The sequence below is a fragment of the Brassica napus genome, chromosome C2, assembly GCF_020379485.1.
Source record: "Brassica napus cultivar Da-Ae chromosome C2, Da-Ae, whole genome shotgun sequence".
Taxonomy (NCBI): Eukaryota; Viridiplantae; Streptophyta; class Magnoliopsida; order Brassicales; family Brassicaceae; genus Brassica; species Brassica napus.
The window spans coordinates 51,677,861-51,749,128 of record NC_063445.1 but is presented as its reverse complement, the minus strand read 5'-3'; the positions used below and the strand labels follow the sequence as shown (position 1 = coordinate 51,749,128).

At 37.8% G+C, this 71,268-nt stretch overlaps 6 protein-coding genes, 1 long non-coding RNA gene and 2 pseudogenes across 7 annotated transcripts; 3 read left to right on the top strand and 6 right to left on the bottom strand.

The window, feature by feature from the left end:
• The first annotated feature begins 3,034 nt into the window (after nt 1–3,034).
• Nucleotides 3,035–8,693, top strand: LOC106401627 (ABC transporter B family member 15-like). Its single transcript, XM_048746986.1, has 7 exons — nt 3,035–3,579; nt 3,902–3,956; nt 4,057–4,235; nt 4,516–4,973; nt 5,420–5,960; nt 6,219–7,115; nt 7,201–8,693. The coding sequence occupies exons 1-7, from the start codon at nt 3,343–3,345 to the stop codon at nt 8,569–8,571; spliced, it is 3,738 nt and encodes a 1,245-aa protein (XP_048602943.1). The 5' UTR covers nt 3,035–3,342; the 3' UTR covers nt 8,572–8,693.
• Nucleotides 8,694–11,662: 2,969 nt separating this feature from the next.
• Nucleotides 11,663–13,256, top strand: LOC106424581 (annotated as a pseudogene).
• A 2,626-nt stretch (nt 13,257–15,882) lies between these two features.
• LOC106407775 lies at nt 15,883–17,077 on the bottom strand. Its single transcript, XM_048749215.1, has 3 exons — nt 16,661–17,077; nt 16,247–16,537; nt 15,883–15,993 (listed from the first exon to the last, which is right to left on the bottom strand). The coding sequence occupies exons 1-3, from the start codon at nt 17,075–17,077 to the stop codon at nt 15,883–15,885; spliced, it is 819 nt and encodes a 272-aa protein (XP_048605172.1).
• Nucleotides 17,078–44,159: 27,082 nt separating this feature from the next.
• On the top strand, nt 44,160–44,705 carry LOC125582474. The gene has a single exon (XM_048749214.1). It carries the CDS (start codon nt 44,160–44,162, stop codon nt 44,703–44,705), a length of 546 nt encoding a protein of 181 aa, XP_048605171.1.
• A 4,144-nt stretch (nt 44,706–48,849) lies between these two features.
• LOC106378696 (glutathione S-transferase T3-like) lies at nt 48,850–50,111 on the bottom strand. The gene is made up of 3 exons (XM_013818789.2): nt 49,325–50,111; nt 49,072–49,169; nt 48,850–48,954 (listed from the first exon to the last, which is right to left on the bottom strand). Exons 1-3 carry the CDS (start codon nt 50,109–50,111, stop codon nt 48,850–48,852), a joined length of 990 nt encoding a protein of 329 aa, XP_013674243.2.
• A 2,416-nt stretch (nt 50,112–52,527) lies between these two features.
• On the bottom strand, nt 52,528–55,454 carry LOC106382151 (peroxidase 31). The gene is made up of 2 exons (XM_048746985.1): nt 55,220–55,454; nt 52,528–55,175 (listed from the first exon to the last, which is right to left on the bottom strand). The coding sequence occupies exon 2, from the start codon at nt 55,135–55,137 to the stop codon at nt 54,169–54,171; it is 969 nt and encodes a 322-aa protein (XP_048602942.1). The 5' UTR covers nt 55,138–55,175; nt 55,220–55,454; the 3' UTR covers nt 52,528–54,168.
• Nucleotides 55,455–59,042: 3,588 nt separating this feature from the next.
• LOC125581474 lies at nt 59,043–59,851 on the bottom strand. The gene is made up of 3 exons (XR_007319090.1): nt 59,593–59,851; nt 59,437–59,484; nt 59,043–59,353 (listed from the first exon to the last, which is right to left on the bottom strand). It is a non-coding gene; the product is annotated as an uncharacterized LOC125581474 (long non-coding RNA).
• Nucleotides 59,852–60,799: 948 nt separating this feature from the next.
• Nucleotides 60,800–61,676, bottom strand: LOC106382150 (annotated as a pseudogene).
• Nucleotides 61,677–67,381: 5,705 nt separating this feature from the next.
• On the bottom strand, nt 67,382–70,732 carry LOC106382149 (xyloglucan glycosyltransferase 4-like). The gene is made up of 4 exons (XM_013822113.3): nt 69,747–70,732; nt 69,310–69,618; nt 68,519–68,923; nt 67,382–68,237 (listed from the first exon to the last, which is right to left on the bottom strand). The coding sequence occupies exons 1-4, from the start codon at nt 70,383–70,385 to the stop codon at nt 67,563–67,565; spliced, it is 2,028 nt and encodes a 675-aa protein (XP_013677567.2). The 5' UTR covers nt 70,386–70,732; the 3' UTR covers nt 67,382–67,562.
• Nucleotides 70,733–71,268: the final 536 nt, after the last annotated feature.

The following is a 71,268-nucleotide window of genomic DNA, read 5'->3' as shown; positions in this document are numbered from 1 at the left end:
CGAGAGTTTTCGTTGATTTGTATAATCTGAAAGAAAACTTACCCCTCACTGCTGCCAACCGCAGCTCTGAAAGCAGTGCACCCTTGCTAACAAAACTCTGGTTGACATAGATACTGGTACCATTCGATTTTCCTCCTTCAATAGCATTTGTCTTAGCATATGTCTTTTGAATTTCTTCAAAACAAATATTATAATCATCTTCCTCGTCCTCATCTGGAACCTTTCCATAAAGACTGTAATCCCCACCATTCTGATCCGTTTCACCAACAATAGAATTATCAGCATCCTCCTCCCCATTTTCCTCCTCCCCATCCATCTTCAACAAACTCATTATCACCAACATCTTCAAAACATTCATCAGCTTCATCATCATCACCAACATCTTCTTCCCATTCACCAGCTTCATCATCATCACCAACATCTTCTTCCCATTCACCAGCTTCATCATTATCACCAACATCTTTTTCCCATTCACCAGCTTCATCAATATCCCTTTTCTCTGAAACCGTTTCGACCTTGCTGCGGCTTGATACACAAAGACATACTCTATGGGTTTTGAGTATCTCCAGCAAGTTTCGAACTTGTCTATCACTTGTAACATGAATGGGAAGACTGCCTGGAGCCATCATCATTTCTGCTGGTAATGAGTAGCTAATCTCCACACTCACTGTTCTCATGTCCAGGTTATAATCTTCTTGAGCCATTGCAACAAGTTCAGCATGTGTTGAATCTTCATTCAATAAAAACAATCTTGCTCCTTTGAGATCATCAACCACAAAATCCCAACGGAAATCTCTCAACAACCATTCTCCATACACTGCATGTAACTGAAAAATCATCTGCAAATATTCAAAATAAAACACATTAGTAAACATAGAGAAAATGAAGAAGTTCAATAAACATTGCCGCAGACGACTTAGCACTAAGTCGTCCAGAAGACTTAAAGGTAAGTCGTCTAAAGAGGTCACTTTTGCAATTGAAAATTAAAAGGGACGACTTAATTCTAAGTCGTCCGGCTTTGTTTGTTAAAAAAAAAACTTCAGACGACTTATATATAAGTCGTCTACGAGAAACGGGCTAGTTTTGCATTTGACCGAATCGTGTCAGATCTTTGACTATTTCTGGACGACTTATAATTCAGTCGTCTCTGGGAAAGTTAAAATTTCAATATTTTATGAAAACTTGACGACTTACGTGTAAGTCGTCCTAGGTTAGTTTTGTAATTGAAAAATAAAACTTGAAATTTAACTTTCTCCAGACGACTTAGATGAAAGTCGTCCAGCTAAACGACTTAATTTAAGGTCGTCCGGGATAAGCAAGGTTTGACCAGAAAATTGGGAAAAATTCTGGACGACTTTGCTTTCCCCGGACGACTTTAAATTAAGTCTTCTGGAGGGACGACTTTATATTAAGTCGTCTGGTTAAAGTTAAATTATGAAGTTTTATTTTTCAATTACAAAACTAACCTAGGACGACTTACACGTAAGTCGTCAAGTTTTCATAAAATATTGAAATTTTAACTTTCCCAGAGACGACTGAATTATAAGTCGTCCAGAAATAGTCAAAGATCTGACACGATTCGGTCAAATGCAAAACTAGCCCGTTTCTCGTAGACGACTTATATAGTGTTTTTTTTAACAAACAAAGCTGGACGACTTAATTTAAGTCGTCCGTTTGACCAGAAGACTCATCAGTAAGTCTTCTACATACAGATGACTTACTAGTAAGTCTTCTACGCGAACAGATCTTGAAAAAAAATTCAAATTCGTACCTTAAACTAGGTGAGATGACTTCGTTTGCACACAGGGTCTTCTCCAACCACCCAGAACCTCAAACGAAAGCAACCGTAAGTCAAAACGAAAGAAATATGGCTCTGTCAACCATAGCCCATATTTTGAATCAAAAGCTTGAGTTTTTTGGATGAATATAGAGAGAAAGTGAAAGAAATGTTGTTTTTAGTTCATAACAATTGAAACAGAGAGAGTGTAAAGAGATTTACGTGCATTAAAGGGCATTAAAAGCTCCAAACAGTTCGTACAAGGTTGTTGCCACTATTCATTGCAGTGGCAATATTGTAAATACTTGAAGAAGATGAGGTTGAGACAGTAAAGAAGCCATTTTCGAAAAAAAAAAAAAATGTTAATGGCATTTTCGTAGATAAAATGCAGATGTGGGGTTAAAATCTCAAAAAAAAAAGGAGTCAAAAGAAAAGGTTAGTTTTCTGTTTGACTTTAAGTTTTGAGTCACTTTTGCAAAAAGCCCTTGAAAGAAAGAATCAATCGTAGTATAAATTAACTAATAGTGACATTTTAACATTTTTCACACAAATTTAAAAAGATCTAAATATATTTACATTCTTAATAAATACATATATTTAATTAATAAAGTTTGAGATAAATAATATTATTTATAAAACTAATGCATTTTTAACTGATATTAAGCTTAAACTAAATATAAATTATATTAAAATTACAAATGACATTTTTATTAACAAGAAAAAATGTCAATATGATTTTCTTTTTTAAAAAGAAGAGTATAAAACATCCAAGTGTGTTTTATTTTATTTTTGACAAAGAACATCGAAGTGTACTTTTGTACTCGAATTGATCTCAGATAGATTTCATAAAATAAAAAAAAACTGATTTGTCTGATGTTTATGTTCTGTTACTAATTCAGGGAACAATAATTTAGCCTATAAATCAAACAGTTGGTAAAATATGTTCTGTTTCTTTAACCAAACATATTTTTAAAATGATAAACAGCTTTTAAATTATAAGATCATTTATATATAGTTATTATTTTTTCTCTAACCTCTCTCTACTTTTTCTCTAACCTCTCTCTAAGAACTTTCAAAGAAAACATTCGAGTCGAAATTTGATTTGACTATTTCCTTCACACTAGTTTAAAAGTCGTGTCACTAAAACCAATGTTTTCGCGAAAAGAAGTCACGAACTGACGGTGACACAACGGTGATATTAGTATAAATCACGAAAATACATGTTATAACGTTTAATATAAAAAACATGGTCTAATACTGTAAGACAGCTGAAGTTCCGAGAAGCCAGTTGGATTCGCTCTCTCTTTCTGTTTCTATAAATATCCGCCTACTACCGCATCGGATCAGTGAAGTGTGAATGAAGCCTATAAAAGAAAGCATCACATAACCAAAAAAACATTAGAAAAACAAAAAGAAAGTACAGGTTTCTGGTTTTAATATTGCTGCACGAACATAGAACCTCTTGAAAACACATAGTCAGAGAAACAAGCTGCGGTCGTTTCGTTTAGGTCAAGGGGTCGTTTTAGGCTCTCTTACTCTCCTTTCTCTTTGGAACAAAGGAGAAAATGGGTCAAGCAGAGGAGAAAGAGACTGGGAAGAAGACGGTGAAGAGTTTGAGAAGCGTAAGATCGATATTCATGCACGCTGACTGTGTAGATTGGTTGCTGATGGGATTAGGGTTTATAGGAGCCGTCGGTGATGGCTTCACAACGCCTCTTGTTCTTCTGATCACCAGCAAGCTTATGAACAATCTTGGTGGTTCCTATTTAAACACAGAAACCTTCATGCAAAACATCTCCAAGGTCCTCTCAATTCTCTCTCTTATACTTGATTTTCTAATAAGATCTTATGATAACAAGTTTTTTTGTGGGTTTTTCTAATGCTTGAAATGTCTATAATCCGTTGATATTTTATTTGAGAAAATCAAGAAAATTACAAATTCACGTAGATGAGATATACAGTAGGTTAAACATATAACAACCAGATTGACTCCTCCAAGTCATTTTTAAACAGCTTACGACTTAGACTTCAGTTTATGACACATGCACTTCTAAATTTATTGTATGTGTCTGTATAAGGAAAGATGACTAATGTTTATTCTTTTCTTTTTTTTGTAACCAACAGAACTCTGTAGTTTTGCTTTATGTAGCTTGTGGATCTTGGGTGGTCTGTTTCCTTGGTAAGTGTTTTTAAATAATGTCTCTTTTCCTTTTCAATAGAGTTGACCTAAATTAGATTAACCAATTAGTATTTGAATGATTACCAAAAACACAATACAGAAGGATATTGTTGGACAAGAACAGGGGAGAGGCAAACAGCAAGAATGAGAGAAAAGTATTTAAGAGCAGTATTAAGACAGGATGTGGGGTACTTTGATCTTCATGCCACAAGCACTTCTGATGTTATCACAAGTGTCTCTAGTGACAGCTTCCTCATCCAAGACGTGCTTAGTGAAAAGGTCTCACTTTTCTATCTTTCATTTTAATCATTTTCTATTTTATAAACCGATTTTTTAGAACATCAATATTATTAAGTTTCTCAATGAGTTTATTACTAAAAAAAGAGTAAAAAGAAAGAAAGAAAGCCTATGAAAGACTCTTTAGCATTTTTGTGAGAATTTTTCAAAACACTTGTCAGTATTTTAGTAGCTAATATTTTTTTTACTGTTATAATATATTGTTAGAATCTCTGTGAATCTCCCACCAATTTTATGCTCTTATGATTTCGGTTTGGTGCAGTTACCGAATTTTTTGGTGAGCGCATCAACGTTCATGGGAAGCTACATAGTCGGCTTTATTTTGTTATGGAAACTCGCCTTAGTTGGCTTACCATTCGTTGTCCTATTAGTGATCCCGGGACTTATGTACGGCCAAGCCCTCATAAGTATTTCAACGAAGATACGTGAAGAGTACAATGAAGCTGGCTTTGTAGCTGAGCAGGCCATCTCTTCTGTGCGAACTGTCTATGCGTTTTCAGGGGAGAGGAAGACGATATCAAAGTTTTCAACTGCACTTCAAGGCTCGGTGAAGCTAGGGATTAGACAAGGGCTTGCTAAAGGAATCACCATTGGAAGCAATGGAATCACTTTCGCAATGTGGGGGTTTATGTCTTGGTATGGAAGCCGGATGGTCATGTACCATGGTGCTCAAGGTGGTACGGTGTTTGCAGTTGCCGCCGCTGTTGCCATCGGTGGCGTGTAAGTATATATATAACTAGAAAGTGACACACGTGGGTTGTGCATGAAAAAATGAGATATGCAAAACGATTTTAGCAGCTACACTATAAGAATCATACACCTATACAGTATTATAAAATTATTTGTATCTATATTTTAGCTTTATTACGTATCTTAAAATGTTTTGAACTATTTGTTTAAATATTAATTGTTTTCAGTAACCATTTAACTTTTGTTAGTTTTTTATAGTTAGTTGAATTAGCCAATTACTAATCAGTTAGATGTTCTAATAGTTTTAATGTGTATTTATAAATTATTTTAATCTATATTTTCAACTATTCATGGTAAAAATTATAGTTGCAAAGTATAATGATATTGATCTTACAAAACATTAAAAGAAAATATTTGTTGGTCTTTGTGAAACTGTATCATGTTGTTGATCTTTGGTATCTTTGTTGATATTTCAGATCACTTGGTGGTGGTTTGTCTAATCTAAAGTACTTCTTTGAAGCGGCTTCAGTTGGGGAGCGAATCATAGAAGTGATAAACAAAGTTCCCAAGATTGATTCAGAAAATTCGGAAGGGCAAAAGCTGGAGAACATTATAGGAGAAGTTGAGTTTAAGCATGTAAAGTTTGTGTATCCATCGAGACCTGAAACATCAATCTTTGACGATTTTTGTCTAAGAGTTCCGTCTGGGAAAACTGTGGCTTTGGTTGGAGGAAGCGGGTCGGGAAAATCAACTGTGATATCTCGTTTGCAGAGGTTTTATAACCCGGTGGCCGGAGAGATTCTTATAGATGGTGTATCCATTGATAAGTTGCAAGTGAAGTGGTTAAGGTCGCAAATGGGTTTAGTTAGCCAAGAGCCTGCACTTTTTGCCACGTCCATAAAGGAGAACATATTGTTTGGTAAGGAAGATGCATCCCTTGATGATGTTGTGGAAGCTGCTAAGGCCTCTAATGCTCATAATTTCATTTCTGAGTTACCTAATGGCTATGAAACTCAGGTTTGATTCTTATTTTATATACTTTATTGCATACTTTTGTAGTTTTGTAGGCATGGCAGGTCTTCAGATTATGAGTACTATTAATAATTTAGTATAAATTTTAATAAAGTATTGTTTTTAATAATTTGGAAGTCATATGTTATGTATAATAACTTATAAATTTTAGAGACTGTAGGTTACTGTTTTATTTGGTTATATCCAGGCTAGGACCGGTCCTGGTTATCGGGTGGTTGATAATGTTTTTGTGTAAACAAATAGGTTGGGGAGAGAGGAGTGCAAATGTCAGGAGGACAAAAGCAGAGGATTGCAATTGCACGTGCAATAATCAAATCACCAACAATTCTCCTTCTAGATGAGGCAACAAGCGCATTGGACTCTGAATCAGAAAGAGTAGTCCAAGATGCCTTAGAGAATGCATCAATTGGTCGTACAACTATCCTTATTGCCCACCGTCTCTCCACCATTCGTAATGCTGACATTATCTCTGTGATCCAAAACGGCCATGGTGTTGAGACTGGATCGCACGATGAGCTAATGGAGAACTTAGATGGTCAATATGCTTCACTAGTCCGTTTACAACAGATTGAAAAAAATGACTCAGATGTCAACATGAGTGTCAATGTGCTAATTATGGGTCCAGTCTCGGATCCTAGCAAAGATTTGAGAAGTAGAGCAAGAGTCTCGACTCTTAGCCGGTCAAGCTCTGCTAACTCCATTACAGGTTCAAGTATTGTGAAGAATCTGTCTGAAGATGATAAGCCGCCTTTACCATCGTTTAAGAGACTCTTTGCTATGAATTTACCGGAATGGAAACAGGCGTTATATGGTTGCATAAGTGCAACCTTGTTTGGTGCCATACAGCCGGCGTACGCATATTCTTTGGGGTCAATGGTATCAGTTTATTTCTTGAAGAGCCACGACGAGATCAAGGAGAAAACGATGATCTATGCATTATCTTTTGTGGGCTTAGCCGTGCTTTCTTTACTGATCAATATCAGCCAACACTACAATTTTGCATGCATGGGCGAATATTTGACTAAGCGTATCCGAGAACGTATGCTCTCTAAGGTGCTAACCTTTGAAATCGGTTGGTTCGATCGTGATGAGAACTCAAGCGGTGCCATTTGCACTAGGCTCGTAAAAGATGCTAATGTGGTAAGTACACTAATTTCAAGATCAGTAACGAACAATGTCATAACGTTTCTTGATATTTTTCTAATAACTTTTTTTGTTATAATAGGTGAGATCGTTGGTAGGTGATCGTATGGCGTTATTAATACAAACAATATCAGCTGTAACCATTGCATGCACGATGGGTTTGGTCATTGCTTGGAGGTTAGCCCTAGTGATGATCGCGGTGCAACCGGTGATTATTGTTTGCTTCTACACTCGACTTGTTCTACTCAAGAACATGTCGAAAAAAGCAATCAAGGCTCAGGACGAGAGTAGTAAACTAGCTGCGGAGGCTGTTTCAAACGTCCGAACCATCACAGCCTTTTCATCACAAGAACGTATCATGAAAATGTTAGAAAAGGCCCAACAAAACCCGCGGCGAGAAAGCATACGTCAGTCGTGGTTCGCGGGGATTGGGCTAGCCATGTCGCAAAGCCTCACGTCATGCATGTGGGCTCTGGACTTTTGGTACGGTGGTAGATTGATAGAAGGTGGGTACATCACGGCTAAAGCTTTGTTCGAAACGTTTATGATCTTGGTTAGTACCGGGCGGGTTATTGCCGATGCTGGAAGCATGACAACTGATCTAGCAAAAGGTTCGGACGCGGTCGGGTCGGTTTTCGCTGTGTTGGACCGGTACACATCCATTGATCCAGAAGATCCAGATGGATATGAACCGGAAAGAATAACCGGTCGGGTCGAGTTTCTCAACGTGGGCTTCTCTTATCCGACTAGACGGGATGTAACGATATTCAGCGACTTCTCTATTAATATCGACGCAGCAAAGTCGACTGCGATAGTTGGTCCAAGCGGATCGGGTAAGTCCACGGTAATCGGGTTGATCGAACGGTTTTACGACCCGGTTAACGGGGTTGTGAGAATCGACGGCCGAGATTTAAGAACGTACAATCTGAGATCGCTACGTCAGCACATAGCTTTGGTTAGCCAAGAGCCAACGTTGTTCGCGGGAACGATAAGAGAGAACATTATATACGGAAGAGCGTCGGATAAGATCGACGAAGCAGAGATCATCGAGGCGGCACGAGCAGCGAACGCTCACGATTTCATCACAGCGTTATCGGACGGCTACGACACGTACTGTGGAAACAGAGGATTACAGTTATCCGGTGGTCAGAAACAGAGGATCGCGATTGCTAGAGCGATGTTGAAGAACCCGTCAGTGTTGCTCCTTGATGAAGCCACGAGTGCTTTGGATAGCCAGTCGGAGCGTGTTGTACAAGACGCGCTCGAGCGCGTGATGGTTGGGAGGACGAGCGTTGTTATTGCACATAGGTTGAGTACTATCCACAACTGTGACGCAATAGCTGTTCTAGAGAAAGGGAAACTCGTGGAACATGGGACCCATTCATCCTTGCTGGCAAAAGGGTCCACAGGTGTTTACTTCTCATTGGTTAGTCTCCAGAGAACTTCTTGTTGATAAAAAGCTATAGAAAAAAAATTCAAACATTGAAACAAATGTGTTTAAATTTGGCTTGTATGATAACAACATAAGACCATGATTATTGCATAAGCTATATCGCATAAGCGATCCTTAGGTTTTTTTTCTTTTTTTTTTGTTTTCTTTAAAAAAAAATAAATAAATAAGCCAATCGCAGATCGCCACGTGTCGGTGGAACCTGCAAACAGTGCCAAAACTCCCTAATTACCGATCCTTATTTGGTGATTTCTGGAAGTGGTTTTTAAAATTTTTGTGGGATCCACGCGTCAATGGAACCCACATTTTGTCAAAAAACTCTCTAACGATCTTAGGATGTTGATGCTCTAAGAGTAACTCCAATGGGAGCTCTTAACTAGATTCTCAACTTTAAAATAGATGAATTTTTATATATTTATTATAAATATTTCAAAATCATGAGAACCTTTTTCATAATATTTCATTGAAGAAATGTGGAACAAGAGTTTATATACTACTTGCAACTTTCTTCATATAATTAAGTTGCTCATAATAAAAATAAAAAAGTTGCTCATACGAAAAGCTCTTATGGAACATGGAAAATTATACACCGCAAGTGAGAATAAGAGTGAACACCTCCAGCTGCTTCTTCGCAGGAGCATCATGTTGTACCAACCCCAACAAACAATAAGCAAGGGAATCCCCAAAGTCAAGCAGAGGCTTGTTTTTCTTCAACTGAAAAATGAAGCAGTCTTGAAACTTGGTGACTGCTACTTTCTTTATAAATGTCGTGAGTAGTTGCATCCTGGTCTGGTCAGTTTGATACACTGGAGTGGGAAAGGGAAGCCATGGGTAAGGCTTGATAATGGTAATTGGTAAGCCTTGTCCAGTTGATTATATGTAGGCTCCTCATGACCTACACAAGTCACATAGACGGTATCTTCAATACAATCAACAGTTATAAATTCTTTGGTTCATTTGATTTTTTTTCCAACTTAATTCCATATATTCTTTTTTTTTTGTTAGTAAATAGTTTTTTCTTTATTTTCAATGTAGATACAGAAAGACAATCAGGATTTACGTTTTCTTTGCTCTATAAGTTCTTGATTTTTTTCAAGACGTCTCTTGTAGTCTTGTTTATCTGCCTATTCTCTTTGTTGGATCTTTGTGATTATCACCGAGCAGTCTTAGGCCTCGATTGTTTATGTACTAGCTTTTAAATATTGGTTTAATTTTTTAATTTTTTAATTTTTGTTTATAAAATTTTGATTTTTGATTTGCAATAGATTCATTTTTTCGAAAAACATGAATGGTGATTTTTATTTTTATTTTGTTTTTGTTTTTTGAAGTCTGAATTTTAATTTTTCTTTAGATTTTTGGTTTTTCTAAAATTTGATTGATATTCTATTTTTATCTGTTATTTTGTAAAATTTGAACTTATAAGTTAATTTAAAAAAAAATAAAATTTTTAAATATATAAAAACAATTTTAGTGATTCATACCAATAGATTATTAACAAAACATGTAAAATTTAAATAAAAATAATTTATTTAATTTTACAAGTTTAAAAAATGTTTTTAGTAAAAAGCTCTTTCTCTCATTAAAACTTTTTCTCTCTATACTCTCCCAAATCCCTATCTTTCTTCCGGTGGCCTTCCGCCGCCGAGGCATCTTTTCTCTTCCTCTTTTCTTCTCTTGTTTCTTCGCTAGTCCATCCCAGCCGCTGATATGTCTCTGGCCCTGTTGACGATGAAGCTGAGCAGGAACGAAGGAGTCTCTACCTTGGTGGGTGACCTTCGGTTAAGCTTGGTGGAGTGGTGGTGTCAAGATGAGGTTGGTTCTTCGGTATACTGGCGGTGAAATCGGCTTTTGGGGTTGCAGCGTGGAGTAGATCTAGGTTTTCAATTTTTTAGATATTTTTTTCCTGTGGTGGTGGGAGCGCGTGGTCGTGTGTGTATGACTGCTCTCTCAAGATCCGGTGGCCTGGTGTCTTGCTTCGGGTTGGTGAGGAGTTTTCCGGCGTCGTCGGTGGTTTAGTCTACTCGTCATCGAGTAGCAGGGACCTCCTTCTCTATCCGGTTTTGTCGGGCTTTGGAGTTTCTCCGGAGGCATGACCATGGTTGTGTTTGCTGTTGTGTAATAGCTACTGCCATTGTGTTGTTCGTGTGCTGCTGTCGACCTTGGAGTCGAGGCGGGCCGTCTATGACCTGTTCCTTGGTCTCCTCCGACGGTTGCTCTGGTTTTTCCATCTCTGTCCTCACCGCTTTTGATGTTTGTTCTGCATTCACTTGTTCATTTATGGAGGTTTCTTCCTCTCCGTTACCTCAGAGATGCTCACTGGCTCTCCCACGTTGGCGTATCTTCGACGTTGCTTTTGGAGCTAGGTTCGGTTCTCGGGTTTAGCGTGAGGCGGTGTTTTTCAATCTCATGTGGGTCATGGGAGGGTTGGTTCGTCGAGGGAGCCTCATGTTTGGATATGTCATCCCAACACCATTGTTGGGTCACTTGGTTCGCAATGGTGGTCGTATCCTTGGTCTAAATTGTAGGTTTGGAAGAACAACATCGGAGTTCTCAAATTTCAGTCTTCTATTACTGGTGGTGGTTTGCAGGTTTGAAGTTCGTTGACTTGAGGAGTTCTCAAATTTCAGTCTTCTATTACTGGTGGTGGTTTGCAGGTTTGAAGTTCGTTGACTTGAGGAGTGCAAAGTTGTCCGGCAATGGTATCAATTCTTTGGAGCAGCGTTAGCGGGCAAGCCAATTTCTAATGCAATGTGGTCTCATAGACACAGGGGAAAAGAAAAAAAATTATTTTCGTATTATAACTGTTTCGAGTTTTTTGTTTTTTTATGTAGATTTCAGATTTTTAAAAACTTGAAAGTATTTTATTAAGATAATAAATATATAGATTATTTTAATAATATAAAATAAGTAATCTATAAAAAAATTAAAAGATTAGAGTTTATCTCTGGAAAATAATTTAATTTTTAAAACATATATAAAAGAGAGTTATATTAAATTTCTATTAGTATTAAAAGATCTTAAAAATATTTTGTTAATAGCTGATAAAATAGCAGAATTAAAAAAAAGGAAAATAAATATTGAAAATCCTAACGTTACTTTCTCCCAAAAACCTAACAAATCTGGTTTTTGGTTTTTATGTAGAGAATTGAAAAGGTGTCGAAAAACCAGTTTACCTAGTTTATAGGAAATCTACTTTCCCAAAAATCTAATCATTTACCTTATTTGTTTAATAAGCAGCTCACAAGTGTAGACCCCCTAAATCTGAAGCCCATTGCACATTTGAGATTTAATGATTTATAAGCCCAATTCCGACAATATATATATATACATGATTATAACTTTGTACAACTTAAATAAACTTTATCCATATACACACAAAAAAAACCCTAATCCCATTTGATGGAGAAACCAAACGATAGGGAGATGGATTTGCTCACAGAAGAACAATGGGCGATTATGTTATCGAGATTGCCACCAATCCCTATCCAATTGACAAAGAGACCAAAGATCAGTGGAACGGAATCGCTGCTAGAGGATCTGTATGCTATTATACTACCAAGTTACCACTAACGAGCATAATCGCTTTCAAACTGGTTTGCAAGAAATGGAAATCACTCGTTGAGTCTCCTTTTTGCCGCGATCTTTATCTGTCTATGTACCAAAACTCGTATTGTTCTTCGTGGTCGTTCATGTGTAGAGGTTGCGAGACAGAAACCATGGCTCACTACGGATCCGACAACTGGTGTCTTACCCGTTCTCTCGGTTCTTACATCTCGTCTTTTCTAGCCGAAAAGTTCGAGAACCGAGAAGGTAGAGTCGTGGCTTACACCGATGTTGGATTGATATTGATTTACGTAGTGACGAACCAATCTTTCTACGTGGCTAATCCTGTCTCAAGGCAATGCGTAGAGATCCTGCCTCATAATCATGTAATGGAACGTTTTTGGATATTGGGGATTGTGACTCGAACTGAGGACGAAGTCGTTTTGGGTTACAAAGTTGTTTTGTTAGAGAAGAAGAAGAACTTTACTAGTTTCTTGATATATTCATCTGAGACCGGCTCGTGGAGTCTTGAAACTGTTAGTTTTCCTTTCACTTTCATCGCTCAGGAATTTAACAATCCCATTAGCTTGAACGGAAAGCTTCACTGGCTCGCTCACAATCCGGAGTATAAAGATTTTCTTGTATCCTTCGATTTCTACCCTAGTGGCGACAAGGGTTCTGATCGATGTCGTGTTACACCTTTCCCTGACTTAGACAAAACAACTAAATTCACAAGAGCTTGCACAACTTGTCAAGGGTTTCTCATGTATATTAACATAGTCTCTGTAGCCGAAGTTGATAAGCTGTGTGTATGGAGGCTAAAGAGCGAAGGATGGCAACTAGTATCTGAAATCTCTACTGATATTGTAACGGCTGGTTTTGATTATATTCCGTTGGGGATGAATCCTTTTGATGATAAACTAGTGTACTTTTGGAGGGGAAACATGGAGGGCCAAGATTTGTTGTCTATTAACTTACACATTGAGGAATTTATGGTCCACGAAGAGTTGGAACGTAGCAGCGACGGTCGCGTTCTGAGTTCCGTTGGTGGTCCGAGAGAGATAGATTACATAAAGGAATCATATTATTCCTCGTTCGTTCTCCCGAGGTGGCTGCATCCTTTCCCGAACTAAGTGCGAGTTTAAAAAAAATAAAAAAAATAATAATATATATTATGCAAAACTTAACCTGTTTTTTCTCTTCTTGATAATTACTGTTGTTTCCTTATGCAAGATGAAGAAGTTGTCGGATGGTGTTTGCTGCTATCCATTGTAAAGAAAACTCTTATCAGTGAATCTTATAACTTATTTTGCTGGGAAATTACCCAACTGGGGAAGTTGTATGTTTTAGAGAAAACTTTCATTTGGATCTCTATTTTTAAAGTATCTTTCAAGAGAAGACCTTTAGAAGTAGGATTAATTTGCTGAATAACTATATTGGAAAAAATATTAGTTTTGTAGTAAGAGGATAGAGAGAGGGTGATATGGTTTGTTGGTGAAATATAGTTTTTGTCAGTTATCAAATTTCCCTTAGAAGTATCGTTTAAGATCATCAACGGCATAAACTTCTGGATTCCCCCAACTTTTTGCTCGTTCCTACCAGTGTTCAGCAGTCAATAAAATATGATAAGTTGATGATTTGTTAAAAAGTCAACATAAGATGCCTTTTTACAAAAAAAAAAATCAACATAAGAGAAAGAAAACCTCTGTATCTATATATAGTAAAAAAAACTTGCATAGGTCAACATTTCTCTGATTGAATAAAATAAATAGCAAGAGCATGTGCATTGCTATAACCCCTTAATGGACTCTTAGCTAATATTTTAGTAATTAATTTAGGTTAAGAGTTAATGTTAAGAAACTTTTAATTTTTAGTCTTCCAATGGAAGTTTCTTAACTTAAAGGTTCTTATATTAAAAATGATTAATTTTTTTTTTTGAAACTAAAATTTATTTATAAAATAAAATAAAATAAAACATTACACTTTAAACATAGAATTTAAAATAAAAACATTAAAACAAAGATTACTAAAATAACCGATAATAATTTAAAAGAGGCATTGAAGCTCAGTTGTTGTCTTGATCACCTCAAAATTTAGACCATATATGTTCAACCAAATCAGCTTTAAGTCGTTCATGAATTCGTTTATCACGAATTGTAGTTCGAACATTCATCATATTGCCCATATTTGAAGGGATGTCTGTAGAGTAGGTGAGATTGACTTGTGAACTTCCGTTGCCTTCTCCTTGTTGAAATTCCGAAACATCAAAATGAGTGTTTTGATCTCGTTCGTCTTGTACTATCATATTATGGAGTATGATACATGCTCTCATAATCTTTCCGATCTTGACTTTATCCAAAATACGAGCTGGGTTTTTAATAATGCCAAATCGAGCTTGCAAGACTCCGAAAGCACGCTCGACATCTTTTCGGACAACTTCTTGACGTTGAGCAAAGTTGCTTTGTGCCCTTGTGGAAGCGAAATAGATTGGATAAATGTAGCCCATTTTGGATAAATATCATCGGTCAGATAGTAAGCCAAATCATATTGTCTTCCGTTGACCGAGAAATTCACCTTCGGAGCTTGACCATTTATTATGTCATCAAAAACATGTGAGCGATCAAGAACATTGATATCATTTAAAGTACCTGGAGGTCCAAAAAACGCATGCCATATCCAGAGATCATGTGAAGCAACCGCCTCTAAGACAATTGTGGGTTTTCCATAACCACGAGAATATTGCCCTTTCCAAGCGGTGAGACAATTCTTCCACTCCCAATGCATACAATCGATGCTCCCTATCATCCCGGGAAATCCATGAATGTGTCCAATATAAAGTAGACGTTGAAGATCATCCGGTGTTGGTCTTCTCAGGTACTCATCGCCGAACAAATCTATTATTGCTTCCACAAAATTTTCCACACATAACCGAGCAGTGCTTGCACCGTGCCGGAGGTATTCGTCGACCGCATCAAGCTCATAACCATATGCCAACACACGAATAGCTATAGTACACTTTTGAAGTGTAGAGAGACCAAGCCTTCCGAGACCGTCTTTCTTTTGACGAAAGAATTGAATTTCGTTGGAGAGGCGATCAACAATATGCATGAACAATCGCTTGTTCATTCTAAATCGTCGGCGAAATAGATTTTCAGGATATGTTGGAGTGTCACTGAAATAATCATTCCATAACCGGAGATTGCCTTCTTCACGATTTCGCTCGATAAAAGCTCTCTTTTTTCTTTTGTTTCTTGCATCTTCTTGATCACCATTAGCATTGATCAGATTCTCCATAGTTTGATCAAATTGTTGATAAAAAAATTGATCAAAATATTGATCGAAAGCCTCATCAATAGACTCATCGAAAGTGTTATGAGAGGATGATGCCATAATAAAATGATAAGTTTTGTATATTTTTTCAAAGAGATAAACCGAGGATGGTGAGATTAGGATCGAGATTATGCCATAATAAAATGATAAGTTTTGTATATTTTTCGTTGAAATAGAATGGAGAGGATGGTGAGATTATGATCGATTTGTAGAAAGATATTGAAGAGGATGGTGAGAATGGTGACACTAGATAACAATTTATAAGTGTGTGTGATTCTAATTAGACTAGAAGACTGTCTCTCGTGATAGAACATTACAAAACAATAGTACAAATCTCGTGATACAACATTACAAAACAAGAGTACATCACTCCTCTCTTGTGATAGAAGAAAACAATAGTTCTTCACTCTCTCTCTTGTTATAGAAGAAAACAATAGTACTTCACTCTCTCTCCCTCTCTCGTGATGCAACATACTCACTCTCGTGACCTTTCCACTCACAATCTTCACCACAGACACACACAAGTCTCTGTCCCAAAGTACAGTCTCTCACCTGAAAAAAAAAGAACAACACAACAAGAATCTTAATACCATTTGAAACCATTTGACACGTTCATTACAACAAGACAACATTACATTTCAAACAGAACAAGAACATGTAACAACTTCAAACCACTTGAAACAGAACAACACACAACTAGAACTACATTACCACTTAGACTCAATGAAACAGAAAAACAAACAGACTCAATTCATAACACAAGCAGCCAACAATCCAACAAACAGACTCAAACTTAAATTCAAACAGCCAACAATTCATCTATCAGCCTGGTCTTTAGCGCTTTCTCACGCTCATTCAATGGTCCTTCTTTTGCAAACAGCCTGTCAAGCAGAGCCATCTTGGAGAGCCTTTCTTTAGAGGCTAGATCAGCCTGTTTGATGGTCCACATTGACTCAAAGGCTGACACCCCCTTCTCCTCAACTGCTGACTTCTTACCACGTGCCTTAGCTGCCTTTACACCCGGTGGACGACTGGTGCATTCATCAGCTTCAGTTGCAGCTCCAGCATCGGCCACCTTCCTCTTCCTATAGATTCCCTACAGTTTTGAGCTTGAAAGATCGCACCATTTCTGATCGTTTTGGAGCTCCATCCACGCATGCTCGAGATTGAACTTCTTTTGATGGTTGTTGTAGAAGATCTCATGCGCTTTTTTTAGGACATCAGTTTCATTTTGTCCGCTGGTCTTCTCCCTTGTTGCAGCTTCAAACGAGCCACATAACTTGCACACGAGGTCATTGATCTTCTGCCACCGCTGCTTACAGTGCGTCGACTCTCTCGGTTTGGACCCTTCAGCTTTCTGGCTTGCCCCAAAGTAGGCTGCAATTCTTTTCCAAAATGCGCCTGATCTTTGCTCATTACCCACGACTGGGTCTTTGCTCGTGTTGAGCCAGGCACTGATGAGCAAAATGTCATCTGCAGGCATCCATGCCCTCCGTTCTTTACCCTCTACAACACTCACTGAACCGACAGAATGTGGAGTTCCATATACAGGAACTTCAGATGAACCAAATATAGTTTGTTGACTTTGGAGAAGATCAACAAATTTTGGTCCACTCGTAAATGGATTAAATTCCATTTTTGATTGTGTGAAAGACAAGAGAAATATAAGAACAAGAGCAAGGAAGGTGTTATAGATGGAAGAGAAGATCACAGAGTTGTTAATGAATAAGAAGAAAACAGAAGTAATGCGTTTAATAGAGGAAAACAGAAGCAATGCATTTAAGAGAGGATTTGACTTATTTCTATACACATTCATCACAACCCATAGACTTGACACAAAGCTAACACATTTACCACCCTAAACCATAACTTCTATTTATTACTAAGACTACCGTAATCTATCCCTAACCAACACATTTATTACACAAGCTTCAGTCAAATATCTTACCAACATAACAAAGAAACTGGAAAAGATCCTGCAATATACTAGTATCCCTCAGCCATCACTAAACTCCAACCATAAGTTCTATTTATTACTTACACAACCATACTCTAACCTAAACATTTATTACACCATCGACTTCAATTCAAACTACAACTAAAAGACTAAAATCAATCTAGCGGATCAAAGAAGGAAACTTTCGATTTACCTTTATCTCCTCGCTGTACAGAACGTGAGCATAGCAACTACTCCTCTCCTTGGAACCATTGATCCTTGCACAATTCCGTAAACAATGTCAGTAAATAAACGCAGTCCATGTTAAGAATTGAAGTCAAAACGGTCCCAGACAAAATTCTCAACCTTTGAATCGAGCTTAAAAAATTTCGAACCATAACATAAAGTTCGAACCTTTGATTTAACATTGAAGTTCCTTCTGAAAAAAGAAAGAATCTCTCCAGTAACTTGCTTCGGTTCCTTCTTTGATTTTTTTGAGAGAAGAACCCACAGTATCTCCTAAATATATTAATTGAGTCAAACAATCGACAAAAACAAGAACGACCAAAATCAAAGACATGCAAAGACACTGAAATAAAAAAAAATAATCTAAAATTGAGTTTACCTTTCGATTGCAATCACCAGCAACTGGAGATTTTCATCCTCGGGTAGATCCACGGATTTTATCCGTCGAGGATAGCCGCCGTGATTCTTTGACCTTAGCCACCGAGATTCGTCGAGAGGAGCCAGTGAGAATCGATGAGGAGATCCACCGGATTCCGTCGAGGAGAGTAACCGATATTTTTCGTCGATCAGAACCAACGACGCTCTAACATCGATCAGAACCACCGCCGAGATTCATCCTCCATCTCACCTCCTCTCTCTTTCGTCGAAGAGAGAAAGAACAAAGACACAAAAATGGTTCGGTTTTTGTTTTCTCTCAAGACAGACGGCGTATCACGTCTCGCCACGCGTCACAAAGACCCGGTGCTTCCTGCGTTTAATTAAGACTCAGCTCTTAACTAAATCCCTTTTTTCTATTTAATTTAATTGCTTATTAGGCTAAGAATTAGTGTTAAGATCCTGCAATGCACATGCTCTTGGAGACAAAGTTTCATATTGAAAGTTGAAAAACTCATATCTAGTACTAATAAGTTGAAAAGTCTTCGCCAGTTAGTTTTTCATTACTTTTTAGTTGGAAATTCATAAACGTACATGTCTTCTTTTGACTTTTTTTTATTCTCTCTATTTCAGATCCAAAGTTTGGTTGGGATTTTGGATTTAAAGAATTTGCACGCCCAGCTATTATAGCTGAAGTTATCTCTGCACTCAAAGTAATGGAACCAATCTTTTTTCTTGCCTTCTCCATGTTTGGTTTTGTTCTCCAGCTCGGTTCTCTTGTTACCGAGAAAGAGCTAAAACTTCGTCAGGCAATGACAATGATGGGAGTTTTTGATACAGCTTATTGGTTATCATGGCTCACATGGGAAGGACTCCTTACATTTGTCTCCTCACTCTTCTTAGTCCTCTTTGGAATGATGTTCCAATTCGATTTTTTCTTGAAAAACAGTTTCTTCGTTGTCTTCCTACTTTTCTTGTTTTTTCAGTTTAATATGGTAAAATTAAAGATCCCCATCATTTTTAATTATTTTCCATTGATTTTTGCTGGGTTATCACTTAAAACTTATCTATCCTTTGTGTTACTAGATTAGCCTAGCGTTCGTGCTATCATCTTTCATTAGCAAATCATCTTCAGCTACAACTGTTGGTTTCCTTGTGTTTCTCATTGGCTTTATCACACAGGTTTGATTCTCTTGGCTTTAACCTTAGCTCCTCAAATCGTGACGACTTCTTCTTACTAGTTACAATTTCTAAATACTCAGATTGTATCAGCTACTGGATTCCCTTACTCTAACGCTTATCCTGCTTCTCGCCGCGCGATTTGGTCACTCTTCCCACCCAACACTTTTTCTGCGGGCCTTAAGCTTCTTCTTGATGCAACTTCAACTCCAGCAAGTTCTGGAATTAGCTGGAGTGAAAGAGCTGTATGCGAAGGAGGCATGTCAACTTGTGTACTTTCAATTGTATGTGGACGGACATTCATAAAACATGTTTCATTAATTAATCAAATACTTTCTTAGCTTTTTTTTTCTCAAACCACTACTTGAACATCTTTTTGTAGGATATTATCTACCAGTGGCAAGTCGGGACATTCCTTTTCTGGTTTGTTCTCGCCATCTACTTTGACAATATCATTCCCAACGCATCCGGTGTAAAAAAACCCATCTTCTATTATTTAACACCTGGTTACTGGACTGGTAAAGGAGGCAATAAAGTGGAAGGTATTGTCTCCTCATAGTTCTCCTGATCAGTAGTCTTTTATTTGTTGGAAAATATAAACCCAAATCATGTTCCTTTATACACGGATAGTTTCCGTCGGAATTTTCTCGGAATTCCGATTTCAATTTTCGCGAAATATTTGCCCGCTTAAATGAAAATATTCCGAGGAAATTCCGACGGATACATAAATATCCGTCGGAATTCCGTCGGAATATTCCGAGGAACTAGTGTTTGGGGTTTCAAAACATCGATATTTTTTGCCGTATTTCATTTCTTATACAATTGTAATGCATACCATTGAGAATTCTTTGTATAGATGATCATAAACCATGAAATAACAAAATTTCAAAACGAATTGTAAGTATTCCCTTTACCGTTCATTAAAGTGTATAAGTGTTTCTCTTATGTTGTGGGGATTTCGTTCATACAATCGGAAAAGTGTTTATTATAGGGTAAGGAACAAATTTTTGACTTCATAATCAGTTTAAGACACTTAATAAGGGTTATATAAGTGTTATTCAAACCGCAAAACGTTGTTTTCGGTTTAAAAACTCTACTTCCTCGGAATTTCCTCGGAATTAATTTCCTCAGAATATTCCAAGGGAATTCCGAGGAAACCCTTATCTTCCTCGGAATTCCGTCGGAATATTCCGAGGAAATTCCGAGGAACTAGTGTTTGGGGTTTCAAAACAACGATTTTTTTTGCCGTATATCATTTCTTATACAATTGTAATGCATACCATTGAGGATTCTTTGTATAGATGATCATAAACCATGAAATAACAAAATTTCAAAACGAATTGTAAGTATTCCCTTTACCGTTCATTAAAGTGTATAAGTGTTTCGCTTATGTTGTGGGATTTTGTTCATACAATCAGAAAAGTGTTTATTATAGGGTATGGAACAAATTTTTGACTTCATAATCAGTCTAAGACACTTAATAAGGGTTATATAAGTGTTATTCAAATCGCAAAACGTTGTTTTCGGTTTAAAAACCCTACTTCCTCGGAATTTCCTCGGAATATTTCGAGGGAATTCCGAGGAAACCCTTATCTTCCTCGGAATTCCGTCGGAATATTCCGAGGAAATTCCGAGGAACTAGTGTTTGGGGTTTCAAAACATCGATTTTTTGCCGTATTTCATTTCTTATACAATTGTAATGCATACCATTGAGGATTCTTTGTATAGATGATCATAAACCATGAGATAACAAAATTTCAAAATGAATTGTAAGTATTCCCTTTACCGTTCATTAAAGTGTATAAGTGTTTCTCTTATGTTGTGGGGATTTCGTTCATACAATCGGAAAAGTGTTTATTATAGGGTAATGAACAAATTTTTGACTTCATAATCAGTCTAAGACACTTAATAAGGGTTATGTAAGTGTTATTCAAACCGCAAAACGTTGTTTTCGGTTTAAAAACCGTACTTCCTCGGAATTTCCTTGGAATATTCCGAGGGAATTCCGAGGAAACCCTTATCTTCCTCGGAATTCCGTCGGAATATTCCAAAAAAAAAAAGTTGATGCTATTCTGTTTCCGAGTCATCATCACCAGATGAATCTGAATCTGGATCTTGGTAAAACTCTCCAATCACTGGTTCATACTCTACGTGAACGACGGCTTCCTCTCCGAAGTCGGTTAAATCGACTACAAGGTCAACTCCAGCTAAATCTTCTGCTGCACTTAAGTTGCCGGATGTGCTTGGTTGTAGTGGGTCTTCCAGCTTAGAACTTCCCTGAACTCGGCCTCTCGGGTTGAGTCTTGTAACAGTAACCCATGGATCATCTCTGTTCCTTACCCGGGGTACTTGATATAACAAACCTGTAACATTTAAAAAATTATTAGTAAAATTATAAATTAATACACATGATGATGAATCATTCTAAATAATTAACATTTAATTACCTGATCGGCCTGAGAAGCAAGAATGAAAGGATCATAATATTGCAGCTTTCGCCTCGAATTTACTAATGTAACACCAAATGCATCTGTTCTCACACCTCGATCTAGAGTGTAGTCGTGCCAATCACAATAGAAAACAGTACAGCGCAATCCAACCATGCCCAAATACTTGATTTCCAAAATCTCATGTATGTGTCCGTAGTATACATCATCTCCTGATGCAGAACAAACACCAGCATCATAAGTCGTACTCGAACGTCTCCTCTTCTGATTTGTGAATGCATATCCTCGAGTACAAAATCTCGGATATGACTTCACAACAAATTTTGGTCCAACGACCATCTCGCGTATCCAATCGTCAAATGTTTCACCTCTGGCCAAACCAGCAGACACCTATATTAATAGCACATATATATGTTATATCAATAAATGTGAATTAGTATAAATATGTGATAAATGATATTTTAATTTGTTTAAAGCACTCACATAAGTAAACATCCATCCAGAAAATTCTCTCTGCCTCATTTCTTCTAGTTCGTCCTCTATGGCGTATCTATATTCGAACCTCTTTTCTGCCATGAAAATCCTGTACATATGATGACAATAATGTAATTAATTAAGATTTAAATTTCAACTTGTTAAAATAAAAATTTGTAAGCTAATTTATTTACCTCTCATATTGAAGAACATCTTCGCAGTTGCTGAGCAAATATGTTTGCAAATTACTGCGCTCCTGCTCAGTAAGTCGACGGTCCTTTGGTTTTCCGCTAAGTCGTCCAACGTCTGTGAAAATATCTGGAACCGTAACATGATATGTTGCCCGTTCGTCTCTATCATAATGCCGAGCAGGCCTTCTGTTTTCTGTCTGAACTTCTGCTGGAAAGTAGTACTCGGCAAAGTTTGAAGTTTCTTCATTGATCATCTGTGCGACTATAGAACCTTCCACCCTACTTAAATTTTTCACCATCTTCTTCGAATGGAACATATACCGCGCATACATATACATCCATCTATACTGCACAGGACCACCAAGTTCCAATTCTCTTGCCAGGTGAATAACAAGATGCTCCATAACATCAGAAAATGAAGGAGGAAATATCTTCTCAAGGTTGCACTGAATCACGGCTATGTTAGTCTTCAAATTTTCAATACCTTCAAGAGTCACTGATCTCGTGCATAAATCGCGGAAGAAACCACTTATCCCTGCAATTGCTTCATGAACATTTCGTGGTAATAGTTCCTTGAAGGCAAACGGAAGGAGGCGCTGCATCATTACATGGCAATCGTGGGTTTTCAAGCCAGTATACTTTCCTTCCTTTCTGTCGATACAGTTACGCTAATTAGATGCGTAACCGTCTGGAAATTCCATATTGTTTGAAATCCAATCAAAGAACACATATTTTCCCTCTGCATCAAGTCGGTATATGGGAAAAGGAGCCCTACCATTCTCATCAACATGAAGTTCTGAACGAGCACATATATCGACTAAATCCAGTCTTGACTTCAAATTATCATTTGTTTTACCTTGAACATTAAGGATCGTGTTCATGAGATTGTCAAAAAGTTCTTCTCAATATGCATGACATCTAAATTATACCTTAGCAGATGATCCTCCCAGTATGGCAGATCCCAGAAAATACTTTTTTGTGCCAGTTATGTAGGTCTCCAACAGCATCTACCGGAAAACGCTCATGTCCACCGACGTCTGGCGTCCTTTCTGCACCAAAATCTCTTAGTTGTTTCTTCAAATCTTTCCCACAAATTTTCGGAGGTGGACTTTCAAACACCCTCTTGTTCTTCGTAAACAAATTCCTACTCCTACGATATGGATGATCAGGTGGTAGGAATCTCCTGTGACAGTCAAACCAACACGTTTTCCTTCCGTGTTTTAGTTGGAAAGCATCAGTGTTATCTTGACAATATGGACATGATAGCCTTCCATGCATTGTCCATCCAGATAACATACCATATGCTGGAAAATCACTTATTGTCCACATTAGTACTGCCCGCATTTGAAAGTTTTCTTTACACGAAACATCGTATGTTTCAGCACCTTGAGCCCATAGTTGTTGCAACTCATATATTAGTGGCTGAAGAAATACATCAAGTGATCTCTTAGGATGCTCTGGTCCGGGAACGAGAATCGAGAGAAACAAAAACTCTCGTCGCAAGCACAAGTTTGGGGGTAGGTTGTATGGTGTAAGAATGACTGGCCATAGAGAATACTGTCTTCTACTCTTGCCAAACGAGCTGAAACCATCAGTACATAATCCAAGGTAGACATTTCTTCTCTCATACGCAAACTCGGGATACTTTGATTGGAAATGCTTCCACGCTTTTGCATCTGAAAGATGTCTGATCTCACCATCTGTTGAGTGCTCCGCATGCCATCTCATTGGTTGCGCTGTACGTTTAGACAGATACAACCTCTGCAACCTTTCCGTCAAAGGCAAATACCACATCCTTTTATATGGCACTGGAACTCTTTCACTCGTATCTTTATAACGAGGCTTTCCACAAAATTTGCATGTAACCCGCTGTTCATCCGCCCTCCAATAAATCATGCAGTTGTTGCTGCATACATCTATTACCTGATACGATAAACCAAGACCAGCTACGAGTTTCTGAACCTCGTAGTATGAACCAGGAGCTACATTATCCTCGGGTAGAATATCTTTTACAAAATCAGCAATCGCATCCACACAGTCTTGAGCCAAATTATAATATGTTTTAATGCCCATCAATCTTGTAGCAGATGATAAAGCTGAATGACCATCTCTGCAACCTTCGTACAATGGTTGCTTTCAAGCATCCAACATATCATAAAATCTCATAGCTTGTGCATTGGGTAAATCTTCCCCTCTAAAATGATCATTTACCATCTCCTCGGTACCTACACCATAATCTACATCCGTTCTAATTGGTTCTTCTAATCTAACCACTGGCTGAGGTTCGCTAGTACTACCATGTTCATAATCAGTTTCCCCATGATGATACCAAATTTTGTAACTTCGTGTAAACCCACTCAAATATAGATGAGTCCAAACATCCCACTCTTTAATAATCTTTCTATTTTTACAATTAGAGCAATGACATCTTAACATAGCTGTTTTTGCTTCCGGTTGTCGGTGAACTAACCCCATGAATTCAGTTATACCTTGTTGGTATTATTCCGTAAGCAATCTCGTGTTCGGATCCAAATGAGGTCGATCGATCCAAGAACGAAAATAATTTGAAGAAGACATATTTTTTATGAATCAAATTCGTGTGTAAAGAGAGTAAGAGGGAGGATGAAGATATGGAGTGAATGAAGAGGAAGAGGGGTGCTTGTATTTATAGTTGAAATCCTGCCGACAGACCGAAGAAATTCCGACGGAATTCCGACGGAAACGGCTAGTTTGTCGGAATTTCCTCGGAATTTTAAAAATCCCCCAACGGCTCTCTAACGGCTATAATATATCCTCGGAATTCATCGGTTTTTTCCGGGGAATACGTTTTTCCTCGGTATTCCATAAGAATATTCCGACAGATTAATATTTCCTCGGAATTCCGTCGGTATATTCCGAGGAAATTCCGAGGAAACCAAATTTTAGGTTTTCTCGGAATATCCTCGGAAATTCCTCGGGATATTCCGAGGATTTCATTATCCGTCGGAATTTCCGTCAGAATACCACTATTTTCTTGTAGTGATAGTTGATCCTAACATTGCAGTTCAGATTCATGGCCTTGCTAAGACATATCCTGGACCTACAAAGCTTGGTTGTTGTAAATGCACCAAAACATCTCCTTTTCATGCTGTAAAGGTAATCTTTCTTGTTGAGAAAGTTAGCGGGTGTTATATGTTAAGACTATTCCACAAACCCTAATATGCACCACAGACACACACAAGTCTCTATCCCAAAGTACAGTCTCTCACCTGAAAAAAAAGAACAACACAACAAGAATCTTAATACCATTTGAAACCATTTGACACATTCATTTCAACAAGACAACATTACATTTCAAACAGAACAAGAACATGTAACAACTTCAAACCACTTGAAACAGAACAACACACAACTAGAACTACATTACCACTTAGACTCGATGAAACAGAAAAACAAACAGACTCAATTCATAACGCAAGCAGCCAACAGTCCAACAAACAGACTCAAACTTAAACTCAAACAGCCAACAATTCATATATCAGTCTGGTCTTTAGGGCTTCTTCACGCTCATTCAATGGTCCTTCTTTTGCAAACAGCCTGTCAAGCAGAGCCATCTTGGAGAGCCTTTCTTTAGAGGCTAGATCAGCCTGTTTGATGGTCCACATTGACTCAAAGGCTGACACCCCCTTCTCCTCAACTGCTGACTTCTTACCACGTGCCTTAGCTGCCTTTACACCTGGTGGACGACTGGTGCATTCATCAGCTTCAGTTGCAGCTCCAACATCGGCCACCTTCCTCTTCCTATAGATTCCCTCCAGTTTTGAGCTTGAAAGATCGCACCATTTCTGATCGTTTCGGAGCTCCATCCACGCATACTCGAGATTGAACTTCTTTTGATGGTTGTTGTAAAAGATCTCATGCGCTTTTTTTACGACATCAGTTTCATTTTGTCCGCTGGTCTTCTCCCTTGTTGTAGCTTCAAACGAGCCACAAAACTTGCACACGAGGTCGTTGATCTTCTGCCACTGCTTCTTACAGTGCGTCGACTCTCTCGGTTTGGACCCTTCAGCTTTCTGGCTTGCCCCAAAGTAGGCTGCAATTCTTTTCCAGAATGCGCCTGATCTTTGCTCATTACCCACGACTGGGTCTTTGCTCGTGTTGAGCCAGGCACTGATGAGCAAAATGTCATCTGCAGGCGTCCATGCCCTCCGTTCTTTACCCTCTACAACACTCACTGAACAGACATAATGTGGAGTTCCATATACAGGAACTTCAGATGAACCAAATATAGTTTGTTGACTTTGGAGAAGATCAACAAATTTTGGTCCACTCGTAAATGGATTAAATTCCATTTTTGATTGTGTGAAAGACAAGAGAAATATAAGAACAAGAGCAAGGAAGGTGTTATAGATGGAAGAGAAGATCAAAGAGTTGTTAATGAATAAGAAGAAAACAGAAGCAATGCGTTTAATAGAGGAAAACAGAAGCAATGCGTTTAAGAGAGGATTTGACTTATTTCTATACACATTCATCACAACCCATAGACTTGACACAAAGCTAACACATTTACCACCCTAAACCATAACTTCTATTTATTACTAAGACAACCGTAATCTATCCCTAACCAACACATTTATTACACAAGCTTCAGTCAAATATCTTACCAACATAACAAAGAAACTGGAAAAGATCCTGCAATATACTAGTATCCCTCAGCCATCACTCTACACCATCACTAAACTCCAACCATAAGTTCTATTTATTACTTACACAACCATACTCTAACCTAAACATTTATTACACCATCGACTTCAATTCAAACTACAACTAAAAGACTAAAATCAATCTAGCGGATCAAAGAAGGAGACTTTCGATTTACCTTTATCTCCTTGCTGTACAGAACGTGAGCAGAGCAACTACTCCTCTCCTTGGAACCATTGATCCTTGCTCAATTCCGTAAACAATGTCAGTAAATAAACGCAGTCCAAGTTAAGAATTGAAGTCAAAACGGTCCCAGACAAAATTTTCAACCTTTGAATCGAGCTTAAGAAATTTTGAACCATAACATAAAGTTCGAACCTTTGATTTAACATTGAAGTTCCTTTTGAAAAAAGAAAGAATCTCTCCAGTAACTTGCTTCGGTTCCTTCTTTGATTTTTTTTGAGAGAAGAACCCACAGTATCTCCTAAATATATTAATTGAGTCAAACAATCGACCAGAACAAGAACGACCAAAATCAAAGACATGCAAAGACACTAAAAGAAAAAAAAATAATCTAAAATTGAGTTTACCTTTCGATTGCAATCACCAGCAACTGGAGATTTTCATCCTCGGGTAGATCCACAGATTTTATCCGTCGAGGATAGCCGCCGTGATTCTTTGAACTTAGCCACCGAGATTCGTCGAGAGGAGCCAGCGAGAATCGATGAGGAGATCCACCTGATTCCGTCGAGGAGAGTAACCGAGATTTTTCCTCGATCAGAACCAACAACGCTCCAACATCGATCAGAACCAACGACGCTCCAACATCGATCAGAACCACCGCCGAGATTCATCCTCCATCTCACCTCCTCTCTCTTTCGTCGAAGAGAGAAAGAACAAAGACACAAAAATGGTTCGGCTTTTGTTTTCTCTCAAGACAGACGGCTTATCACGTCTCGCCACGCGTCACAAAGACCCGGTGCTTCCTGCGCTTAATTAAGACTCAGCTCTTAACTAAATCCCTTTTTTCCATTTAATTTAATTGCTTATTAGGCTAAGAATTAATGTTAAGATCCTGCAATGCACATGGTCTTAGTTCGCTATCAGTGCACTGAAGAAAATTAGAGAAACAAGGAGTGAATAAACCGAGGAATAAGATCAGATATTTTGGTTAAGAAAAGATGTTGTACACTCTTGAAACCCAAAATATTATGGCTGCAACTGGAATGCTGCCATTTAGCGAAATAAAATTGTTTGGAACGCTTCTGATTCCATAGAATTCCTTTAAAAATTCATCAGTTACAATGAAATGTTGTTTATAACAATTTCACTTATACTATTTTGGAATGAAACAGAAAAAACCATTTGTAAAATCTATTCGATTTATTCAGGATCTAAAAATTTCTTGGATCAATGGAATGCATTATTCCATCAATAAAGTCAGTTTTTATTCCACTTCATCCATCATTCCATTTTTTTTCTATTCCACAGACAATCAGTCATATTATTCAGCATATTCCATGTAGAAAAAACCAGTTAGCCTATATGTTAAATAATTTTTATTTTATTTTTTAATATCAAATACATAGAAAGTGGGTTGATCTTCATTAAGAGAGCATGCATCGAAAAAGGCAGAGCTCAATATAACTGGTATGTTGGTGTGATATATGCAAAAAAAAAATGTAAAACAAAAAAAAGTGTAAAGATAACTACTAGCACACCACATATATACACAAATTAACCATTAGTCATGGGAAAAGAATAAAGAGTAAACCCTAATCCCGAAAACACAAGAAATATATATGAAGAAGGTGAGTTTCTTCACTAAGGATCTATGGGAACCTTCACTGGTTTGGCCTCAATCTAGACGGTCAAGTAATTGTTGTGTCCTACGATTTCTATGGTTCTGATCATCCATGCCGAGTTATACCGTTCCCTGATTTAAAAAAAAGAACCCAAGTTCAGAAGATCTTGCACAACTTCTGGAGGTAGTCTCATGTATATGAACATATTCTCCGAAAATGTGCACCACAAGCTAATTGTATGGAGGCTAATGAACCGTGAATGGCAGCTAGTATCTGTACTGATGGGTTTCGATTATCTTCCCCTTACCCTGGCGATAAACCCTTTTGATGGTAATGCATTGTACATGTGGAGTCAGATGCAAGATTCTTTGGCATCTATTAACTTGGGCAATGGGAGTTTTGAGCTTCACAATGAGCTGGAACGGAGCAAGGATGGTCAGACTTTGAGTTCTGTTCAATGCAATGGAGAAATGGACACAATGCAATGCCTCTCACAATCACATTTCTCGATGTTTGTTTTTCCACACCATTATTCCAAGAGTTTATAGATATTCCTAGAGGTTTCACTTGGTTAATTTCTACTTTTGTTTTCCCTTATTGATGTTAATTCTCTATCCAAAAAAAGAAGAATTAGGATGGTTTACCTAGGTACATCTTATCACTAAAAGCATTTTTAATGTAAATGCTTAAAGGAGTGCTTAGTGGTGGGGTCCACCATAAAAGAGGAAGAAGGGGTGCCAAAAATGCCAGATTTAACATCGATGCTTGTACTGTTTCGCGGGCTCCACTGACACATGGCGGCCCGCGATTGGTTCATTTTTTTTTTTAATCAGAGAGAAAACAAAAAAAAAACAAAAAAAAATTAAACACCGCATATGGGGTGTCAGGGTTAATGGTTAGTATCTAAAAATACTCTATTTGTTTCCTTATCTATGAAGCTAATACGACGTAAACAGATTCCATTATTATATCTTAAAGGTAAAGTACAAAAGAAAACTACATAAACATAGAAACAACAGAGTGAAAAATCATAAAACGGAGTAGTGTATACTACTGTTTATTTTAGGGAAAAACTTTGGTATACACGCATACTCATCCGCAGGTAAAACCTAACTCGGAAAGTATTTTGTTTTAGAGAAATATTCAAACTCCATTTCAACCTTCAATGTATCATTGTCCATAACTTACCTTGTTTAGGAGAGTTAAGGAGTGTAGAGTTGTCTATTTCGTGTTTCAAAAAAAAAAAAGTCATGTTTCCAATAAACCTTACTTTGTTTCTCCACATGGTTAGAATCTTTCTGGTTCATGATTCCAACAAACCACTTATCAGGAACTCACCAGTTTCTTCCTCCAATGGTAAACTCATCCGATAAATAGAACTGTTTCTCTAGTGACGAGAAGCTTGTGATTTCCCATTTGTAAAACCGATTATGCAAATTTTCAGTGAAGGAGAACACTTCCCATTTGTTAAAAGTTTCAGTGACCAACACGTCAACACCGAACAAAATTTGGCTCTTGTCGAAAAGGTAACCATTACCGGGATTGGCTATCTCGTCATAGGATTTAGTCCGAGGCTGTCCCCAATAGGGTTTGAAGAGAAAAAAGCGTTTTGCGTCCGTCTCTGTGGACCAAACATACGTTTCAGTTTGAGCAACCATCAAAAGTTCGATCATCTAGACCAACTCCTCGGTATAATATTTCATTTTTAGTGCAAACTTTATGTTTGAACTTATGTGTGTAATGGTCTCGATGTAATGTTTTTATTTTTAGCACAAATTTACGTTTGAAAATGAAAAGACAAACATAATGTACCTTGATAAGTCAAGTACTTGTTCTCTGTGAATTTATGAGAATTAATGAGAGTTTATGAGAATTATTTGAGAGATTTTGGTGATGAACTAAGAGAGATATGTGAGGGAATCCAAGAGAGAAAGATAAGAATATTTGAGGAACATTTGAGGAACATTTTTCTTTATATTGATTTAGTGTATACAATAGTTACATAAATAGATCTAGCAAGGAGAATAAGACAATGAGAATGAATAAACAAATGGAGATGAAGAAACTAATGAAGACCAGATCTGAGAAAGTCACTTTCGGATAGTGACAACTCTCTTCTCTCTTCCTTTCTTAGCATATCATGTGACTTTAGCTTGTTTCCACACTCCAACAGCTCTATCCAGTTGTCTCCACTTATTTAAATTCGTTCAAGACTTCAGGAAAGATATTTAAATCAGTCTCACACCTTTCCTTGCTTCAGTTTTCCTGTCCATGATTTTCTGTCCATCATTTTATGTCCATGATTTTCTGTCCATGATTTCATGTCCATGATCTCCTGTTCATGATCAATCAGGTTCTTCATGTCTTTACTCTTGCTCTTTATTCTCTTCATGTCAACACTCTCCCTCAAGTTTGACCATAGGGACTTGGTCAAGCTTGGAAACCATGAAGCATTCCCTCATTAAAACCTTTACTTGGAAAAACCACTTGAGATAAAAAACCAAGCAGAGGAAAAAGAGTAGAACACTTCATGGCAAGAGGATCAGTGACAAGAGAGGTCTATGAGTCCAAGCTTAGGATGAATGAACTCAAAAACCTTGCTGCTAGCTGCCTTGGTGAATATGTTAGCTAGTTGATCTTCACTTCTTGTGTAGCATGGAAGAATCACTTGCTGTTCCACTGTCTGTCTCACCTTGTGGCAGTCCACTTCTATGTGTTTTGTCCTCTCATGAAAGACTGAGTTGGATGCAATGTGTATTGCTGCCTGGTTGTCACAATGCATAGTCATTGGTGTGTTGATCTCAATACCCAAGTCCCTTAGCAGTCCCTTGATCCATATAAGCTCACTTGTGAGCTTCTTCATTGATCTGTACTCTGCCTCAGCACTTGAGCAAGACACCACCTTCTGCTTCTTGGTCTTCCATGTGACCAGGTTTCCTCCAATGAAGGTGCAGTAGCCTGTAGTTGATCTCCTATCAACTGTGTCTCCAGCCCAATCAACATCACAATATCCAACAACTTCAGTACTCTTGTTACATGCCATCCATACTCCTTGTCCAGGCGCCTCTCTTATCCTTTCCACCATATTCCAATGATGCACCTTAGGAGCTCCCATGTGTTGACTCACATCAAAGCACACATCTGGTCTGGTGATGGTTAGATAGATGAGCTTGCCCACCATTCTTCTATACTTCTTGATATCTCCAAATGGTGTAGACTCATACTCCCCCTCTCTCAGAACCTTGTATCCTTCTTCTAATGGAGTCTTGGCCTTTTTACTCCCAAGGTTTCCTGCCTCATTTAAAATATCAAGTGTGTACTTCATTTGAGATAAGAATAACCCCTCTTTAGAGCGGCAGATCTCAATCCCAAGGAAGTACTTCAACTCTCCCAAATCTTTGATATCAAATGCATTTTTAAGAAATGTTTTAATTGAGAGAATACCTTCCTTGTTGCTACCAGTGATGATAATGTCATCCACATAGACTAAGATGACCACAATACCTTGCTTACTAGTTAATGTGAAGAGGGTGTGATCAGCTTCTGACTTTACAAAGCCTCTTTCATTGAGGGTGGTGCTCAACTTATGGTACCAAGCCCTTGGAGATTGTTTCAAACCATAAATTGCCTTCTTTAATCTGAGAATATTTCCTGGCTTCACCATGTTCTCAAGACTAGGAGGTGGTCTCATGTAGACTTCATCCTCCAATTCTCCTTGAAGAAAGGCATTCTTCACATCCATCTGCCATAAATCCCACTCAAGGTTGACAGCAAGAGATAAGAGAATCCTTATAGTGTGAAGCTTGGCCACTAGTGCAAAAGTGTCTAGATAATCTTCACCATATACTTGAGTATATCCCCTTGCAACCAGTCTTGTCTTCTTTCTTTATGGTTTTCCATTGGCTCAATACTTGATAGTGTAGAGAAGCCGGATTGTCACTGCCTTCTTTCCTTTTGGAAGTTCAGTCTCAAACCATGTATCATTCTTGATCATGGCTCCCATCTCATCTCCAACAGATTCTCTCCACTCCTTGTGTAGCATAGCTTCTTCATATGTTCTTGGAATGTATTCCTGATCCAATTCACTGATGAAGAATTGATGATCTTCTGGATATTGAGCAAGGGAGCATACTGCACTTATTGGGTGAGCTACAGCTTCAGCATTGAAGTAAACTCTTGTGTTGATCCAGTGTGAAGGTTTCCTGATCCTTGTACTCTTTCTCAAAGGTTGTATCTGCTCAGGTTCTGTTTCATTTCCTTCACTTGGCGCCTCTACTTGAGTCTCAGCATCTGATTCTGATGGCATCTCATCTTGATCATGAACTACTGAGTTCTCTTCAGGTTGAGCTTGTGTAGACTGCTCAACATTTCTACTGCCCCCTCATGATCAGGATGAGTGTTCTCAACACTATCAGCTGCAGTAGATGGTACATTTTCAGGGACATGTTCCACCCTTGGTAGAGAAGGCATATTGATTCTCAGGCTCTCCATTACTTTCCTAAGGTTGTTTGCTCTATCTAAAGCTGGTTGAGAAAGATCTTTGAGCTCATCCCAACTCTTTCCATCATAATAGCATCTGGATTCTACAAACTTCACATCCCTTGATATCAAGACTCTCCTAGTCTCTGGAACAAAGCATTTGTAGCCCTTTTGGTGAAGAGAATAGCCAATAAACACTGCCATGGTGCTTCTATGCGCCAGCTTATCTCTTTGTTCTCCTGGAATCAAGACAAAACACAAGCACCCAAACACACGTATATGCTCTATGGATGGTTTAGTTTTGTTCAGTACCTGATATGGAGATTGATCTTGAAGGATCCTGGTAGGTATCCTATTGATCAAGTAGCTGGCAGTAAGGACATCATCTCCCCAATACCTTTTGGACATGCTTGTATGGAACATCATGCTCCTTGCAACCTCCATGAGATGTCTATTTTTCCTCTCAGCTACTCCATTTTGTTGTGGGGTGTATGGACAGCTAGTTTGATGAATCATCTCATATTTGGCCAAGTGTTGTTTAAAAGCATTGCTTGTGTATTCTCCTTCATTATCTGATCTCAAATTTTTTATCTTGGCATTGAAACGGTTAGATACATAATTTTGAAAATTTATGAAAGCTTCTAAGACCCTATCTTTAGATTGCATCAGTGTGATCCAAGTATATTTTGATTTTTCATCTATAAAAGTCACAAAATACTTATGATGCTCTCTAGATAAACATGGGGCAGTCCATACATCAGAGTGAATCAGGTCAAAGCAAATTTCATAAATAGTACTTGATCTAGAGAAAACAGATTTGCAATGTTTTCCTAAGATACAAGCCTCACAATCACTCTTAAAGGAAATACTAGGCAACATGATGTTTAAAGCTCTAGAATGGGGATGTCCTCATCTAGCATGCCACAATGCATCTTTAGGGAAATCAGAAATGGAATTTAAAGCATGGGATAAATCGGCAGCAAGCTTAGTATTTTCAAGCAAGTACAAGTCTCCATTGGTGACACCTTTGCCAAGCAACCTACTAGTTTCAATATCCTGAAAGTAGACATCATTAGGAGTGAAAGTAACACTGCAATTCAAGTCATTAGTAGCTCTTTTAACTGATAACAAGTTTGAGGTGAAGCTAGGCATATACAAAGCTATAGAATCTTTGTTAAACAACCTAAGATCACCTATTCCTTTAATTGGTACTCTTTCACCATTAGCTATTGTAACATTTCCTAAGGCAGAGACAATGTTTTTAATCAATTTTAAATCACTGATCATGTGGTGACTAGCTCTTGAATCTATAACTAAAGGTTTTGCCAAATTACATTTAGTTATCGCATTCAAGGAAGTTCCACAAGCAGTAACATGTAAAGAGGTACCAAGTAAGTTACCAGAGTTATCCTTAAGAAGTTTGATGAGAGCCTCAATATCAGATCTCCTGATGGTCTCATCTTGAGTGTTCCTTAAGGCTGAGCCACTCCTGGAAGCTTCCCCTTTGTTCTCACAAGCTTCATTGGTCTGGCGCATGCTGCCTTGTATAGATGGCTCACCAATATCACCAGAAAAGTTTGCTTTGTCATCATTGTAACCTGTCCTGAACTTCTGTGGCTTGAGATGGGGATGGAGTATCCAGCACTTGTCATTTCCATGGCTTTTCTTCTTGCAATGATCACAAATCCACACCTTCTTGTCTTCAGCTTTGTAAGAGCTTTTGTTTGCTGCTCCATCAGCTTGGTTTGCAAGCACCAAATCTTTCTTTCCACCTCCAAAGAGACCAACTGAGCCTGCTCCTTGTGAATCTCAGAGCATACCTCATCTAGAGAAGGTAGCTCCTTATTCCTTAGGATGTGCTTGATGAGGTCACCATAGCTTGGATGGAGGGTAAGCAGCAAAGCAAAGACCTTGTCTTGCTCTCTCCTTTGATTAAGCACATCAGGATCAATAGTTGCTGGCCTGAGCATATCAAGTTCAGCCCACAAGGATCTGAACTTCCCAAAATGTTTATCAAAATCATTGTCCTCTTGACTAAGAGTATTGATAGCTCTCTTGACTTCAAAGACTCTACTGATGTTGAAATTGTTTCCATACACCTTCTCAAGTGTATCCCATAACTCCTTGGAAGTTTCACAATAGGAGTAACCTTCCTGAAGTGAGGGATCAAGACTGTGCTGAAGAATGAACAACACCAACTGGTCCTCTTGACATTTATTCTTGGTGCCAGCATCAGTAAGAACAACCTCTTTGCCATCCTCTCCTAGGATAGTCTTCTTTTGTGGCTTGACTTATTCAACAATCTCCCAAAGCCCTCTGCCTCCAAGAGCTGTCTCAGCAAGCCTTGCCCAATGTAGATAGTTAGCTCCTTTAAGAGTAACTGAAATCACCACCATTTTTGAGTTTTCTCCTGAATCCATCAAGAGTCACAAGAACAGACCAAAAAAAATTTAAGAATAGTTCAAGAACAGAGGAGAGAGACTGGTGTGAATGATAAAAGATTTTAAAGAGAAAAAGAAAAATCAAATTAGAGTAATTTGCGGAAGAGATTTAGGTTTCAAGAGCTTGTAGCTCTGATACCATGCAAATTTATGAGAATTATTTGAGAGATTTTGGTGAAGAATATGTGAGGGAATCCAAGAGAGAGATAAGAATATTTGAGGAATATTTTTCCTTAGATTGATTTAGTGTATACAATAGTTACATAAATAGATCTAGCAAGGAGAATAAGACAATGAGAATGAATAAACAAATGGAGATGAATAAACTAATGAAGACAAGATCTGAGGAAGTCACTTTCGGATAGTGACAACTCTCTTCTCTCTTCCTTCCTTAGCATATCATGTGACTTTGGCTTGTTTCCACACTCCAAGAGCTCTATCCAGTTGCCTCCACTTGTTTAAATTCGTCCAAGACTTCAGGCAAGATATTTAAATCAGTCTCAAACCTTTCCTTGCTTCAGTTTTCCTGTCCATGATTTCCTGTCCATGATTTTCTGTCCATGATTTCATGTCCATGCTTTCCTGTCCATGATTTCCTATCCATGATCTCCTGTCCATGATCAATCAGGTTCTTCATGTCTTTACTCTTGCTCTTTATTCTCTTCATGTCAACATCCTCTTTCTGATTATAAATGAAGAACTTGACTTCTGGGTAAACTTCTTTAGGAGAGTTAAGGAGTGTAGAGTTGTCTATTTGTACGTAAAGGGAAACCTGTCCATCACCATCCTCGTTTTTGTTTCCTTTAGGATACACAGTAAGTGTCCTGTTTCCAAGTGGAAAATGATGGTGAATCAATGTTATGTACTTTTGTAACTTGTAACGCGAGCAAATGCACAAAACTGTTAAAACAACACTTACCAATTGTATCCATCGGATGCAAAAGGAAGGGAATCGTACTTCTGAGTGTTTGGAGAAGTGGCGAGTTTAGTGAACGATGAGATTTTGAGGCAGTAAGTAGATGGGGGACGTTCTCTCCAGTATTCTCTCCTGTCAAAGAGCTTATCAGAAGAGATTGGGCTATCGATAACAGCGATGGAAGATGTTTTTGAAGGTTGTGTTGTTCCGAGTTTCATGACTTGGAATACAAAAATGCAACAAAAGAAGCAAAGCAACCATATTGCTCCATAGTTTGCCTTTCTCTTCTCTTCTTGAAATATGTTAAGAAGATTGTTCAACTATTGACGTATCAAGTTTTTTAACTAGGTTGTGTGAATATTGGTAAGTGTGACGGTTCCAATTTATAACCAGAAGATTGTAATGACAATGGGTTTGTTGGACGCATATATTGATAAATAAATACACAAAAGGTGAATTAGGTATATTCTTTTGTTTTTCTCTTTGCTGAGAGTTAGGTATAGTCTTTGGCTTTTTCTTTCGTTCTATATACTAAACGTAAGAAAGTTGCTTCCTTTTTACCAAAATATATATCGATGTATTGTAGAAGGGAAATGAACAGATAATGCTTTGTATGTTATAAAAGTAATGGAAAAATCTATTTTTATTCATAACATAGATATTCTTTATATAGGAGATTATACCGTCATAGATAAATGAAAAGATTACAAATCATAATCTCTTGGTTATGAGTCATCCATAATCTGGTTCATAACACTCCCCCTTGGATACCATAACCATTTAGAGCTTGTAATGTGCTTTAATGTTGTCTCATTAAAACCTTACCAGGAAAACCCAACTGAGACAAAACCATGGTGAAGGAAAAAGAATACAACACACATTACTCCCCCTGATTTGGACATTACTGAAGGTCCCTTGGACCTCTCCAATTTTCTGCAATCCGTGGGTGATGAAGATCTTGGGCAGAATATGCTTCGTCCTCGAACATGATAGTTGGTTCTTCTTTACCATCGGCCATGCCACAATCTGATCGAACATATTGAGTCATCGACCTCAAATACACACACACGAAATCTTGGATGATGTTGCTGTGATATGCGTGTACCACCATGTGTAAAACATAACTTGTCTGAAAACAAATCAATAAAACCAAATAACCCCTATTTGGGCTGGTTAGTATAAAATAAATCAAAATCAAAGGCTTCTTCATCGTCCTTCTTATGGACCAATCAGATCAGTGTCTAAAACAAGACTTCTGCATCGTCCATCTCAGGACTAAATGGACTTCTTTATCGTCCACCTTTGGACTGAATGGATCAGTGTCCAAAACAAGTGATCCATGTACTAGATAATGGGTGAGACTGGTCCATATTAAATCTCTTGAGTACCCTTTTCTGTATATACTATTTGATGCACAAGGATTTCATTGTTAATGTACTCAAGCTGTAATCCCAAACAAAACTTTGTTTTCCAAGATCTTTCATCTCAAACTCTTTCTTGAGATATTCAACTGTTTGGGAAATTGTATCCAGAGGTTCCTAGGATATTCAGATCTTCGAGAACTTGCTGTACTTTCAGCTCAATACCCTCTAGTATTTTCATTATCCAGTGGACCATATAAATATGCAGTCACTACATCAACTTGCTGCAAGTCTAATTTTCTCTCTTATATAGCCAGACTTATGAGAAATCTAAAAGTAGTTGCATCCACCACATGAGAGTATGTCTCCTCATATCTATTACTCGTCTTTGTGAGAATCCTTGTGCAACATCAGCTTTATACCTCACGATTTCTATTCATCACAAGACCCATTTATATCCACTGATTTTAACATCATATGGCGTCTTAATCATATGGCCAAATACGATTTTCTTCCTTAAACTATTTAACCCCACGTTTCCATTCAATCCAATATGTTCTACGAGTGCGCACTCTTATATTGACGTGGGTTCATGATCTTCGCATATATTCATAAATTCAAGTGCTACCTTATATGCAAATAAATTATCTTATGTCGACATTCCTTATTGGTTCTATTATGTTCCAGACATGATCTAATCGATTGAGATTCATTATTATCAGGACCTTTAATACTTTGCAGCTTGGCATCCCAAGCTACATTGTTTGGTACCTGTACCTTAGAGTCGGTCGGTCTTATCTCCATTTCTGGGATGGTTTCCTTAGTAACCTCAGATTTTGATTTTGATTATCATTCTCTGCACCTTTCTTTTGTTTCCGAGGATTCTTATTTTTTGGAACCTATTTGGTCTACCACGTTTCATAAGTTGTCTAGACTCTGTAGCAACTTGACTGTGTCTCTTCTTGGACATCAAATTCGTTGGTGCTTTACAAGCTGGTTTATATATGACTTAGTCATTCTTTTTCGGGTCAGCAAATGTGTCTGGCATTTGATTAGCTAGCTTTGTAAATGTATAATCTTTGGACGTCTATTTCACATTATTTAGTCTGAGGATCTTGCCAAGACATTGATGGTTGATTCTATTCTATTTCTTTTACCATTCTTTTACCAGCTTTATTATTTTTTTCTCCTCCTGGTCTTAAAATAATCCGTGTACTTGGTCTCAAATATAATCACCCATAGTTGGCTCAAAGTACTTTATTATTGTGGGAGAATCATATCCAACATATATTTCATCCTCCTTTTGAGGTCCCATCTTAGTTCTCTATGGTGGAGCAATTAATACATAAACAACACATCAAAATGTCTTATGATGGGGTATGTCTGGCTCTTGACCCGTTAATAATTGTGATAGGAGATATCTATGCTCACTAAATGGCCTGATGAGTATTAACTTAGGTGCATGTAAATTTCGTGTGGCCCAAGCTGTGAATGAGAGTTTTGACCTCATAAGTTATGGTCTATCAATCAGCTTTTTGCGTTTTAAAAGATTTCGGCCAAGCCGTTCTTGGTGTGGACATGTATCACAGAATTGTCCACACTTACCCCCATGGACATACCATAATCATTTAAACGCTTGGAACATGTATTCACCAGTATTATCTAGACATATAGTCTTTATTTATGAAAAAAGGGGCTCGTAGCCGTTTTACTAGTGATGGCCTAATGAGTTTCCCTTATGTACATGCTACACACGTGAGATTCTTTGGGATAACTCTTCTTATCTTTTAATGTGTGCCTTTTGAATATAAATTTTTGCATCATGTTTGGACCAGGATGGCCAATCCAGTCGTGCCATAAAGTGTATATTTTCGCACGCTTTTAGCCTCTATCATACTGATCTATGCATAGTCTAGGTCAGTAGAGAATGCATGTATAGTCTTTAGGACTTATTATCGCCTTGGGCGATTTTTACATGTATCTGAAGGAACTCTTTGTTTCCTTCTCCCATTGTTTCAATATGGAAACCATTCATTCTTATATCTTTAAAACTCAATAGGCTGCTCTTGCTCTTAGAGCTGGGTGAATATAAGGCATCACTGGTTTCTAGATGCATACCCTTAGGCAATAATATATTAGCCTAGCCATAGTCTTCTTTCAGACTGGCGATACCTGCTTTATTACTTATTTTGGCATTGTTCAGTGTACTCATATAGAAAAATCATTCATTCATTTAATCTAAGCAGACAATGTAATAGAAATAAATTCAAGGAGATAAAAATCAGAGAAAGCATACAAGCAAAGCAATCACACAAGTTTGATGTCGAAATCAGATTATCAACTTGATTCTTTTAGGCAATCATAAGTCTCATATTCCATAAGATCATCTTGATCATGTTCGAAATTATTTTCACCATCTTTACAGACCAAGTGGGTTTCAGGATTCTTCTCTTTCTTTGATAGAGGTCACAAAAATTTTTGGGAGTCCTTCATATCTTAGCCCAATGGTTCCCCATTCCACATCTATGGCACACTGATTTGGTCGAGCTTTGTGGTTTAAAGGATATACCACGGCCACTGCCTTGACCATGGCTCAAATTGGGTTGATACCCACGGCCTCTGCCATAGTGATTCCCATGGCCAAATGTGTTATAGTAGTCATGGCCACGTCCTTTCCACCCTCCACGGCCATGACTGTGTGGTCTATCATTCAGGACGTGGTTACCTTTTTTTTTATGCGGCCTTATTGGTATCAGGTAATGGGGTTAATCTAGGAGGTCTCAATTCACTGTTTCTCATCAGTAATCCATTATTTTGCCCAGCTAACAATAGACTCATCCACGGACTTATAGTCCTGGTTCTGGGATTCCTCCAATCAAATAGTGTATTTGGTAATAACACCGTTCTTTGGTGATCATATCTCGATTTTTAACTCTGTCCAAAGGTCTAGAGGATTCTTTATAGTCAGATACTGATCTTTGAGACTCTTAATAGGATGATGGCTAATAATTAATATTGCCATGTATCAATCTTTCTCATTTGACATTATCGCCTTTTGTGATTCATTCACCAAGTCCTTTGACTTTAGGATAAACTCAGTATCCAGTGCCCATTTCAAATAATTAACTCCTGAGAGATTTAGGGCAGCAAAATCCAGGTTGATTTTCGACATCTCAAATCATATATCACTCAATATTTAGGTATAATTTTCTGGCGGCCTTACTCTTAAAAACAATCAATTCGGATTTCAATCTTGTGAGGGCAATGAGACTATCAATCTTAAATGCATTTAATCAATCAGTCAATTTCTAGCAAGTCTCAGCAATATTATTTCTATGTGCTTGTACTATTATGGTTTATCAAGACTCGCAAAAACAGATTCAATTAATCATGCAATTAGGGTTTAACAATCATTAGATTATAACAAGACTAGTAAAAAGATTTATTAATCACTCAATCAGTTTCAAGACTGATTTTAGCAATACTAGAATATAGATTTCAAGCATGAATTTCAATGAATCAGTTTCAAGGCTGATTGGTATTTAGCATAAACCATGTGTAAATAATTTATCTAGTATCCGAATTTATCAAACCTCAAAAACATATAATCAAATCAATCAATTTAATCGAACTTAGCATACAATCTTAAACCTCAAGACATTAGATTTTATCATGAATCTATCAACCTAGCATACGGATTCTCAATTCTCAAAGACATCCAAATCAGATCAATATAACCTATCATACGGATTATTTATGGTTTCTATTTAAAACAGATCATGTTACAAAACTATCAATCCTAGCAGATGATATTAAACCTCAAGAATCATTCAATCAGATCATTTGGATTTTAAACAAGTAAACCTCAATCAATCTATCAACTTATCGGATTATATAAGCAAAGCAAGCTAGCAACTTATCGGATTCAATCAATGTTTAAACAGGCTGGTCGGTTTAAACAATTTTAAATCAGATGAACAATTAACCAAGCAGGATGAGAAAATAAATCTATCAATTTAACGGTCAAACAATTCTAGCAACATAGCATCAGATTCAATCAGATTTAAAACCTCAATGATCAAAACCGAAAACAATTTTGATTTCAAAATATTCGATTAGGGTTTTAATATGTGATTTTATAATTATAGTATAATTAATTCTGATAATTTTATTATTTAGGGTTTATAGATATAGGGTTAGGGTTTATCGGATTTTAACTTGTAAAAACCGATTTGGGGTTTTAATCATGTAGGAACATGATTTAGGGTTTAGGGTATCGAACTTTTAGAGCTTCGATTTACTCAATTAGTATTTTTGATCTATTACCCTATGGTTTTGATTTATAAAGATTAGGGTTTTAGGGTTTCATTCTTTATCAATCAATCCATGTTCGATTATGGATTCTTAGGTTTTGAATTACCTTTTAACCTTAGATGATTGTTGAATCGGACCACCAAAGGAGTTGAGCAGCGAGCTGGACACGAACGGGACGCGAGCTGGAATGGACCGAGTCGCTTCTATCGGGTCACGTACGTCCTTTGTTGCTTGATCGGGAACGCCTTGATCGTCTGACGCGAGCTGTCTGTTGCTGTCGCGAACGAGGAAGAGGTCGCGTGCTGGAGCTGCTCCCGGGTCGCGAACGTCTGAGCTAGGATCATGAACGCCTTGGGCTGAAGCTGATCGGGGACGCGAGCTGGAACAGATGCGGGAACAAGAGACGCGATCGGGGTTTAGTTTTCGTCTGATCGCCAGCTAGGGTTAGGGTTTTAGGGTTTTTCGATTTGGGTATTAGCTTAGGGATTTAGAGTTTCGTGCTGATAACGTGTTATAAAAGTAATGGAAAAGTCTATCTTTATTCATAACATAGAGGTTCCTTATATAGGGAGATTACACCGTTATAGATAAATGGAAAGATTACAAATCATAATCTCTTGGTTATGAGCCATCCACAATCTAGTTCATAACATTGTATAGATTGCTCGAATTTTTCTATATGTACGTGTCTTGAGATTTCACGTGGATTATTGTAATAAAAGGATATTATAGGGTGGACCATAGCATGATTAACCCCGGGGTTCTTAACTCATAATTTGATATTTTTTTGTTTTTTGTTTTTTGTTTTTACACTTTTCGGCTAAGAAACGGCTCTTATATCTCTTATTTAAGAGACGGTTCTTAGTTTTTCTTAGTTAAAATCTAAGAAAACCTAAGAACCGTCTCTTAGCTGAAGCTAAGAACCCCAGTTAAGAAACTAGGGATAATCATGGTTAGGTTAGAGCATCTTACAGCAAGAAGATATATAGGTCACACAATCTCCAGATGCAAGTCCGCTCCAAAAACTTGCACGGTGTGCAACTCGGTTAAGCATCTTACAGCAAACTGCCCAAGGATGAACAACGATGGAGCAAAAGGAAAAAAAGATTCTACAACGGTCTCACCCTCCTATCTCTCAGCAAAAATTGGTTTATAAACCCATTGTCAACCAGAACCAGGAAACAATGCTGAAGGAAAAGAATATTTTAGTGGATCAAGATTTTCCTCCTTTGAGCAGCAATCTCGGGCATCAAGCACTGGTCATTGGTGAATGCTCTAAAACCTCAACAAACAATGCTCTTCCCGCTGACCTTTTCTCTGGCTCGGGAGTTGAACTAGAGGATGGAGAAATTTGTGTTGACCTCTCGGGATTTGGGGCTCTGGACCACTCTCTCTCTTCCTCATCCAGTGAGGACTCTCTGCCAGACTCTTTGTCTGGATCTGGAGATGAAGATAAGCCTAATGACGGTCATGACAAGTACATCGAGGTGATCTCAAAAAGGTTTAAACGGCAATCAAAGTATAAGGATAAGTCTAGGGCTAGAGGCCCTTTAACCCTCTAAAATTTTACCTCTTTTATGGAAATTTTTTGCTTGAATATAAGAGGATTTAACAATAATGTAAAGCGGCATGGTTTTAGGAAATGGATGAAGAAAAACAATCCTATATTCGAAGGTCTTATAGAGACGCATGTACAGCCGGCTAAAGCTGTGACTATAGTATCTCGCACGCTCCCGAGATAGTTTTGGGAAAACAACTATGAGTTTTCAGACATGGGAAGAATCTGGATCGTCTGGCACCCTTCTGTCACCGTCACCGTTCTCTTCAAGTCACTATAATTGATCAACTGCAAAGTAAATCTCCCTCACAATCCAATGAAGATGATTGTTTCGGTAGCTTATGGTACAAATAATCAGGGTGAAAGGCCCAACCTTTGGACTGAAATTGAAGCTTCTTCCTGTCACCTCAAGATCTCAGGCAGGCCCTGGCTTGTAATGGGTGATTTCAATGAAATCATATCACCCTCGGAGCACTCAAAATATGATCAATACACAAGCAAATGGGGAATGAGAGATTTCAGTGATTGTCTTCACCGCAGCGGCCTCTTGGACATTCCTTCATGTGGAAATTCTTTCACCTGGACTAACCGACACATCTCAAAGAAGCTTGACAGGATCCTTGGCAATGACTCCTGGCTGCAGACCTTCCCACAAAGCATTGGAGTGTTCGGAGAGCCAGGCATCTCGGATCACAGCCCTTGTTGTGTTTTTTTGGATCAACTGAAGCCAAAGCAGAGACCTTTTAAGTATTTCGCTCACCTGGCTCAGCACCCGGATTTTCATACGCTAATCAAAGAATGCTGGAACACTCTATCTTTTAGTGGCTCCCACCAGCTCCGAGTATCAAAGAAGTTGAAGTAATTGAAATCGATGATTAGGAATTTCAGCAAGGAAAATTATTATGAGTTAGAGAAGAGATTCTCTGAAGCGTTTGAGAGTCTTCTCTACTGCCAACAGCAAACTCTGGCTTGCCCCTCACCTATTAATGCTGAAGCTGAGAAAGCTGCTCATCTAAATGGTCCACCCTTGCAAAAGCTGAGGATTCTTTTCTGCGACAAAGATCTCGAATTCAGTGGACATCTCTAGGTGACGCCAATACGCCCTTCTACCATAGAGTTATCAAGTCGAGAAGAGACCAAAATCAGATTGTCTTCTTTATGGATGAAAATGATATTATCATTGACGATCTTGATGCCATAAAGTCTCATGCTGTGAACTAGTATCAAGATATGCTTGGTGGTATCTCCGCACCGAGGAATTCAATCCCCAAAGACATTGCAGATTTGATGCGGATCAAATGTGATCCAAACTCAATATCTCTCCTTCAGGCACCTTACACTCCTCAGGAGATCAAGTTGGCGTTCATGTCTCTCCCTAAAAACAAAGCTCCAGGCCCTGACGGTTATCCTGGTGAGTTCTTCATATCACATTGGAATATTGTTGGAGCTGACATGATCAAGGCGGTGGGTGAGTTCCTTCAGACGGGTCAGTTACTGCAGCAATGGAACTCCACTATCCTCACGTTAGTTCCAAAAAAGACTAATGCGAGCAAGATCTCCGACTTCCGGCCCATTGCTTGCTGCAATTCAGTCTACAAAGTGGAGTCAAAGCTTCTAGCAAACCGCCTGAAGTATGTTCTCCCTAGGCTCATTTCAAATGCCCAACCAGCGTTCATACCAGGTCGCTTGCTTGTAGAAAATTTTCTTCTCGCCATTGAGCTTGTAAAAGGTTATAACTGGAAGGCGATCTCAAAGCGTTGTATGCTTAAAGTTGATCTGCGAAAGGCCTTTGATACACTCAATTGGAGCTTCATTCTAAACACTCTTGAGGCAATGGACTTCCCTCCTGGATTCAGGAAACTAATAGAGCAGTGTATAACGACAACGAGATTCTCGGTTGCTATAAACGGCGAATTATGTGGTTACTTCAAAGGCACCAAAGGACTTAGACAAGGTGACCCCCTCTCACCATATCTTTTTGTCTTAGCTCTTGAAGTGTTTTCTCAGATGCTGCGTGCGAAGTTCAGTGATGGGTCTATCGGTTATCACCCAAAAGCCTCCTCACCGAGTGTTACACATCTAGATTTCGCGGATGACATTATGATATTTTTTATGGAGAGAAACAGTCCCTGGAAGCGATCGCAAGAACATTTGAGTCATTCTCAAGCTGGTATGGACTCACAATGAACAGATCAAAAACGAAACTTTACACGGTGGGTATGAACCAGAATGAATCTAACGGCTTGGCAAGTCTAGGATTCACACTCGGTTCATTACTTATAAGGTATCTGGGGTTGTCGCTAATGCACAGGAAGCTCCGCCTCACTGACTATAGGCCTTTGCTTGATAAACTGAAGGGATGCTTTACTGCCTGGACCACTAAGGCCCTATCTTTCGCTGGTAGGAAACAACTCTTATCATCTGTCATCTATGGTTCCATCAACTTCTGGACTTCTGCGTTCCTATTACCAAAAGGGTGCCTGAAACAAATCCAGTCTCTCTGCAAAAAGTTTCTGTGGAGTGGAAAAATCACAGGTAATGCAAACGTTAAAATTGCTTGGACCACAGTCTGCCAACCGAAACGTGAGGGGGGATTAGGTCTTCGTGACTTCGGTCTGTGGAACAAAACTCTTTGTCTGAAGCTGATTTGGAGACTGTTTGATAATGCTGACTCGCTCTGGGCAGAATGGATTAAGGAAAACAGAATGGGCAGTAGAAACTTTTGGGAGATTGATGAGACAAAGGCCACTTCTTGGACATGGCGCAGTCTCTTGCAATTAAGACCACTTGCTGCGCTGTTCCTGCATGCTGAACTAGGTAGTGGTTCGTCTATCAGCTTCTGGTGGGATCACTGGACACCGCTATGGCCTTTGATTAAAAGATTTGGTCCCGGAGGACCGCTTGAGCTCTCTGTCCTGATCAATGCAGCTGTCTCTGATGTTCTCGTTGAGGATGGTTGGCGCCTGAGAGGAGCACGCTCACCAGCTGCAGAGGAGCTTCAAATTCATCTCACCACTGTCACATTGCCTACTCCGTCACAAGCCGCAGGCGTCGCAGACTCTTTCTATTGGGAGATTGAAGGGTCCAAAACCAGAGGTTTCTCAACTAAGGCGACTTGGGAGGTCCTCCGTCCGCGTGAGGAGGTCAAAGAGTGGGTATCATCAGTCTGGTTCAGGGGAGCAGTTCCGCGACAAGCTTTTACTCATTGGGTTGCTCAGTATGATCGACTTCCGACAAGGGAAAGATTGGTCAGTTGGGGCTTGCAGGTTCCTCTTTGCTGCTGCTTGTGCAATTATTTTGTTGAAAACAGAGACCATATTTTCCGGCGATGCAAATGGATGGAGGAACTCTGGAGTTTGGTTCTGCGTAGATTGGGAATTAGGCAGCTAGCGTTTCACACTTGGACAGCGTTTTCAGAATGGCTTAATATAAGGTACTCTCACTCCTCTAGACTACTCAAACGCCTTGCCTCTCAAGCAACGGTTTACAACATCTGGATCAAAAGGAACATAAGACTACACAACGACAGAAACAACTCTCCAGGTGAAGTGTTCAAGATAATAGACCGCCAAGTCTGAGATATCATTATGGGACATCGCCACCAACGTAAATTCAGCGACCTAATGCAAAATTGGCTCGTTTTTGAGTAACAACACCAACATCTTCCATGAATTTGGAATCTTTGCCTAGAACTAGCCTTGTTTTTATTATTTTTGCCAAGGCAACCTGTAGTATGTATTAAAACCTATTGTATCTTTACAATTCTGCTTCATTTAATATGAAAATTCACATTTTGGCAAAAAAAAAAAAAAAGATTAGGTTAGAGCACCATTAACCTAGAGACCTAAATGGGTCTCTTTTTTTTAATATTTTTTTAATTGTAAAAGTGAATTAAGAGAAATTCACTGGATTAAGAGATCCGAAAATTTACGGACTCCAATGCAAGTCTCTTAATTAAGGGTTCTTAATTTTTTTTTAAAAAATTACCAAATTGTTTTTGATTTTTCTTATTAAACTTAAACTTTTCCTTAAAACACAGTAAAAGATAAGATTTTAAACATTGATTTTAAAATAAAAACATAAAAACTAAGATTAGTAAAATAAACGAGAATAATTTGAAAGAAGCATCCGAGCTCAGTTGTTGTCTTCATCACGTCCAAATTTACGTCATATATGTTCAAAAAAATCATCTTTCAGTTGTTGATGCATTTGTCTATCACGAATTCTAGTTCGAACACCCATCATAGTGGCGATATTTGAAGGGATATCTGTAGAATACGTGAGATCCACATGTGAACTTCCGGTGTCTTCTCCTTGTTAAAACTCTGAAACATCAAACTGAGTGTATCCATCTTGTTCGTCTTCTTCTATCATATTATGGAGTATGATACATGCTCTCATAATCTTCTCAATTTTGACTTTATCCCAAAAAAGTGCTGAATTTTTATCAATGGCAAAGCGACCTTGCAAGACTCCAAAAGCACGCTCGACATCTTTTCGGACAGCTTCTTGACGTTGAGCAAATAAAAATGCTTTCGGCCCTTGTGGTATTGGAACAGATTGGATAAAAGTTGTTCATTTCGGGTAAATATCGTCGGTGAGATAGTACGCCAAATGATACTCTCTTCCATTGACAGAGTAAGTGACTTGCGGAGCCTGACCGTTTATTATGTCATCAAAAACATAATAGTGATCAAAGAGAGAAGATGGCTTTGGTGTTGTGATCAAAGAGTTTAATGTTGTGAAGATGAGTTTGGTGTTACAAGTCGAGAGAGTAAATGAGTTTGTTGTTGTTATATAGACACAAGCTTTTTGTGTTTGTTACATAGAAAATGCAAGATACAACATTACAAACTCCGTGACACAAGAAAACAAGATACAACATTACAAACTTCGTGACACAAGAAAATAAGATACAACATTACAAACTCCACATGTCCGTGACAATACAAGACAACAATACATGTGACACACTTTCATGTCAACGATGACAACACAAGAGCACCTTACAAACTCTTATCCGTGACAGAAGAAAACAAGACCACACGCTCCCAATGCTTGACATGAGTACAATGAGCTAGTCCGTGAATCACTTTTTCACTCTTCTTGACCTGCAAAAAAAGAACCGAACAATGAACACAAGAACATGAGCAGAACAATGAACAAGACAAACAGAAGACGATTGTATTTATAGAATAACTACATGAACTCCATTACAGAAGAAGCACAAGACAAGCAAAATGTAAACCGAGAACAACAAGAACTACAACTACAACAAGAAGAACTAGAACATGAACTACAACTACAACAAGAAGAAGAACAAGAACTAGAATAAGAGATAGAACAAGAACTAGAACAAGAGATAGAACAAGAACTACAAGTAGCTTCATCTTTAACTAGAACTAATTAGACATCAACTCATTAATATCTTCTTCAAAGCTTCTTCATAATCTACTAGAGGTTATGGTTTTGTAATGAGACTGTCAAGTAGCTTCATCTTGGAGAGCCTTTCTTCCAGTGTCAAATCCTCCTTCTTGATGCTGCACATGGTCTGAAAGTCAGACAGCTCCTTACCCTCAACCATCGTCTTCTTACACCAGGCTTTTGCAGCCTTAACACCCGGGGGACGAATGGGTCCTTCATCATCTACAGCAGTATCAGCTTGAGAGCTTGCTGTTATAAAACCCTCCTCACACTTCCTCTTCTTCGAGCTTCCTTCATTTTTTGCCGTCGAGAGCTCACACCACTTCTGGTCATTTCGGAGCTCCTTCCACGCATGTTCAAGTGTGAACTTCTTTTTGCGGTTGTTGAAGAAAATTTTGTGGGCTTGTTTGAGAATATCATTCTCATTTTGTCCACTACTCTTCTCCCTGGTTGTAGCTTCGTAAGCTCCACAAAACTTGCAAACTAAATCATTTATCTTGTGCCACCTCTGCTTATAGTGAGACGCCTCTCGTTTTTCATGTCCAATAAGCTTGGGACTCGCCGAGAAGTACGCTGCGATTCTCTTCCAGAAAGCAACAGACCGTTGCTCATTCCTTACAACGGGATCTTTGGACGTGTTTAACCAGGAGCTGATGAGCACTACATCATCAGTTGGTGTCCACGTCCTTCTTGGTGTACGCGCAGCAGGACTGTCTTGTTCGAAGTTTGAACCTTCAGAAGCTTGAGTGCCAAAGAGAGGAATATAAGAAGATTCTAAACCAATGCTACTTTCTTGTTGACTTTGAAGAAGATCAACAAAATTAAGATATATATTGGAATCCATGATAGAAAGAAGAGAAATGGAAGATATGATAGAAAGAAAGGAAGGAGTGTTTGATAGATGGAAGAGAAGAAGGATTACGTTTTGTAGAAGAGAGAAAGAAATTAACATTTCATCACCATAACCAAGCGCATTCATCACAGCCAACCAATTAGAGTAGACATATAGCTAACAAGCGCATTAACTCTATCTAACCATTACATCAACTCTATCTAACTGTAACCAAGCACATTCATCGCTGTAACCAATCGCATTAACTCTATCTAACCATTACATCAATTTATTACCTAACCAGATTCAAAATCGATTAACACAACCAGATTCACAATCGATTAACACAACCAGATGCACAGTCAATTCATTTAAGCCGAGATTCACTATCAATTCCTTTCATACCACAGATCCTAAAACTTCTATCAGAGAAATATGTTTTACTTGTTTCGCAAGTGTAGTCCTCGTCTTTGACGAATCTTCATGTCGCTTGATCCGTAGTGTAGTCCTCGTATTTGACAAATGAAAATGTATCAGTAGTGATCCACACATTAATCACGAGACATAAACAAACATAACAAAGTACGATTCAGACTTATGAGATAGAATGAAGAGGCCGAAACAAACACAACAAACAAATCAAAATAACTAAGAAGGATTCAGATTTGATTTCGATTTACCTTTCGGTTTGATTTCATCGAGGAGAGCGACGGGCCGTAGAGAAAGACACGCGGAGTCGTCGAGAAATAGAAACAAATGCGAGGAGAGATCACGAGAGAGAGGCAGAGTCGTCGAGGATAGAGAGCGAGATGCGGAGGCGTCGAGGAGAGCCAAAGAGACGAGTAGTCGTCGAGAGAGGCACCAACTGATTCCGTCGAGGAGAGATCATCTACTGGTTTAGTCGAGGAGAGATCACAAGAGAGAGAGGCGGAGTCGTCGAGGATAGAAAGAGAGACACAGAGGCAATGAGAAGAGCGAGAGAGAGAAGGAGTCGTCGAGAGAGAATGAGTCGTCGAGAGAGACGCCGACTGAATCCGTCGAGGAGAGATCGTCCTCGATGAGAGATCACGATACAGAGGCGTAATCGTAATCATCGAGGGAGAGATCAGAACAGGCGGAATAGTCGAGGAATGAGAACGACACGCGGAGTCGTCGAGAAAGAGGAACCGACGCGAACAAAGACCAACACGTGTCCCATTAGAGACGGTTCCTCTGTCCCTAATTTAAGCGACGTCGCTTGCTTAATTACGTATTTATCATTTTTTAAACCCAAAAACATTAACAACCCCTCATTAGAACCCCAGTTAATGTTGTTCTTACTCTAGCTATCGACCATATGATTTCCACTATTTGATTTGGGCCATGCACGTGTGCATGAGGTGCTTATCTTTTCGGTTATAAACATAATTCCTCTAAAAGTTTGTCAACACGTTTTTCAACTGTAGAAATTGTACCTAATATAGCATGAATTAAGAACTGAGAAGCGTTGGCAGAAAGGTAAAAGAGAAGCAGAGACTGTCATCACGTGAACTTTACATCCTAACAGCATCTCCAACCCATAAAACTATTTGTGTCAAAACAACACTATTTTAGTGTAGTTTCAACACTAAAAACAAATTCATCTTCAACCACAACACTAAACTTCACACTAAAAGCTATTTTATAATATTATATGTATTTAATTTTTTTAATTTTCGTTTTTAATAATATAATTTATTAATAAAATAAGTGAATAGTATTTTAGTGTGGTGAATAGTGTCACACCAAATTTGGTATAAAATTATAGTGTTATACTAAAATGTTGTGATTTTTAGTGTTGGGTTAGAAAAAGTTTTGGTGTAAAATTCACACTAAAATGGTGTTTTGCAGTTGGGTTGGAAATGACGTAAACAACACACTATGGCTCTAGCTAGGAATATGAATTGGGCTGACCAAACCCGGGCTAACGCAAAATCCATAAATCCTGAGTCTGGTCCGGCTTGAAAATATTTTGAACCTATATCTAAAGTTCGATCCAGTCCTAACATGACTACATGGCTTTTCGAAGTTTTCTAGCTTTTTGAAAAAATGCAAAATAAAATGAGAGAGAGGCTAGACAAGGGTTTTGAAGAACTTGCACAACCTCCAGAGGGTGATCATGCACGTAGTGTTCCAATGAGAGAGGTTGGACAAGGGTTTTGGAATTTCCCTTGTGTTTGAATGAGAGGTAGAAACTATAAGCCAGTGCTACCATAAAGTCAAGATTTTTTTTTTTTGGTTCACTAGTCAAGATATTCTTTAATATACAGGAAGAAAGCTTTTAAAGCTTGTGATGCTTGAATACAGAAAAAGCCAATAAACTGGTGCAACCATAAGTCAAAGATATTCTGCTATATACAGGAAGAAAACTATGCTTGTGTTCTTTTGGTGATCGTTTGAATATATCATCTAGCAAGCTCACATTGGGAGATAGAATTACTCTGTATATTGTAACATACATTGGTTTATCGATAAAACCAATTATCTTCTTCCTTGTTTTAAAAAAAATACCACATATTAAAATGCTCTTGAAAACAATGGAGAATCATACATGAGAGACTTAAAAGAAGATTGTTGTTAATGCAAACTGTTACAATTAAAGAAACTAAAAGGATCTAGTCGATGGAGGAGAATTTGATGAAACAGAAGTTGTTCCTCTTCCACAGCCTTTGCTCTTTTCTCATACTCAAAACTTCCATAAACATGTCATTCCATCTCGAGCTTGTTTCTGAGTTAGAAAAGGTCTTCTTGTTACAGACATCATCTGTAGGAAACCGATGTTTCAGACAAAACTTGACTCCAGAATCTTTGCAAGTAAGGTTGTTAGCCAAAGTCAGAGTCTCGCTGCAACGCTTTACAGGACAAACTGGCTTCTTCTTTTTTTCTTGGATCACAATCTCCAGTTCTTTCGTGTTCTACAAGCAAAGATTTGATTCCTTGTTTGTCAGAACCAGTAGTTTTAATGGCTACAGAACATGCTTCGCATATAGAAACCGTTATGCTCCCGTGATATGATTTAGGACAGTCGTGAGACTTCTACGATCTATGCTCCAAACAAAACACCTAACCTACCATAGTTTTTTTTACTTCTCCTTTGATTTGCTTTTTGTTTTTCTTTTATTCTTTGAAGCGTAGGAATGCAATATATAGAGCTGACTTGAAGGCTAAGCCACACTCCAGGTTGGTTTCTTCCTCTGCTTGATAATTCTTTTTCAATAAAAATTAGAGTGGGAAAGTTTCCATTTTGGGGCTATTTTCTTTTGAATTCTTAAATAGAGAAAAACTAATGTTACATTCTCCTTAATTATCTCATTTACCTAAATTAAGTGACCACCCTCACTCATCATATTAGCAAATAAACGTATCCTAAGCATCTAAGCTTACCCATGATAGCAATAAGAATTTAGCTTAATAGTTACTATAGAAGTGCAAACAGTAGTTGGACTCTCCTATGGTATGGACTGGTATATTGAGAGAAAATAAAACGATCTTTGTAAGATTCTTTCGCAATGCAAGACTTATGGGTTGTAAGGTAAACTACTTGCTATAGTTTTTTTTTTTTTTTTTTTTTTAAGCTTACTTGCTATAGTTATGCTTCAAAATTGACTGGGAAGACATTGAGACTACTGTGGGAAGAATAAACAAGAAGACAGATCATGTTTTAGCATTGGTGGCTAGTGTAAGAGCGTTTCAGAGGATATAGTTGTTCTCGTTATGAGTGATTTTAACTTTTTCTAGTTATTTTGTTTGTCTTTTCGTAAGATTCGGGTATCCAGTAATGATATAGCTGTCCCGCTAGAATATGCAGACGAGAAGTTGAAAGCACACAAAAGAAAAATACATTTATGCTACAATCTGAAAGTATTGAAGTTCTTTTATCAAAAAAAAAAAAAAGTATTGAAGTTCAGGCTATTCGTACTGATCCAGGTTTCAAATGCATAAAAATTTCACATGTAGCTAAAATTGAAATGTAACACCAATGTTACTCAGACGATTCAAACTCTCAAATATCTCACATTTTATCCCCAAAACAAAAAAAAAAAAAAAAAACTCAGTTAATGGCATCGCACCTTCGCCGGATCTCTCCCCGTCGACCAGTCTTTACACCGTAAAGACTCAACTTTTGCATCGCTTTAGCAAAGTCTTTAAAGAACCGATCTTGATCCCTAGCGTAAAGATCAACAAAAGGCCGGGTTCTCGGGTCGGAGTACAACCCGTGATCCGATTCAAGTAGCCCAAGACCCTTGGGGATATTCTGGTAATACATATTATCGAACTTGTTCGGAGTACTAATATCGTTGAAGACAGACAACGTCGGGTCTCTCGGGTAATTAGAACAAGCTTTCTTCAACGCGACAGCGAATCTCGGGTTATACCCGGTACTGTTCCGACCCACCAGGCCCACAAACTCTTTGCAATGCGAGAATCCGATCGAGTGCGCTCCACTGAGAGCGACCATCTCCTGAACGGAGAAGCCTCTGGACTCAAACTGGCGAATGGTCTTCGAGATCGGAGACGACGGGAGAGGGAGGAGGTCGGCGAGGAGAGAGGCTTTGGATATTCTCGAGTCGCGGCGGCCGAGGAAGACCGGGTAGTAAGGACCGCCGACGGTCACGAGGAGGTCGCGAGTCGCGGCGGAGATGATGTCGGAGCAGGAGACGGTGTTGGGGCAGGCGAGCTCGAGGGCGGTTTTGGCTCTGACGACGGCGTCGAAGCCGTCGCCGGGGAGGGAGAGGTTGATGGAGGAGTCGCGCTCGGCGGCGTTGAAGGCGGTGGAGGAGATGAGGATCGACGCGTCGCAGCCGTTGGGGAAACAGTCGTGGAAGAAGAGGCGGATGACGGCGGCGGCGGTGGTCGGGTTGGTGATTTGTTTGCTGGAGATTGTGTCGCGGACTATGTCGTGGAAGCGAGGGCATGATTTGGAGTAGAAGTCGGTCGTTAGGCGAGGTTCGGCGGTGGAGGCGAGGAGAGTCAAGAGGAAGAATAGGGAGAGAGATTTGAGTGGCCAATGTTCCGCCATTGATGTAGCGGAAGAGAGAGAGAGAGAGAGAGAGAGAGAGAGAGAGAGAGATGAGATTTTGGGGAGCTAGAGAGAGAGAGTGTGTGAGCTAAAGGAAGCGTTTGTGATTATAATAGAAATTAGAAAGAGGAGGAAGAAGAAGAAAGTGGGAGGGAGAGTGAAGGCCACGCGCCGATGTCCAGTTTCACGGGGTATGTATGTGTGTGCGAGTCAAAAAGATTTATAACGGGAAAACGGAGCATTCTTAACTCGTATTCAAGATTTATGCAAAAAGATTCTATATTTTACAATTTTGAAAATTTTATGTAGTTAATTTATGTGTGGGATTCTGAATTTGGAAAATATTCAAAACATATAAATAAAACATTCAAAATGTAATACTATATTATACAATAAAAATTGTGATAACATGTTAAACATCATTAAATCTGTCGGTACAAATCTGATAAATTTTCATAGCTATCAAAATTATGTACAAGATATTTGCAACATAACACATTAGTCAATAGATGTTATAATGTAATTTATATAGTTTGTATAATTTATATATATTGTTTTTTTTTGTTTAAATGTATAATCATCTGGTGATGTTTTTGTGTATCATTTATGTAGCTATTAATTATTTTTCTGAATCTAATAATTAGCATAAATTCGGGAAAAAGAGGAATTGACGGACATTAGTGTGTGTGTGTTACATAGTTCTCTCGTCCACGCGGAGAAGACAGAGAAGCAATCTAAAAAGTCTCATGTTTCATTTGATTAGTTCGGAGTTACGTGGCGATTCGGTATTTCAGAATTATTATGACTTTTTAGTTCGTAACATTGGATTAGAAAATACATATATTTTGAATTCTATCTAAATCATCGAGTACATTTGTGTTTGAAGAAAGAAGTGTCATCTTTTTGTCTGGATTGAAGTGATGTACTTTTAACTTCACACCTTAAAATAATGCTTGATATGTTTAAGAAACCATATGATTCTCTTACCAATGCCTGATGATAACGGAATGGTCTCCTTCGCCATATGCTTGATAAGCACTCAGTTTAAGAAACCTCATTTGTGCTGTTACGGCAGTCCAGATATTTATGTGATGCATCTGTTTAGTATTTGAATAATCACCGCATGAACATTTCTATGGTACTTGTGATTATCTATTTTGTGTTAATGTCGGTGCTGAATGATAAAATAAATAGGTGTCTTGGGTTGGTTATTAATTGTTATCTTCTGTTTGTAATACCCAATAGAAGAAATAACAGCAAAATACAACTGTAATGGTCCAAATTATCATAAGATATCGACAGCGAAGGAACTCCAAATATGCTTCTGCTCTCTTTTCTTCAGTATCTATACACAGCATATAAATAAATACTGTATTATTTAAGTCGAGCAAATACATATAGAAGAAATTAATAGAATATTTATCTCCACAATTTGTTTACTACGTACCGACCAACGCGTCTGTTACTTTAAGTTTCATGAGATTCAAAATTTTTATATCTATCAAAATCACAAAACATGAATCTCTGCTAGTGTTAATACATAGTTTATGGTTTGTGGCATAATTACCGTAATACCTGTTGAGATTGTACAGCTCATGTCCAACTCTTTATTATCTAATTAGCACGATATTGTCCACTTTGAACCTAATTGACAAGTTCACATAGATTTATTTTTGGTTTTCATCTCAAAAGGCCTCGTACTATTAGAATTGAACATCTTTTTATATATTAGACACTATTTGTCTAATTTTCCAATATGAGACTTTGTTTGTTATCTCACATTCTCCCTCACAAACTAAGGATCACATTCATCTCGTGTTCCACAACTGACTTCCAGAATCTTTTTAACTTGATCTCTGACACACACTTCTCATTCCTAACTCATAAGATACCATTCATCTCTCGAATGGTATATTGGTCTTTTGCAGATTTTTCGTCAACCGCTCTGATACCAATTGTTGGGATTGTACAGCCTATGTCCAACTCTTTATTATCCGATTAGTACGATATTGTCCACTTTGGATCTAATTGGCAAGCCCACATGGATTTACGTTTGGTTTCCATCCCAAAAGATCTCGTACTATTAGAGTTTGTTATCTCACGATACCTTTACCTAATACCTTTTTCTCATATAATGTAGTTTGTGGCATAATTTACTTTCTTGATGGTGATGTTATGTAATGAACTCATGATAAGATGGTGATGGTGATGTGTGATGGCGATTATAGTATGGTAGTAATATATCAAGGATGATGTGATGATGAGAAATACATGCAAAGGACTTGGTGTATAAAAAAAGACAGGTCTCCTTTACGTGACAAAGATGTCCGGTTTTATAGTGAGTTATATGATGAGTCGTGAGTAGGGAATGAATGATGAACTTCTTGAGACCAATAGATCATATGTCAGCTATTTGGCATGGCGTAAGGTGACTACATAACTAGACGCTTTCGATAACACAATTCTCTCCGATAGTTATTTTTAAGTTTTTGTCACAAAAATACCCCTTAAGAAAAAAAATAACTAAAATAGTTCATTTTTATTTTGAAATTTTAAATATTTATTTTTTGTTTTTTTTTAATTTGAAATCATATCCCCAAACCCACACCCCTTAACTCTAAAACATAAGCATAGATTAGTTAACCATAGGATAAAAATACATTTTTACTCTTTAAAAAATCTTATTTTGGTTATTTTCTATTTGAAGACTATTTTGTGACAAAAACTTAAAAAATGCTATCTTAACTAATTTTTCCAAGGTGTTGAATGTGCATTTGTTGAATGTGCATGATCTTATTTATTAAGCTGTTTGAATCTTTGTAAGATCTTTACATTGGAAATTTGAAAGAGTAACACATTGGAATCAGTTACCATTGGAGACGTTATTAACTATCGAGGTCTTGTCGGATGATTGTAGAATCCTAAATTTTGCATGTAGTTTACTCTAGAAGACGAGTTATTCAAAGAAAACTGGAAATGTAATATGATAGCTAGACACAGTTGTGATTTTTTGTCGAAGCATGTAATTTAGCGGACCCACAATGTGTACACTGTCATTGGCTTGGCCGTGCAAATCCATAAAAAGAGACGACTACAAACCAGAAACTTTCTTAGACCATGATTAATCCAGAATTCTTAAAGTGGGGTTCGTACCGAAAGTTAAGAACCTCACTCTAAGAATCTTGGATTAATCATGCTCTTAGACCATCTCCAGTGGAGTTCTTCCCATCCCATCGGATTTTTAATATATGTATTATATATATATATATATATGTATTATATATGTATAAATAATTGTGAGATCCATAATTATTGTGGAATCTCGTAAATAAGAATTTTTAAAGATTATTAAAATCTTCTTTTAAGAACCATTATCTACAGGGTTACACAAAAATCGTGGACTCCACAATTACTTATACATATATCTATCTATATATATAAAAATATGTTTGCTTCACTCATGTGCGTCCACGTCAGCGTCAGGTAAGAAAGTCGTTTAACCTATTATTGACATGTGTCTTATGCATCAAAACTCACAGTTTCATTAAACGAAAATAAAGATAATTTGTGGGCTTCTGTTAATCGAAATTATAGCCCACAGCTTTAGAAACCCTTTAGTCTCTTAGAGCATGAATAACCCTAGAAATCCATTAGGTTTCTTAAAGACTATTTAAGTATTAAATTTTAGTTAAAAACTTTAGTTAAGAATCACCTAATTTTCTTGCTTCAATGGAAGTTTTTTAATGAAGAGTTCTTAAAAAAATTAAAAAAAATTAAAAAGATGAATTGTAATCAAGTTTCAGGCAATGTACACACAAGAAGAGACAGAGAAAGATCATAGATGAGAGTTTTGTGACATTATAGTGTGTCGAAATTGTAAAAGAAAGGAACTCAATCCTTTAGAATCTGTGAACCAATGAACTGAAATTAACTTTATAGTGTATGGTAACCCTGCTGCAACAAACTTGATAAGACTACAACAACAACATGAAAGTTATGTAGCTGCCGATAAAGCAAAGGGGTTTTAAACTTACTTCCTGGAAAGCCTTGGACTAACTGTTACAAGAAGCAGAGCCCATGCTGTTGGCAACATGGGGCGCAGAAGCAGGGGCAGCAGCCTCAGAAACAACGGTTTCATGCTTAATGGTTCTTGGTCCCATCACAGCATATCCACAACCCTGTGTCCAATTGCGTTTCCAGCACCCCCAAGTCATACCTATAGTTCCAAAATAAACAAACATATCATCACCAAACCATACCACAAAACTATCAAGGAAAAATAAAAATCAGCACACATACCATCAGCTATGGTAGAGCCAATACCACTGCGTTGAGGATGAGCTGTCTCTGCATGATTCAGTGAAACACAAAACAAAGAAAAAAAACCCTAATAATTACATATCAATGAAAAATTAACACGATGGATTATTAAAGGAATCAGAAAATGAAATTCACCAGTTTGAAGAGGCGGGGTACGTGCTGGTGCAGGGCGAATCAGCCGAGCTTAACGCTCGATTTCACCAAACCTACCATCTTTGGATCCATGAGCACATATGCTTACCGGAAAGCTAGAAAAAGAGGCGGCGATATGGCAACAACACGTGGAGGCCGAAGGAGCCGTTGATGACTTGAGGGAAGGGAAGCAAGCAACTGGTGAGAGACATAGTAGCTCGTCGGTTTGGATCCTTTCAGCAGACGAAGATCACGAGAAGCGGTGAGAAAGCAAAAAAAAAAGATTAAATGGGATGGTGGTTGAAAAACCACTCTCAGGATTGATCATTAATTAAGGATCGGTAACAAAGTTTTTATTTATTTATGATTTAATTATATCAGTCATTTAGTTTAAAAACCCCCTTAAGAATTGCCGATAATCATGGTTTTATCTCCTTCACGTCGCCATCAGGGTTTCTGTTCTTCTTCCAAATCTGAGACCGATGTAAAACTTATTTACAATATAATGGCTAATTCATCAATCCTTCTTACTGATTTGAAAGACAGGCGATGTTCCTCCAGCGTTGATGTGCGACTGCTCGGATTCTTGGAAGCAAGAAACGTCAAACTCGGTGGTGAGCTGAAGGCATTGAGATGCTTCTCCTCATGATTCTAAGGTTATTATGTTCTTTAAACTCATGATAATTGTAGGATTAAACTATTTCTGGCTTTAAAACTCATGATTATCAGAGCTTTGCATTTGTATATTCATTGAATCACTTATGAATGCGAAATTTAGAACCCGTCTGTTGATTATGATTTCCTCTTCACCTCATGATTATCAGAATTTTGTATTTTATATTCGTTGAATCACTTTTGACTGCGAAATTTAGAACCCGTCGGTTGATTAAGATTTCTTCTTCCCCTCATGATTATCAGACTTTTGTATTCATATCTTCATTGAACCTCTTTTGAATAATAAATTTAGAACCTGTGAGTTGATTATGGATTCTTCTTCATTTCTGTTTCTCAATGCATCAGGGACACATAGCTGTTTCGACAAGGAGACTTATGCAGGGAAAAGTTACTTTTACAAGTAAGTATCTTGGTGATTATTAAATGATTAATTACATATGAATATGTTATATTACGTGTCCAGTACTCAATCTGCCTGGATATTTTTTTATCCATGTAGGCTGGTCTCCAAAGACACTGAGAATACATCAGCAGCTTCACTTCTTAGAGGCTATGCAAAGGTTGAACCTTTGACCATGGCTGATCTCAATGAGTTTATCATCACAGCTATCCCTAAGGGTTTAAACGCTTCGTCTAGGCTCTTTTCAATGTTCTTGGAGATGAGTCCAGGAACGTTCTTGAGGAGATGGAAGGTGAGTCCCACTTCTCTCAAGTGTCCATCTATGGCACCGTCCGAGTCTGGGAGGTTGGTTTGCGCGGCAGACACCTTCTCGAAGATGGGCTTCAGCGGAGATGTCAGCGTTCGAACCAACAATGAGTGCGGCTGCACTGTCACTGAAGAATGCCTGTCCCACGAGTGAGTCAAGGTGAGTGTCAGAAGGGCCACAGAAGGTGACGCCTGTGATCTCGGAGCAGACCAAGAGGACACGTGCGCCACGGTTGTTCTCAGCGAGGTCCTTTGCGAGACGGAGGACAGGGCCGCCGGCGAAGCAACCTTGCTGGTACATCATGGGACGCTTGACGGAAGGGCGAAGACCAAGGAGCTTGGTGAGCTGGTAGTCAGCACCAGGCATGTCAACTCCTGAGGTGGTGCAGAAGACTACGTGTGTGATCTTGGACTTAGGCTGACCCACTCCTTGATAGCCTTCACTTATGCCTCCTTACCTAGCTTGGGGACTTCAACGACCACGAGGTCTTGCCTAGCGTCGAGAGAAGGAGCCATGTAGGCACACATGTTAGGGTTCTCTTTCAAGAACTCTTCGGTAAGGTGCATGTGGCGTTTCCTTATCGTCGACTTATCGCCTCTTAGAGTCATAATCAAGTTAACTATGTGAATATACTGACCCTAGCTTTGAAATTTGTTAGTCATGCATTTTTTAACTTTGTATGTGATGCTAATATTCAAAGAATGTTGGAGTTTGACTTTCGTCTGAGGTCAACGGCATCGAGATGGACAAAGGGTGGTGTTAAGTTTCTTGCTCCAAGTGCCAAGAAACATCAGCGGACTGTCTCATCCTTTACCTGCGTGCACTGCAACAATACTAATGTTGTCGGTGTCCTCGGTATGTATCACTCAATAACATTATATTATCAATCATTTGCACTGAAAGTTCACACACGTAGATATACCCCTGATTTACATGCATGTTTACTGACTGATATCGTGTGGAGATGACTATTGCTAATGATACTGCTGAAGGTCTATTTGATGGTTTTGATTGGGAAATGACAAACTTACATAACATTAGTGCCTATGAGGCTGGTCATCTGTTGGTACGTTAGGCTAGAGAGTGCATGAACCCACATGAGACTCAGCCCCACCCCCCATTTATTGCAGACATCAGGGAGAACCGACTACAAGAGAAGCTCCAAGTGGTGCCAACAGTAAGAAGCCTCCAGCTGGAGCAGCTTCCAAAATGGCCAAGAAAGCATGGATGGCATAGGTTAAGATAATAAGAGCTCTCGATGCAGTATTTCCTCTTTGAATAAAGCTAACGCACCAATGTTCGGTTCAGACAATCTGTATAAAATTTAAGTTTTTTTTTAGAACAAAATTTGTCTAAGTTTAAATTAGTCGATATATTACTCATATCATTTAATTTACTCAAGATTAGTTTTTTTTTTGTCTTCGATCCATTGCTTAGGATTAGTTTCAGTACGCAATACTCAAATTCTATTTCAAATAAAAAGGGTCATTTATCAAATATCATAATACTATCTAATTATGTGTCCTATCGATTTTTTTTTTAATATTTCTCTAATTTAAACTATTTTTCATGTCATGTAATCACTAAGGTTCAACATATATATATATATGCAACACTCAAATTCAACTTTTAGAAAGAGTGTCAACTATAAAATAACATAATAGTAGATAAATACATGTCTAGATGAACTTAAGCAATCTCTATAAGTTTAAATTAATTAGAAAATAGCCATATGCAACCAGTAGAAGATGGAGAACCAATGGCTAGGCAAAACAAAATAAACTCTTTTGATTCTTATATAGTTTAAACAAACACTTTAAGATATGAATTGTGTATATAATTTGTGACGCAACAAGTAAATAAAACTCTTAGTGTGATACATTATGGTAGTGTGATCCATAAATAATCGATAACTAATAAAAAATTTAGAAAACATACAAAAGGTGCCACGTACATGATGCTCATATACAGGAAAATACAAATATACATACAGAACGAAGGCCTAATGTAGCTTATGACAAAATCCATCATACAAAATATGTCAGGCGGACTTATCCTGAGTTGTCATGAACAAGATTAACATGAAAGCTCTGTAAAATGAAACAAGAAATCAAACCCAAATACCACTCCTTACGAGTCCAAAACAAAATAAACTCCAAGTGACCCCCAAATATGAGCTAAACATTTGTAAAAACAACAAACATCAAGACACTTCTAATCCAACCACCAGGAGAAGCAAAAATAAAACATACCAATATACCACCTATATTCTTTCTTCCAATCAAAGAATCCACCCCAAACATAATTATATACAAAAAACATTAACATACAATATCACCCCCATTAGTAGTCATAACACACAAACAACAATCACCCAAACCAAAACAACAAGATAGCCATTCCCGCGTGTAGCACGGACCGGCCCTAGTAATATATATATACATATATATAAGACATATATTAAGATCCCAAAGGGAAGAACCCCGTTAGAGGTGCTCTTGTAGCAATAATTTTTCCATGGTCCAAATATCTTCTTTTTTTGGCCAAATATCTAAATTTATGTTAGCCGGTTTTTACTATTTTCTTACAGTGTATAACGTGGTTTATAATTCCAACCATTTGCTGATTCTATCATTACGTTCTGTAAAAGTTGGATTGACAAGTCTTGGAGCAGGAGTTTTGCCTGATCAGTTCACACATATATAATATTTGTGAATCTATACTATCATCTACAAATTTTTTTTGAACAACCAAACAAAAAAGCAGATTATTCATCGATTATAATTGACTAAAAGCAGATTTAAACAAAATTACTTTAATATAGATGTGACGTCAAACGTTTAGTCATAAAAAGATGCATGAAACAGACATAAGTGGATCGAGGGCACTTAGACCATCTCCACTTAGGTCGACCACCATGGTAGCAAACAGACACTTTGTCTGTACATTTATGTGATTATAAAAACGCGGATCATATTCTGCATCGGTTACAATACTACACACCCCAGTTATGGAAATACAGCAGATAAAAAGTCATTTTATGAACCTAATTAAATCCTTTAGTATGATCTCTACGCACCTAGCTAAAAGATATTTGTATTGCTTGGTTGAAAAACGTGGGAGTATAGCAAATCTATTGAATAGTTGACCACTATACAATAATACAAACAAAGTTTAGTTTAGTAAATAAGCTTGCAAACTTAAAACCCGTTTCTTGCATGTTTAACTAGTCGGTTTAGACAATCTCCAATGGTTTACTCTATTTTTTCCTCTAAAATAGAGTAATTATAAAATAGAATTGGATGTTGCTCTAATAGTACTCTATTTTAGAGTGAAAAATAGAATGATAAACAAAAAATAAAAATATTACTATATATATAGAGTAAAAAATAGGTTTACACTATTATAGAGTAGAAAATAGAGTACTATTGAAGCATTTTTACTCTAAACTTTATTTTAGAAGAGAAAATAAAGTGGGATTAGAGATGCTCTTTTCGAGGGAACTCTGTAGCATCATCATTATAATAAGGACACAGTCACTTTCTTGCTAAGAATAGAGGAATTACAAAGAACACTCAACTTGAATCTCAACAAGAAACAATCCCAAGCCACAAGAGGCACCAATCATCTAATCTTTCTCAATTACAATCATCTCTATTTATACTATTTTCATTCTAGTATGTACAACCACTTATTCTTCTTCTTACTTTTCAGGTGACACCTCATTAGTTCTCACGTAACATGTCATTAGCTTCTATGATCATATTACATTAAGAATATCAAACCAAATCATGGTCAGGTAAAGTAAGCTCGTATGGCTTCTCAGTCTGATCATTAGCAGAATCTAAACCACTCTTTATACATAACATCCAAGATTTACAATTTAACTGTTAGGCCAAGATCAGATGGTAAATTAATCGTTTCATTCATTTATATGAAACAGGACATTATAAGTTTTTGAAAAATCTATACTATATTAAAAGGGATGAGAGGCCTTCCACATCAGATTGGAAATTAAGACCAATCAGAAATGAGCTTCCTGACATGTCACTGACAAGTCACCTTTTTCTCTTAGCCGAGTAAATTAATCAATGAAAATTTGTTCTTCTCCGGTAACTTTCTTTTGGCCTGCAAAACCTAAGTACACCAGTTACAATATCTATTTCTTTTCCACCTCCCTTTATATCCATCTATTATTGTTCAATTAAAGTGAGTAATCACAGAATTACATTTACCTCTTCACTTTCCTCCCTCTCTCTTTTTTTCTATTTAAACGATTCTGATTTTGTGAAGTACGGTCAACATTTGATTTCTTAAGAAATTACCAAAGATTGGATGAGATCTGCGCTGGAGCAATGTTCGTTAGATGCAGGCCAACGCCCCCGCTGATGTTTCAGAAACATCTCTTTCTTCCCTTATTGACGACAAGTTTCTAAGAAGCTTATCTGACGTTAGAGATGTGGATGAAGCTCTCAAGATAGTTACTATCGATTCGGATCCAACTGCTGCGGTTTATCAATTATCATGAAGATCAAACATTATTGATTCACTGGTGGTGGATGCATACCTTGAGATTGATTACGATTATGATGAGATTGATGAAGAAGATGAAGAAGGCGAGGGCTAAGGAAGAAGATAAGGGAAGAAGAGCAGAAAAGGTACTGTGTGGTTTATATTCCAAACTAAAACCTTGGAATCTAACATTGGTGGTTAATTCTTTTTTTTTGTTGCAGTCATCAGCTGTGCACAAGGTTTAACAAACACTTAGTTGAGACTTGAAACCGTAGGATCTCTTTCGTGTTGATCAAATGATCATGCAAGGTCTGTTGCTAAGCCGAGCTTTTTGCGCATAAATGGCGTTGGAAAAGAAATAACCAACCCCTAACACATATAATCGACTCCACTATCGTTATAAAACCCCTTACGTATTATACTCCAAAACCAGACATCCTCCATCGTCGTTAACTCTCTGGCTTAGCCGTTTAGGAAATCAAAACATATTCTATAAAAAAAATTCCTTTAGCTGATTACTGTCTTAATGATTTCAGCTTCTGTCTCTTCTCATCAATACGGTACGGACTCTATTGGTTAGTTCCTACCGCTAATGCTTCTGCAAGTCTCAGTGATTTGGCTTCCAAGTTCCAATACATTTTTCAAATCAGAGACACCATTCGTAAGTCTACACCTAAACCCCAAAAAAGTTTTCACTTTCAAATTTTTATCTCTTTATGATCTTTTGTTTTTTTTTTTTGTTTGGTTATATGGGGTTAAAAGGATAAGTACAAGAAATATTCGGTGATGTACGATAATACTCATGGGGAGAAAATTCAGTGAATACAAAACAAAGAAATGCTGCTCAAGTGTTGGGCATGCAATGGCACTTCTCAGCTGCTGGATTGGGTTGAAAACGTGTTTCTGTAATTAACCTTTGGCTAAAAATTGAATCTGAATCGGCCCCAAATTAGAGAAGACGAATGGTTTTTTTTTTACTGAGCTACATTTGTGGTAATTCGTATTCATATGATTCAACCAGCGCTTTAAACAACAATTTGGTTTGTGATATAAAGCTTTGCGTCTCCAAATGACGAAAGAGGTTATGTTTTGACAAGGGTTTAAAAGAAAATTCCAGACTTGCAGCTCAAGGTTCACGTGAAGAAGGTAATTTTCTAGGGTTTGCTTTTTTTTTTAATCTAAAAGATATGGATTGCAAAATTTGAATTGCATTAGTGTCGTATGATAAATTGTCTTTTTATATGTAATAGGTTTGGGTCAATGCTTCTGTTAAATTTTCTTTAAAGTGTGTCAATTTTGACTCATGCGAGTGAAATGCAAAAGAAAATCCAGAATTGCCAGGGATTACTCAAATATTTACGACACCTAGTATGCAGTTTTTGTTCGGACCCTCTCTAATAAACAATTTGTCGTTTATATACCAAAATTTCAAATATTTCTTCTGAAGTTAGCTTGGTATAAGTATCCGACACAAAAGCTTCAGCTTCACCAACCATGTATTCAGCCAACAAAAAAAGTTGGTTTCAAAGCAATGTAGTTAAATAATGAAATAAGGAGCTAGACTATAACGTTCATGCCGATAGACGGACTTCCATTTTTGCATTTGCTCAAGAAAATATCCAATCATTTTTTATCTTTTGATACAAAAGATGTCCAATCATAAACATAAGAAACCACCAGTTTGTATGACTCTCTACATGTTCGGCTATATCTTCTTATTAGTGTGTAACATTCACTTGGGACTAAGAATAAAACACAGTAATTAGAGAATTATGCTGAAGTTCGTATACACTCACTTATGTTTTGTAAATTTTCTTTTACTGCAAGTATAAACTACAACTGAAGATTATATCAGTTTTTTTGCCAAACTTATGGTTCGTTCCCTTCCTACACAACGATTATCAATCATTTCATATGTTTATGCTAAATTTTATAAGAAAGTTATAGAACCATATAATCCACGCGTAGCGCGGACACGAACCTAGTTAAGTATAAAACCCACATTTAAAGGGAAAAGAATCAAAAATCAAACAAAAATAAGCGAATATAAACCGGTTTATCCTCTTGTTGTGTGTGTGTCTAGTTGATCTGTTCTCCGATCAAATCCAACCCTACAACTAAGAAAGACAGCCCCTGAAACAACAAGAAGTAGAAGTGAAGACCGTGCGCTGATAGAAAGCTCCTTGCAGCTGCGGTTAGAAGCAAGAACGCAAGCCCTAGCTCTTTCTTGAACACCATGTTCCTCTTCTTCATCTTGCTATTCGACCTCATCAGCCCTCCAATGCTCTTCTTCTCGGTTTCTTGTTCCGCATGTTTCATCTCTTGCTCCTTGAGTTTGCTTAAAAGCTCCAAACCGGACTCAGAGTTTCTCCTATGCAACTTCTCTTCCTTTTCAGAAAACGCTAACAAGTCTGATTCAGATGATCTACCAGTCTTTTTGGTCACAACCCACTCGTAAGCCGATCCAAGCTGGAACAACCCAGAGATCATGGCGTTGAACTTGGTTATAGACATTGTGTTTTCGAAAAGGAGGTAAGGGATTAAGAAAGGGAAAGATTTAGGTGAGGGAAGAATGTTGAGAAGTGAAATGAAAATAGGAACGTAGCAGATGATCCACAAAGGAAGCTCGGCTTCAGGTATGAACATTGTTAATGGAAGTATGATGCAGAAGAGTGTGAATGAGTAAAATGGTAGAATAAGCTTCCTTAGAAGAAAGAAGAGGAAGATCAAATTCGCCTTCTTCCCTATTGATATCTGCAAAATCAAAATTGAAAATCGAAAAAAACTATTTAGTCTTATTCATGTTATGGATCTTCACTAGACAGCTGATTTTGAGAACATTTTTTTTTAAATATCAAGAGGTTCTAGACCGAAATCCTAATCTCGAAAACCAAAACCACAATATTTAACTATTTAATATTAGTTTCGTCCTAACCGTCACTCTGCGACCTCTAGGCTTTGCTTGTCGTGCTTTTCCACTTGAGAACATTTAACTTATATATGTGTTATAGAAATTGAGTTTTAGTATTATTTACCTTTGATTTGATGATTGAAGGAAGGCATAACCGGAAAAGTTGCATAGGACCGGAATGCCAACGATGTTGCTGCTTCTTGTAAGCTTCATAAGACTCAGGCAACTCACAAGTGACTTCAACATCATTGAGGTAAATGAACTTCCAACCATTGAGATGTGCTCTGACCGCGATATCCATGTCTTCTACTGTCGTTCTCTCGAGCCACCCGCCAGATTCTTCCAATGCCTTGATCCTCCAGACTCCTGCGGTTCCATTGAAACCAAAGAAGTTGAGAAACACTCCGTTCACTTGCTGTTCTACTTCGAAGTGGAAACATAAGTTTATGTTTTGTAGCCTCGTTAGGAGATTCTCGTCTTTGTTCACAAAGGACCACCTTGCTTGGACTAATCCTAGCTCTGGATTACGCTGTAACAAAACAACACAATGTTTAATTTGATTGTTTCATATGCAAAACGTTAACTTTGATTAGTCCAAGCATGATGACATGTAAAAATGTAAAAACACAAAGGAAACACTAACTAATGAATCCACCAAATAAAACAAAATCAATATTAGGATTCAACAAGTTTTAATCTGAAGGCTTGTGCTGTGATAATCAACCAACGACGTTGTTGATTTTTGTCGGTTATTTGAACATGACCCACTGATAAAGATAGAATAAAACAACAAGACAACTGTTGTGTCGGTGATCAGTATAACTGGAAGATAAGTTTCCTATTTTCACTGAAAACATCATCGTAACTTACAAAACTTCAAGAAAGTGTTTACATAGATTGTGTGTGATTGATTACCTTGAAATGAGGAATAGTCTTCTTGAGAAAATCAGGGTTTGGTGTAAAATCTGCGTCGAAAATGGCAACGAACTCGTAATCTTTAACGTAATCACAGGTCATTGCTGACTTTAGATTCCCAGCTTTGTAACCAGTTCTGATCAGTCTATGCCTGTAGATTATGTTCACGCCTTTCTCGGCCCAAACCGATACTTCTTCCTCGATCAAAAGCTGTAAATTTGGATCATCCGAGTCGTCAAGAACTTGAATCAAGATCCTATCCTTTGGCCAGTCAAGCTGTGATGCTGCTCCAATAGATTGTTCATACACCTAGCATAAACATAACATAACAATTACAGAACAGAACACAAAACAGAGGAAAACAGAGGAAAACAGAGGAAAACAGTGGAAAACAGAGTAAAAAACAGAGGAAAGAACAGAGTATGTTTACAGCTTACCTCTTGTTCATTGCACATTGGGATCTGAATGAGAACCATTGGGAATTTGGATGCGTCTTCCAAGTCGAGTTCATCGTCTTTGAGCTTAGGTTCGATCTTTTTGAACTTGATCCAGAAGCAGCCAAGACAGAGGACTAACCGATCAAGAGACTGGATCAAGAAGAGGACAGTGCAGAACTTGGAGAGAGTGATGACAATGGGAGCGATGTAATCAGATCGAAACGAGAGCCAAGACATGTAAGACCACTCCACAAGCCCACGAACCTCCCAAGACGGTCGGTTCATGAGATCAAGATTCCATTTCTTGTAATGCGCGACGATTTCAATGGACAAGGCAACTATGGAGATAACAAGACAGGCTTTGATGAATCTGTACATTTGTTTTCCTCTGCTTTTGGGGTCTTCTTCTTCGTTTATGTGTTTTGAGGAGAAAGCGATTCGCTTTCTGACTGAAGAGAAGAGCCATGAGAGAACAGAGACGACTTTGTGAGCTTTGAGGAGGATGAACCATGAGAATTGTTTTGGGCTGATGGATTTTCGTTTGTTGTCAGGGAGTGAGGATTGATCTGAGCCGTTGATCTCTAGTATAGAGAAGTTATCTGGCTTCTCCATTGTAACTGCCACTGAGTTTGGAGCCATGAGTGAAGCCTTAAGAGGAGAAAAGAAGAGCAGGAGAAATTGATGATGTTTGGTACTAAGAAATGTTTGTCATTATAAAGATGAAACAGACAAGTAGAAACACTGTTTCATTATATTTCCAATGAAAACTGGATCGTTTGTTTTTACAGACAAGACTGCGTTCAGATCAGAATCTTAGATACGCTTGCGCAGCTGTGTAACTGAAACTTGTGATTTGAGAGCGACAGAGACGAGGAACATGTGATGAAGTGAACAACTAGTAATAAAGAAGAGAGAAGAAGAACAAGAGAGTCCTCCTTTCTTTGAATTTTCTCTCTTTTTTTTTTAATACTAGAAAAGTTTGATTTTTTTTGTTGTTGAGTGAAGGTATTTTCTTTGTCTGAAAAGTCGATTTTTTTTTTTGAATTAAAATGTTAAATTTAAATTCAAAAAGAAAGACCTTTTACATCTTTTGTATCAAAAAGTCGATTTCTTATAACAGGATTATTTTTTTTAGAAGATCTTATTTATTATTATCTCCCGCGTTCATAACTAAAGATGCAATTAACAACTGAATAAGATATCATAGTATAAACAAGCTTTGTATCTGAAAAGGTTTCAAAAACTCTTTTTAGAGCAAAAACAAATACTAACTATGTTCTTTTAGACTAATCTATATTTTGTATCATATTTTTCTATAATACCCTTTAATATTTATTAAAATAATTTTAATAAATAGTTTTACAAACGAATTTTTTTTGGAAAAATAGTAACATTTGTTAAAATACATATATGAACTTAATGGTATATTTTTCAGTTATAAAAAAGTTAAAATTATAAATTTCAGATTATGTTCTAAAAAAGTAGAAATGACATTCTACGAAGTAGAAAACGAAATCTACTT

What these genes read in the sequence shown, in the direction of transcription:
- LOC106382149 (XM_013822113.3), bottom strand. Translation starts at nt 70,385, where the DNA reads ATGGCTCCAAACTCAGTGGCAGTTACAATGGAGAAGCCAGATAACTTC. An exon ending in CAATGTGCAATGAACAAGAG is followed by an intron (nt 69,619 to 69,746) that starts GTAAGCTGTAAA and finishes TGTTTATGCTAG; the next exon opens with GTGTATGAACAATCTATTGG. An exon ending in AGACTATTCCTCATTTCAAG is followed by an intron (nt 68,924 to 69,309) that starts GTAATCAATCAC and finishes GTTTTGTTACAG; the next exon opens with CGTAATCCAGAGCTAGGATT.
- LOC106382151 (XM_048746985.1), bottom strand. Translation starts at nt 55,137, where the DNA reads ATGGCGGAACATTGGCCACTCAAATCTCTCTCCCTATTCTTCCTCTTG.
- LOC106407775 (XM_048749215.1), bottom strand. Translation starts at nt 17,077, where the DNA reads ATGGAATTTAATCCATTTACGAGTGGACCAAAATTTGTTGATCTTCTC. An exon ending in GCGGACAAAATGAAACTGAT is followed by an intron (nt 16,538 to 16,660) that starts GTCCTAAAAAAA and finishes TCAAAACTGTAG; the next exon opens with GGAATCTATAGGAAGAGGAA. An exon ending in TGATAGATGAATTGTTGGCT is followed by an intron (nt 15,994 to 16,246) that starts GTTTGAATTTAA and finishes TTTTTTTTTCAG; the next exon opens with GTGAGAGACTGTACTTTGGG.
- LOC125582474 (XM_048749214.1), top strand. Translation starts at nt 44,160, where the DNA reads ATGAAGATGATTGTTTCGGTAGCTTATGGTACAAATAATCAGGGTGAA.
- LOC106378696 (XM_013818789.2), bottom strand. Translation starts at nt 50,111, where the DNA reads ATGGATTCCAATATATATCTTAATTTTGTTGATCTTCTTCAAAGTCAA. An exon ending in CAAGATGAAGCTACTTGACA is followed by an intron (nt 49,170 to 49,324) that starts GTCTCATTACAA and finishes CTCTTATTCTAG; the next exon opens with TTCTTGTTCTTCTTCTTGTT. An exon ending in GTTTACATTTTGCTTGTCTT is followed by an intron (nt 48,955 to 49,071) that starts GTGCTTCTTCTG and finishes CTTTTTTTGCAG; the next exon opens with GTCAAGAAGAGTGAAAAAGT.
- LOC106401627 (XM_048746986.1), top strand. Translation starts at nt 3,343, where the DNA reads ATGGGTCAAGCAGAGGAGAAAGAGACTGGGAAGAAGACGGTGAAGAGT. An exon ending in GCTGTTGCCATCGGTGGCGT is followed by an intron (nt 4,974 to 5,419) that starts GTAAGTATATAT and finishes TTGATATTTCAG; the next exon opens with ATCACTTGGTGGTGGTTTGT. An exon ending in CTAATGGCTATGAAACTCAG is followed by an intron (nt 5,961 to 6,218) that starts GTTTGATTCTTA and finishes GTAAACAAATAG; the next exon opens with GTTGGGGAGAGAGGAGTGCA.